This window comes from Hibiscus syriacus, unplaced genomic scaffold (genome assembly GCF_006381635.1).
Source record: "Hibiscus syriacus cultivar Baekdansim isolate YM2019G1 unplaced genomic scaffold, ASM638163v2 tig00113725_pilon, whole genome shotgun sequence".
Taxonomy (NCBI): Eukaryota; Viridiplantae; Streptophyta; class Magnoliopsida; order Malvales; family Malvaceae; genus Hibiscus; species Hibiscus syriacus.
Genome location: NW_024063471.1, coordinates 10444918 through 10517006, shown reverse-complemented (window position 1 = coordinate 10517006; position 72089 = coordinate 10444918). Strand labels below are relative to the sequence as shown.

Sequence of the window (72089 nt, the reverse complement as noted above, 5' to 3'; positions counted from 1 at the left end):
GCACTATATCATACACTCTTCCAAACTTGAAAGAGCTCTCTAGGGATGGAAAGACGGAATGTCCTCTCCTTTGAGTCTAGCTCTTCTTACTTCACCTCTATTTTCCAATTCTTTCTTTCTTTGCTGAAAATCAAGCTTAAACCCTAGCCCGAAGCAATCGCTCTTCATCATGACAAATTTGGGATATAAAGTCCCCTACAAGCATCTACCGAGACCCTTTCGTAGTACCGTAAGGGTGTTGCATTTCTTTATTGCTAGTGTTGGCCACGATAACTGCGATTGGAAACCTTTTTATAATATTTTTGGTGTTTTAATTAATGAATGCATGTCTTAATGCAAGATATTTAAAATAAATGCAATAAAGAATGAATGCATGCAAAAGGTATTGATCTCAAAGAGTTAATTGTCATAGAACAACTTCCATTGGAACACAAAGTTTTCATTACACAATAGTTTACTTTTACAGATACGGCTTAGCTCTCCGATTAAGCTTTACAACTTCATTAATTAACCAAGACATCTTCTTCCCAAACTTAGAAGTCGGATTGATATGATGCTTGATGACCTTTGCTTTGATAGTTAATTCCCCAATGTATCTAGCAACTTCACTCATCTGTATTATGCCTTCGACTACCATGCTTCTTCTATCTGCATTCTGTTCTTCATAGAAATTATTTGATGTTTGCCACTGTTCAATAGATCCTTGCAGAGTTCGCTCTAGTTCAGTGATTCACACTTGACAACTCTGTTATGCACTTTTCAGACTTTGAATTCGCTTTCGCAGTAAGGCATTCTCTCCATGACTTTTCTGAAGGTTATTCGGTCCCAGTAGAACCCTTTCCCGGAACAAGGATTCTTCGAGTTGCAGGATGTAATCATTGAATTCTATGTTTTTAGCCCGACCTTGAGCCAGATCCTCTTCAAATCTCATTTGTGTTTCATGCATCCTTCGATTGAGACTCTGTACTTGTATATTTTTGTCTCCAAACCTTTTCATCCAGCTGTTGATTGTCTCTTGCCTTGCTTCGAGCCTAGTATTGAAGTGTTTTTTTCTAATTACCACATCTTTCTTTTAGTATCAAATTCTTCAATTTTTTGTCCTCTAATATAAAGTTTGGCAAGAATGTTATTCATTTAAGCTTCAAACCCACTGAACATGATGGTTTTCTCAGCCTCAAACCCCTCGAGAATGTTATTCTTTTCAGCTTCCAGCTCTTTGACACGATCTTTCTCCCTTTTTAGTTCATCCATAGCTTCGTGACTCTCGGCCTTATATCTTATGATCCGCTTCCTCTTATCAAGCTCAAGCTCTTCTATTTTTTCCTTCCCTTTCTCTGAGATCTTGAGTAGATGATCATTTTTTCCTTCAAATCTTTGACTTGATCTTTTTCTACATTTAACTCTTTAGCTACCTGTGTTGATGCTCTGTTTGACCCGTCGATTATCCTAGATTTTTACAACTTATAGTAACCCTTATTCAGATTTTTCAACTACGAATCTACTTTTTCTTTTCTCTTTCTTAGCATTTCAAAATTTACGGCATGAAAGTCAACATCGATACTCAACATGAATTTATCTCGTCGCATCTCTTCCAACTCTTTCGACCAACCTTCTTTCTCAGCTTCGAACTCCGCTCTTAAAATCTCTATTTTTGATGGGACTATCCGAATTCGTTCCTCCATAGTGATATCCTTATTTTGGTCAAGTAGAGGAATATTTTCATTCTTTCTAACATACCTCCACTCCTCATAATTTTGCGTCAACATTACCTTGGTTGCATCGGTTCTAGTACAGAAAGTCTTCTTCCATGCTCTAACTGCATCCAAGATGTTTTTCTTGTAATTGTTTCCGTGAAATATAAACTCAGATGATTGCATCCCAGTAGTGACTGGGATAAATTGACGGCCACCATATTACCTCATAACCAAAAGTGGTGCGTACCCAATTGCTCCCCATAAACCGAGAAACATCACCCAATTATAGTCACCACACTTATAGAGGAACTCACTTTGTATTTGCCAAGGGGCGCGCCAAACAATTTCCTTGTCTTACATATTCTTAAGGGCATCTATCCACATGTCTTTAGTGACTCCTTATGGCCAATCTTGCTCTAGGAATTCTCTCAAAGGTGAGTAACTAGTACTAAACCAATGATATGAATTTTTTTCAATTTTCTAAAAGTGGCTACGGATCCAGACATATAGTAATTGTGCGCATCCTAAAAACCGACCACCTCCAAGCCTTCGACAAGCATTCAAGGATCGAAAAGTCTCTGCTAAAATCACAGGAGTCGGGTTGACCCAATTATTCCACCTAAAAATGGTTATGACAGCTTGGAGACTCCACTATGGACTTTTTAGAGAATCAGGTTGTTAGTCATTTACACATTGTCGTTTGGTGGAAATTATGAGTTCAAGTCTTTAGTTAACTTATGATTCATTTATTGAAGTTTTTTTAATTGCTTCATTTTTTTATTATCATACTAACATTTGAATCTTTTCGTTCAGATTTGTTCAAGTTTTTGTCGAGTGGTTTTGCTTTCCTTTTGAGTCAAAAGGTTTGAGAATTTCTCCTCACACACAATACGTGCATTGCATAACATAAGCTCTATACTCGAGCTCTTTTCCCTTTAAGTGGGAGTGAAAGTGATGTCTTCGTGAGAATTTATTCTCCATGTCAGACCTAACAAGTAGCTTTCGGGGTTCATATTCCCTATGTCTTTATGAGGATTTATTCTCCGTGTTAGGCATAGGGAAATGTGCCCTCTCGAATTGAACTCGATCCGTTTAAGCCTATAATGGGTGAGGATTGAGGGTCTGGTTCGCCCAAAGAGGGCATCGACAAGACAATTCAAGTACCTTTACTCCTAGATCCGAAACTTTGCATATAATAAATCATAAGAACCCACCTAATCTAAGACCATGCTGAAATTCTATCCATAAGTATCTAAATGAGTATACACAAAGGGGAAATGAACTCTAACCTTCATTTTTAATATATTATCCTTTTTATTTTATTTGTAAATGCTTGTGAATTAGAAAATTATGTAATTTAAGGTTTATTATCTTACTTAAAGTAGATGGGTTAGAAATCATGTTTGGGTAGGATTGTTATTTCATAAAAAGCATGTTTGGGTAGTTATCATAATGGGGTAGGTGTTTTTCCAAAATTTTATTAACTCGTTACATGTACTAACTTATTTCTTTTTTTGTGATTTTATTATTTTATTATTTTTGTTAACTGCATTGCATCATTTAAGATTGAGGGTGTTGATCTTTAATTAATCGTCAAATTGGAAACTTTCATTAATGGACGACAAGAATTTGAATCAAGTAGTTCAAAACTTTGAGGTACGACAGTGGGCTGAAGCACTGCAAAGACATGAAGGGGACAATTTGTAAGCTGATCATGTGTCAGATTTAGCGGGATATGCTTCCGTTTATCTTAAAAGAAATGGCATCCAAGACTTATGAGACATTTGGGAAAAATGAGAGTCGAGTAAGAAACTGCAGTTTTACCGGTGTTGTGGGGACATTTCCTATCTGTTGTACGTTGATATAGATGATGAGTTGATCCGAGCCTTGATTTAATTTTGGAATCCAGGGTATAACTGTTTCACTTTTAATCAAGAAGACATGGTCCCTACCATCGAAGAATATATTACCTTGTTGCACATAGAGAAGGCTCAAGAGAATCGGATTTATTCCAAGTCCATCAAAACTCAACCCTTCAGAATCAAATTAGCGAAAATCTCAGGAGTGCGCGAGGAATGGGTGGTTGCTCGTACCAAACAAAAAGGTGAAAGTGAAGGCATTTCTTGAACTACTATTAAAGAAATCATTCAAAGTCATCCTGATGAGAAGGTGCGATTGAACCTCTTTGCACTAGGTATTTATGGCTTAGTCATGTTCCCGAATACCTTAGGGTATATCGAGGCTGCAGTTGTGGATTTATTCAAATAATTAAAAAAAGGGTTAACATGGCTCCTGTGATTTTAGCATAGACTTTTCGATCCTTGAATGCTTGTCGAAGGCTTGGAAGTGGTCAGTTTTTAGGATGCGCACAATTACTATATGTCTGGATTCGTAGCCACTTTTGCAAAATTGAAAAAAAATTCATTACATCGGTTTAGTACCAGTTACTCTCCTTTGAGAGAATTACTATAGCAACATTGGCCACAAGGAGTCACTAAAGACATGTGGATAGATGCCCTTAGGAATATGCAAGACAAGGATATCGTTTGGCACGCCCCTTGGCAAATACAAAGCGAGTTCCTCTATAAGTGTGGTGACTATAATTGGGAGATGTTGCTCGGTTTATAGGGAGAAATTGGGTATGCACCACTTTTGGTTATGAGGTAATATGGTGGCCGTCAATTTATCCCAATCACTACTGGGTTGCACTCATCTGAGTTTATGTTTCACGGAAACAATTACAAGAAAAACATCTTGGATGCAGTTAAAGCACGGAAGAAGACTTTCCGTACTAGAGCCGATGCAACCAAGGTAATGTTGACGCCAAATGATAAGCAGTGGAGGTCTGTTATAAAGAATGAAAATATTCCTCTACCTGACCAAAATAAGGATATCACTATGTAGAAACAAATTTGGATAGTCCCATCGAAAATTGAGATTTTAAGAGCAGAGTTCGAAGCTGAGAAAGAAGGTTGGTCGAAAGAGTTTGAAGAGATACGACGAGACAATTGAGTATCGATGTTTCCTTTCATGCCGCACAATTTGAAATACTAAGAAAGAGAAAAGAAAAAGTAGATTTGGAGTTGAAAAATCTGAAGAAGGGTGCAAAAATCTAGGATAACCGTCGGGTCAAGCAGAGCATCAGCACAGCTAACCAAAGAGTTAAACGTAGAGAAAGATCAAGTCAAAGATTTGAAGGAAAAAAATGATCGTCTACTCAAGAGCTTAGATAAAGGGAAGGAACAAAATAGAAGAGATTGAGCTTGATAAGAGGGAGTATATCATAAGATATAAGGCCGAGAGTCGCGAAGTTATAGAAGAACTAAAAAAGGAGAAATACCGTGTCAAAGAGTTGGAAGATGAAAAGAATAACATTATTGAGGGGTTAAGGCTGAGAAGACCATCATGTTCAGGGGGTTTGAAGCTGAAATGAATAACATGATTGCTGAACTTAATATTAGAGGACAAAAAATTGAACAATTTTATGCTAAAAGGAAGATGTGGGAATTAGAAAAGAAACACTTCAATACTAGGCTCTAAGCAAGGCAAGAGACAATCAACAGCTGGATGAAAAGGTGTAGAGACAAAAATATACAAGTACAGAGTCTCAATCGAAGGATGCATGAAACACAAACGAGACTTGAAGATGATCTGGCTCAATGTCGGGCTAAAAACACAGAATTCAGTGATTACATCCTGCAACTCGAAGAATCCTTGTTCGGAGAAAGGGTTCTACTGGACCGAATAACCTTCAGGAAAGTCATGGAGAGAATGCCTTACTGCGAAAGTGAATTCAAAGTCTGGAAAATGCACTGCAGAGTTGTCAAGTACGAATCACTGAAGTAGAGAGAACTCTCCAATGAACTATTCAACAGTGGCAAACATCGAATGATTTCTATGAAGAATAGAATACAGATAGAAGCATCATGGTAGTCGAGGCCATAATACAGATGAGTGAAGTTTCTAGATACATTGGGGAATTAGCTATCGAAGCAAAGGTAGCATCATATCAATCCGGCTTCTAAGTTGAAGTAGAATGAAAGAATAAGCCTCATTTTAGGCTTAAATATCCCCCATTGTAGACACCCATTTTTTGACCAAGCTTTAAAAAATATTATTATTATTATTATTATTATTATTATTATTATTAAGAAAATTATAATACATATTTGCAGGCCTAGACTTGGAGTCCAACGCTAGACTCAGAGCCCATTACATGTGACCCAGTTATCAACCGAAGCCCAATGGAGAGACCTAACTACCCAACAGCTGATCCAGACCAAGATCTGATCCGACCCAGATATGACCCGTAGTTGACCCAGATCCGACCCATCTTTAACTAGGGTTTTAAAACCCTAAACTAAGCTATTATCCAGCCACCTCCAATAATTGAAATAAGTTGCCGCCGCCAGTAACCAACTCTTCAACTTCAGTCACCGCCGCCATGGTCAAGCCACCGAAGGAAGCCATCACCGCCGAGCCACCGAAGGTGCTGCGTCACTACCTACATCAAACAGCAACCAAAATCAAGCCAAATAAATTAGTCATCCACTACACCTTTTTAAATCAAATAAAATCCAACTAGTGGAAAATCCACTACCCAGCAACCAAAGATTATTATAAATACATCCAACCATTAGAATGAAAGGGGACCGAAAAAGAAAGAAAAAACAAAGAACAGAGAAAAGAGTAGAAACTTACCAGAGGATCGAAATCAGTGGGGAACGCTAGTGGTCGCCGATTTCACCATATTTGAAAGGTATAAATGTTTAGATCTAGGGATTTTGGAAATGTTTATGGTGAAAGGAAGTTGGGTTTAGAGTTGTGTGTGACGAGAGGAAACTTTTGAGAAGTTTTCTTCTCTCCGGCCACCGTCAGCTTACTTGTGAGCCACCACAAGCGTCACCAGGGGCGTGGATGGTGCCCTCTCCGATGAGAGAGTTGAGAGCTTTTCTCTCACACACTCTCTCTCATTTCTGCTGAAACAAAAAAAATGAAGAATGAAGAACTAAAGGCTCGTGTTTTGGGCTTATATGTCCCTGATGAAACGAAACAATTTGAACAGTGACCTTCTCTGTGTTTTCTAAAATGAAATATTAATGAGTTAGGTCCCTATTATTTTGTAACATATTGTTTTAAACGTTAAATGAAGTTTTTTTATTTTGATTTTGAATTCTTATATCACACCATTTACATTTTAGTCCTATTTTTTATATTTTTCTTATTTCTGTAAATATTTAACATCGGTCACTATATTTTTTAGTATATTATAGTCATTGACCCTATATTATGTTTTATATTTAAATTTGATATTAGAATTTATTATTCTTTTGTTTTTAGTCCTTTAATTATTTAGTTCTTTAGTCTTTGTTACTTCATGTTGTAAATTGGTATTTAAGTTTCGTGTTAATATCTATATTAATCTTAATATATATATAACATTAATTTAAATTTACTTGATTTTGTTCTAAGCATGTAAAGTAGTTTCAATTATATTTACTTAGTAAGTTTATCTATCATAAAAGCTTTAATGTTATTTAATTTATTATGTAAATCGGTTTATTTGTTATTTATTATATTTTTAAAATCTTATGTATTCATACGTATATATTTTACTTTTTTCAACTTTTAGCAAACACTATTTTATTGGTTTTAATTTTATTTATTCAAATATATTTAAAGAATACTTTTAAAAAATCAATTCGAAGCTAATTAATCACACTTTAATAAACGAATCATATTTTAACATGATATTTGATTCAGGATTTCCACCATTCACGACGATATATAAGCGACACAGTACCAATTTTGGGAGCTGTGGGGTGCTAATCCTTCCCTACGCGTAATCGACTCCCGAACCCGTTTTAATCGAATCTTTGGAAAACACATACCAACTTTTGTCTTAAAAAATGATTTTTCTTAAAATTGTTTTTAAAATACGTTTTTAGGTATTCGACCTACCTAACCCAAAGGTCGATAGCGACTCCTATCCATTTTCATCCAAATTAATTCCAAATCACCAATTTTTTCAAATTAAAATCATAATTGTTTTTTTAAAACAAACATTTAATTGTTCCACCTAAAAACGGTTATGACATATGGTACCGAAACAAAATTGTGATATGTTGTGAACAGAAGATTTTAATTCTACCATCCAAAAGATTTTATTCGATTTATTTTTTATAAATGAAATCTTTTGAAAGTAACAACATTGTTGTTTAACAAAATCGGATGGTAAAATAAATTGAATTCATGTTCAATTTATTGTTGGAATTATTATATTTCCTAGTTTCGTGGTTTAAATGAAAGATTAGATAAACCGATCAATTCACTTAAATCGTGATATGAAATGATTTTTTCTAGACTTCGAAATAAAATTCAATGATGCCAATGATTGTGATTCACAATGAGAAGCATGTTAAATTCTATGGATAGAATTTTAAAACATGGAAACAGTGGATGTTACATTTGACCATATTGAATATTATCACATATGCACATGATGATCCTCCTATTATTAGAGAGGTTGTGGTAAACGTTATTATCGCATTTAATGTTGTTAAAACTTGGAAGCATTCTAACTTCCTATGCTAGAATCACTTCTTGATTCTCTTCTATTTATCTGACTCCGCTCATCCTCGATTTCATGTCTACATATGAGTAATCAATCTAATCCCTCTATTTTAATTCTTTATTTATTTTCCTTCGTTCGATTATATAATAAATATTTTTTATTATTATTATTTTATATCTCGGGTTAACCATTTTGTCTAACATTAAATTAATAAAAAATTAGAAATGATTTATAATGATTAAATGAGCCTAATATGAGGGCTTCGTGATAATTGATTAAACTATCTTTAAGAGGTGTAATTATCAGAATGCTATTGTATGAGTAAAATTATAAAAAATACTCCTACGAGTTTAATGTTTAAAAATAGGGGATAAAATTGATGAGACGTGTAAGCAACCATTTAAGCTTATTAATACGTTATAGGATGTGTCGTGAATAATAAAATATTCTTGAAAGCTAAAATGTTTAAAATGTCCTAAATGTTAACCGACTAAAATGCCTATAGGATAAAATAACAAAATAATCATATAAGAATGGAAGTATGATAAAGTCCTCTTAACCTGAATAAATGATGTGATTGTGTAGGTGAACTACATCCAGTTGCCTTAAAAGGCAAATGTTGATATGGATAGGAGTATTTATATGTGTGTGCGACTGCGTGTAAGCGGTGGGTGGTCACATGATTGTAGATTCGTGATTGTGTATTCTAATTTTTAATGTTATATTAGTGTGATTTGTACAGCCTAATTTCTTAGTGATGTTAGAGATTCATATCTTATGTTTCTAATTGATGGAACAATATTTGATTGAGATTCAGTATCATCCCTATTGGATTACCTGATTGCTTAGTGACACTGGGTGTTATTATCATTTATTATTGTTGTTTTTAATTACTTGATTTCTAAGTGATACTTGGTAACTCATAGATATTTATTACTTGATGCTAGGTCGTCACATAAGATATCTTATTTCTACTTATTACTTGATTTCTAGGTGATACCAGATAACTCATAGGAATTTATTACTGGATGCTAGGTGACATCAGATATCTTATTGCTATTGATATAATTGTGTGGATAGCATATAAATATCAATTTTAATAGTTGATGTTAGGTGATACCAAGTACGATAGTTAATTATTATTTAACGATAGGTAACATTATATACTTATTGCTAATAAAATGATTGTGTAAGTCATATAGTAAGAGATTAGTTGGTGATTGATAACACTTTTGTGTAGCGTACATATGAATATTGGTAAGAATGATATCCATAGAAAGGTATTGTTATGAAATCTGTTATTCCTTAGATTTGAGAAAATATGTTGAGCCTTGATAATTATTTAGGGAAAAATATGTTATACTTTATATTTTAATGTATATATTCGACTTGTATGTTTATGTTTATGAATCTCATGAATTATAGTAAAGTAGATATGTACCACTAAGTTTTGTAAGCTCAATGTTAATATTAATTTCGTAAGCATGTTTCAGTTTCTTAGACTACAATGAGATAATAATATCATCAATATCTCAATAAGATCACCCGAATACAGTAAATTATTACTTAGGAAAAGTTAAATTTGTATTGAGCCAAATAGTAATTTATTGTATACATTATTTTAAAAATAAAGTAGGTATGAATTTTGTATAATCGTTTTAACATGATATTTTAGTTTGTACTGCTTAAAATTTTTGGGTCACTTAAGTAATCAAATATGGGATTCGTAACTCGTTGCTTGTCGAGTTTAGAGTGTTATAATTTGAATAAAAATAAAAAATGAGTAAAGTTAGACTCGTCAATTGGAGAAAAATTCATAACGCTGGTATATTAATTTATTTAATATATTTTAATTGTTTTTAATTATTTAAAAAACAAAATGATGATATATCATCAACATGTGACATAATTTTATAATTTCATATTATTAAAAATAGTATTGTGATAAAAATACCAAAACAATGATGAAATTAAGTTCACCTACTAACTTGAAAACAAAAATTCTGTAAGCACCAACTTAACAGCAAAAATTCACAATTCATTTATCAGCTAAGAGTATTTTTACGTACTAATAGGAATGAATATGCCTAGTTCAAATACTGATCTTTTAATATTCTAAAATAACTTAACACACTTTAGTTTAGACATTCAAGGTTCTCAATGTCACGATCCGTGGGAATGAGATCGAGCCATGCGCGCCAATATCCGACAAAATTCTGTATGGATATGCTTGAAGAATACTATAAGGCTCAATCACATTAGCCTTTGTAAAAAGGCAAGAAACATTTTATCAAGGAATATTATGGAAGATTCTTTTCATGATTAGTGTAATCTTTTATCTCGTAGTAATATGCTAATTGAAATAATTCGATAAGGATTGGGTATTATTTCTCTAGTTTGGAAGATTTGTGTGAATATGCATTTATCTTAATCGTTGATATAAATCAATCTAGTTCATACTTTGTAGAGTCTCACTCAACTATATATAAAGGTTTTCTTTACCTCATTTATAATCATCTCATTTCTTTCATTCTCTTTAGAATAATAAAAGTATTTCCTTTATATTTTCTTTTGTATGTTTGCACTTTGATTTGGTGCCTCCCTTAGTAGCCTTATTAGTGTTATACTTTCGCATATTTTTTTTTAAGTCTTGAGGGTTTGTCCGTCTGATTTGGGGTTTGGTGTTTACATAACATGAAAAGAAAATTTGCACTTTAGAAAATAAGATATTTACAAGGTAAATTACATATTTAGTCATCAATCTATTTATCATATTTTTGTTTTGGTCATTAAACTATTATTTTCCTTAAAATCATAACTAACGTTGCATTTTTTTCTTTCTTAATCATATTTCATTAGGTTTCATCATTGACTTAACAAAAGTGATGATGTGACATGATATATAATAATAGTTTTACTCCTTCATCAACTCCTTACAAACATCATCAAGGCCTTACAACCACTAGACTTAATCGCACCCCACATAAGTTATTGGGTGGATTTTTAAAATTAGATATTTGATGAACGATTGAAAGTTAGGGCTGACAAACATCGGGCAATTGTGAGTGTGGCAGACAAGGAGAGAAAAAAATTAATGGGAACAACAAAAAGATAATGTCTGAAGGGTGTGTATTTTTGTAGAAGAATGACGATGATAGCACATGGATAGAGTATTGTTATGGTGGTGGCGATGAACAAAACTACGAGCTTTATGCACCGGGCACAGCGCCTTAGCGCTTCTACGATTGAAACCAGTTTTATCTATTTTGGTGGGAGAAGGGGTGGAAGGAGGGGTCACCACAAAAGTTATAATGCAACAGAGAACACAACAAAGGTGAAAACAATATGGAACCAACACTAAAGAATGACTAGGCTAACAGTTATAATGCAATAATGCACGGGTATATGTGCTGCATTTAATATCAAGATAAAATTTATTGAGATGAGGAGCCAGCTCACATCTCTACATGGACTAATGTTGTAAGCCAACGGTCATAGAATCCTAACATGGAGCTAGTTTCCTTTTTGTTTAAGTATAGAGTTTTAAGTAACAATCTAAATATGATTCGGCGACGTTGAGTTTAATTTGTCCTTCCTTGGTTATTATAAAATTTGGGAGCGAATGCAGTGAAAGTACAAATGTTGTTTTAAAATGAACTTTATTTATGCACGTTATTCTAATCTGGAAAGACATTTTGGTGTACAGTGTTAGGCTTGGTTTTTAAGTGGGTGTTGGAAAGAACGACCAAGTAGGAAGAATCAGCTCGATGTCGGAGCAGTAAACCGAAACCCACATAACCTTAATCTAAAATCCCTTTAACCGCACCCAAAACGTGAAATGGCCAATCCATCGTAACAGTAGAATTGACTAACACCGAATCCTTTATCGGTTAAAAATCATCCGACAACCACATATCTTGATGGTCTCCACTCCAACCGGCAGCTGTAGCAAGCGATTCCAGGCCCTATCAACAATAGTTACGCCCTCGATCGGCGAAGACAACAACAATGGACGGTGGAGGCAGAAACGATCAACTCCTATAACCAAAGAAACAAGAAACGACAACCATGTAACAGTAGATAAAATAGGGAGAGAAATAGTAAGGCTGACAGCAGTAAGTCGTTCGATTTCTGATGATCCCGACGGCGTTTGAAAGATCCCTGCAGTAGGAAGGTTGGACTGGTAGCGAGGAATAACATATCGTGGAAGGAAGGTCATCGGAGACAAACCGACGTATTTTTGTTTTGAGAAAACCGAACGGTTTTAGGTAGATCTATGATCATTCATGATGTTTCTCGACGACCGAAGGTCGGATTCATGGAGAGGAGACCAAGACGCTTCGATCGGTGTATACGGTGGTCACCGGCGTTTGACTATCGGCCGTCGAAGCTTTCTTGTCCATTTACAGAGCACTTGCGTGGAGAGTGTTGAAAGTAAAAAAAAAAATAAAGTGGAAAAGGTGATGCGTGAATGATGAAGCATGAAATGTAGAAATGGTACAGGCGAAAGTGGAAACGAGAATTTGTGATAAAATGAGTGAGAAGGGGAAAAATACATTGTGAGTCATCCAAGTTTGTTGAGAGCTTAAACTTGTCTTTTCATTTCCATATAGTTATGAATATGACTTAATAGTTTCAATAAGATCAATTTAGTTCTTTATTTTAATATATTAATATTTTAGTGGTTTCACAAGTTTTTCAATTTTACCGGTTGGGTTCCCGAATTATTAAATTAGATGTAATAATTATTTTGATTGAAAGGGAAATTTATTTGGATTCAAATTCGAAGTAGTGATGATATGGGGTCGTGAGAGAAAGATTGAAAGCTCAAAACCAAAGTTGTTCCTCTCGATCCGGTCGTCCACGTGTGCCCATAATTACACGTAAGGTCTGATAACCTTATTAATACTCCATTTATAATATTACTCTGATAGTAATTATGTTCTAATCTGATTTGGAATCGTGTATCGTCATAGAGCGTAACGAGACCAGTACCCGGTATATCTCCCGAACCAACCTATTTTGTGAGGTGTGTTCCTTATGTGTTACATAATAATTTAAATAGTTGTTTAAATTCTCATGTGCACATGATTGTATTATCTAATTTGAAATATTATTGTTTGATCTGATTCAAATACTGAATCATTTATCTTATCGGTAAACCTGATTTTGTATTACTGATTTCTTGAATGTCTAACTTCTATTTTATTGATTTTAAATCTTTTGTTTGATTGATACATGTTATCTAGTTTCCGATATTTACTGAAAAATAGTTATGCTTGATTTATGATCTATTGATTTTATTGAAACTGTCTAAAACTATTTTACTATGGTACTTATGGGATGTGATATAAAGTTTTGTAGGTTCAACCCCGATTAGGTTAGTAAATCCTTATGGACCTAAGGCAACCCTTGGGTGGGCTCCTAGGCCTAATGGGCCTAGTTGTAAGACCTTATAAACCCTAAGGTACTCCCTTACGGTGGCTCCTTTGCTTTGTGCATTTAGTAAGTCCTTACGGACCTGAGGACACTCCCTTTAGGTGGATCTTACGCTTCGTCTAGGGTAAGTCCTTTTGGACGTTCCACTATGTTAGCTCCTAGATGATGTAAGGTAATTTTACCTTTTCAATTGATTGTGGATCTAGGAAGGAAGCAAAATAACCTACATAAGTGAATGTCTCAAATAGAGGGTTTGGTGGTAGATGTAAAAGGTGAAATGATAGGCTATTTAAGAAATAAAAAATGGTAGCGGAAGATGATTGATATGGCTATGGTATGGTTGATGAAACAATGGAAGGTTGAAGAGGATAATATCTTAGAAATGACCAAGGAAGAACCAATGCTATAGAGAGAAAAGACCTAGCCTTACAAATCCTTTCTAAGGGGTGGTAACAAGGACTTGGACCCACTATCTATATAGAGATAGGAACCACAAGTATCAAAGGAAAGGGGTTGACACCACAAGTAATAAATTACTTGATAAGTCGATAAAAGTCACAAGGACTTAAGCAAAAAGAAATATCTCACTTTTAATTAATGAAAAAGATTTGTTTACAAATGAATTATCACAGCCTATTTATAGGTTTTTGAGGGGCATGGTCGAATGGTTATAAGGGGTTTCAGCTAGGCCTTGTGTCTCTTCAAAATGACATATTTTTAATTCTAAAAGAGATGATGGTTCGATCATAAATGAAGGGTAATAATCCTTGGCCGAATGGTCCCCTTTACTATTCATCTTGGCGCCAAATTCAAGATGAGGGAGTGCTTAGCCAAATGGTGATGTATCATTTTCTCTTGGCACGTAAAAGAGACCACATGCAAGGCACATGGTTGCTGGTCATATGGCACACACATGGTGTTCTAGGGAATCTTGTGGTTCAGCCTTGTGCATAGGATGAAGGCTGGTCATGTGCATCATCTTGGGCGTGCATGGTTCTTCCTCCAAGCTTGCTTGAGTGTAGCTAGCTAGCAAGCAAGGGGCTGGTTATGAATGAGCTTCGTAGACGAGACCTTCCAATCATAATATCATCTTGTTCAGCTATATTCAGCTACACTTGATGTCACCTTTAGAAACTTAGCTTCAAATAGTTCAACTAGCTGAGATTAGCTGGCCTTGAGCTCCTCCAGCTAAGTTGAGCTTTCCTTAGTGTTCCACGAGTTGCCATGTTCTTTGTGAGCTGCATATGACTTCCAAATGCTCCACCAAGCTGCCCCAACGTTTGTCATGCTCCAATGTACCTATATGTGCAAAAAAAACAAGGTAATTCAATGGCATTGAGCTTATATGAGCTAAATACCTTGTTGTCGTGCATGATTATGGTAGTGTGAGCTATGATTGCATGTCATGAGCTAAATATATCATCATATAATATGTGTGAGCTAATGTATAAGACCTAGGAGCTATAATGAATGCATATGAACTAACAAATGAATGATTAAGCATGCTGCCATTTCATGAATGTAATGAATCATGCTTAAATGGATGCAAGATTAATCTAACATACTTATAACATTTTGTATCAATCATAAAGATGTGGATCATACAACAACATTCATAACTAAGTTATTTCATATAAATGAATATGTATGATTAAGGCTTGACTATATCAAGCTATATCATAAATATATTTGTCATACATAATGCAAACAATATATGAATAATAAAAGAATAAGGTAATGATAACTCCCTTTGTTTTTATGGATGCTTTCATAGATGAATGAAGCTTGATTATGGTCATGCACGTATCATCCCCCCTTCTTGAAGGCGATTTATCCTCAAATCGAAGACTTGTGCCGGGATGTGAATTATACAATGAACAAATTCATCCTCATTGATTAGTCCTTCAATTTGATTCATTGCACCTTTCTCCTTGACAAGTTGTGCTTCTTTGAAAATGTATGAGTCCAATTGTCTTGTCCTCTTTTGTGAATAATTATCTTTAAAAAACATCCTTTTGGGAAAGTATTCTAATAAAGGCCTTTCTTTGGAATAACTATTACAAATATATACCTTTTTAGAATAACATTCTTCAAGAATTATTTCTTTTAAAGACAACTCTTCTTTAATGATTTCCTACATCAAAGTTTCTATGGACAAGTAACATACCTTTTGAGATTTCTTCTCATGTTGCTTTGAATCATCTTGTATGTTTGGAAAGAGGTGTGTCTGTTGTTCCAACATTGGTGTAGTTTCCTCCAAAGGTGGCATTGTATATTCCAAGGATTGTATCTCTTCGAAGCATCGTATTTCTTCACTTTCTCTTTTTGAATCCTCATGATTGTTGGTGAATAAATTTGATGTTTGATCTCCTTCAGGTAGGTAGATAAGGTCAACTCTTTCAATCTTTGTGTCCATCCGAGTAATGACTTTTAACAAGGTGGAAGAGGCAAGCTTCACACCATCATAGTGGCTGAATTTGATGTACCAATTAAACTCAAAATGACAAACGATCTTCCCTTCTTAGATTGATTGGATAACACCACTTATACTAATCAAATTGCTGCAAAATGAATCAAAGTTATAAAATGAAAAACTAATAACAAAATAATAGAATTAGCAAACCAGGGAGGATGTTTAATGGGCATTGGTTGCTTAATGATGGAAATCTCCATTGGTTGTTGAATTCCCTTCAATATGTGCAATGTACTTGGATTATCAATGATCCCATTCCTTGTCACTTCAAGTGGTATATCCTTTAGAACGTCAAGGTACATAACTGTTGGATCTTCAAAAGACATGTCGTGTGGATCACCAAAGGTCATGACTATTGGTTCCTCAAAAGACATGTTTCTTGAATCTTTAACTTGAAGTGACATGTCTCTTGGATTATCCTGCAAAGCAAAAGAAATAATTGGAGGAAAAGAATTGTTAGGTGAATACTGCTCTTTTCTACACCCATCAACTCCAATGTTTCTCATATCAATATGATTTTCCGCTCGTTCTACTTGTTGCTCTTGCAAGACTTCTCTTTTATCTTTCTTTATGGCTTTAGTTTTCTCTCACTCCTCTATACGTGACTTAAGAGTAAGTTGGCAATCATGGACTTGACTTGGAAGCATAGGTGCCAATATGATTTTCTTTCCTTGATGTTGGAAGGAATACTTATTGGAGAATCCATCATGAGTAGCTTTCTTATCAAATTACCAATGACGTCTTAATATAATGTGGCTTGCACTAATGGGCACCACGTCACAAAGAACTTCATCATTGTATCTTCCAATTGAAAAAGGGACAATAACTTGTTTGGTTACCTTGGTTTCCCCCACATTATTGAGCCACTGAATTTTGTAGGGATGAGGATGTTTAGATATCTTTAGGCCCAATTTTTCCACCATGTGAGTACTTGCTACATTTTTACAACTTCCTCCATCAATGATCACCACACAAACCTTATCTCCCACGTGACATTTTGTATGGAAGATATTCTCTCTTTGTTCATCTTCTTGATTTTGAATGTTCAAAGTCCTTTTGACTACAAAGATGTTGGATGGAAGAGACATGTTTGCAAATAAGGAAAAATGAAATGTGTATAGGAGCTTACCAATAATGCTCTCACAAAGCCTCACGAGTTCACTCCAAGTAAACTTGAATGTCAGTCAATCCACCTGTGTTTGCACTCTAGGACTTTTAAGGCTTTTACTAGTCCTCTTCTGATCTCACATGCTCAAGCCTCTTTCCTCTCAATTCTCTTTATCTCAAGTTCTAAATGACTTCACTCAAAACTGTATCAAGTAAATTTTACTTGTTGTGCATTGGCTACAAAAGGGTTAGTAGGAATGGAAAGCAAAATATAATGAAAAGGGTGGCTTAGAAATAGAAAGAAGAGAATAAAAGGGTTACTTACACAAAGTCACTTCATATTCTTCTATCACCACAATCAATTTAAAGGCTTACTTGAATGGCTTGGTTATGAGACTTGTTGATGAGTGCTTCAACTTTTCTTTCTTTTCTTTTTTTTTTCTTCTTTTTGAGTGCTTGAATTTTTCTTCTTTTGAGTGCTTCGATTTCTTTGCTAATTTTCTTATTCCTTTTCTTCGATTTCTTCTTGTTTTTATTATTGTTGCACGTTACTTCTTCCACCAAAGCTCTGATTACCGTTTGATGTAAGGTAATTCTACCTTTTTAATTGATTGTGGATCTAGGAATGAAGAAAAACAACCTGCATAAGTGAATGGCTCAAATAGAGGGTTTGGTGGTAGATGTAAAAGGTGAAATGGTAGGCTATTTAAGAAATAAAAGATGATAGCGGAAGATGATTGATATGGGTATGATATGGTTGATGAAACAATAGAAGGTTGAAGAGGATAGTATCTTAGAAATGACCAAGGAAAAACCAATGCTATAGAGAGCAAAGACCTAGCATGCCTTAAAAATCCTTTCTAAGGGGTGGTAACAAGGACTTGGACCCACTATCTATATAGAGATAGGAACCACAAGTATCAAGGGAAAGGGGTTGACGCCACAAGTAATAAATTACTTGATAAGTCGATAAAAGTCACAAGGACTTAAGAAAAGAGAAATATCTCACTTTTAATTGTTGAAAAATGTCTGTTTACAAATGAATTATGACAGCCTATTTATAGGTTTTGGAGGGGCATGTCCGAAAGGTTACAAGGGGTTTCGGGCAGGCCTTGTGTCTCTTTAAAATGACATATCTTTAATGCTAAAAGAGATGATGGTTCGGTCCTAAATGAAGGGTAATAATCCTTGGCCGAATGGTCGCCTTTGCTATTCATCTTGGCGCCAAATTGAAGAGGAGGGAGTGTTTGGCTGAATGGTGATGTATCATTTCCTCTTGGTGCCTAAAAGAGACCACAAGAAAGTCACATGGTTGATGGTCATATGACACGTACATTGGAGTTCTAGGGAATCTTGTGGTGCAACCTTGTGCATAGGATGAAGGCTGGTCATGTGCATTATCTTGGGCATGCATGGTTCTTCCTCCAAGCTTGCTTGAGTGTAGCTAGCTAGCAAGCAAGGGGCTGGTTGTGAATGAGCTTCGTAGCCGAGACCTTTCAATCTTCATAGCATCTTATTCAGCTACACTTGATGTCACCTTTAGCAACTTAGCTTCAAATAGTCCAACTAGCTGAGATTAGCTGGCATTGAGCTCCTCCAGCTGAGTTGAGCTTTCCTTAGTGTTCTACGAGCTACCATGTTTTTTATGAGCTATTTTTGAGCTGTATATGACTTCCAAATGCTCCACCAAGCTGCCCCAACGTTTGTCATGCTCCAATGTACCTATTTGTGCAAGAAAACAAGGTAATTCAATGACATTGAGCTTATATGAGCTAAATACCTTGTTTTCATGCATGTTGCATGTCATGAGCTAAATATATCATCATATAATATGTGTGAGCTAATGTATAAGACCTAGGAGCTAAAATGAATGCATATGAGCTAACAAATGAATGATTAAGCATGCTGCCATTTCATGAATATAATGAATCATGATTAAATGGATGCAAGATTAATCTAACATACTTATAACATTGTGTATCAATCATAAAGATGTGGATCATACAACAACATTCATAACTAAATTATTTTATATAAATGAATATGTATGATTAAGGCTTGACTATATCAAGCTATATCATAACTATATTTGTCATAAATAATACAAACAATATTTGAATAATTAAAGAATAAGGTAATGATAACTCCCATTGTTTTTATGGATGCTTTCATAGATGAATGAAGCTTGATTCTGGTCATGCACGTATCACTAGATCTAATGGGTTTATGGTAAGTCCTTATAGATGTATTTCTGGAGAAATGCATATGGTGTACGGTTGGAGGGTAACTAGATAATCTTTACTAAAAACCTTACTGTTGGTTGCATACTTTGATACTAAATCAGTTTTGAAACTTATCCGTATGTTTTTCTTCTACACTTATTGGAACACACTAAGCTCCCTAGCTCACTCCCCCAACTTTCCCCTTTAAAACACTTTTTGATAAGCATTCTTGATCTAGGCATATAGAGGATCGACACATTCAATACCGTTTATTTTGTTGTAATGTTTCCATATTGTCTTTATTATGGGTAACATGTGTCTATATTTTGTTATACTTGTTTTATGACATATTTTGTTTTACTACTGATGTATGACTTTGTATGAAACTGGTTATTTGGTATTCTATACTCATGAATGATGATTTATGTTTTCATACTCGGTTTGACTTTATTATTTTTAATTATGTTGTTAAAGGTGTTTGGTTACATATGATTTTAAAAAGGGGTTTTGAAAATGTTTTAGAAAATTTTAATGTAATTCACTAGATCTAGTCGTAATGCATAGGCTGAGTATAGGGGGTACATTTGGTTGATATAAGAGCTTTTGGTTTTTAACCTCAGACAGTGGATGAGCCCAAAATAAAATTACGATTTTGAAATGTTTTACAAAATGAGTTATAAAGGTCATGTCATCAAGGTTTTACGAGTTTAACTGTGTGTTAGACTCCAAGTGCCAAATTTATTCTTAACACTTACCTATATGTTGTGAGTTTCAAAATTCTCTGATATTAGCACTAGACGTGGTTGCCAACTTTCCCGAGGGCGAGTCAAGTAACTAGATTCTCTGACTCGATAGATAATACCTACGTAGATACTCCATCTCTGGTAGATCTTTTTGCATCTCAAGTCTCTACAACTTTGATAGATCTTTTACCTACCTAGGTAGTGATATGATCACCCGGTTAGAAGAGAGTTAGAGCGCTTCATATCTCAAGCAAACTTTTCTTGTATGTTAGTGAATCTTTCTGCTTATATAGGTAACTTTGTTTTATCTGATAAATACTATTCGCTATTGAAGATGTGTATGAGATTCTTCGTCTGTTAAGTTAGTCGACATGATAAAGTTGTTATTACAAGAGTTCGATTGATCCTTGGATAAATGGATTGCTAGAATATGGTGTTAGTCTGAATTTTTGAAATTAAGAAGGGTAGTTTACAGGCTAAAGAGGATAAGAGAGTAGTGATAATCGGGTGTCGTGAAACTTTGTTAAATATTGTATCGATTATTGTGGATACGAAAAATAATGTAGTAAAAATCTGAAGTATTCTAGCTTACGTTCTAGATAATAAAAGTTTCAGACCTCAAATGAGGGGATATAACTTATTAACATGAATTTCATGCCAAGGAATAATCTGTTTGACTAATCTCGAGTGATCACTCTTCCTTCTGAAAATATATTTAGAATCCGATTCTCGATAGTTAAGGTGGAAATTTTTTATGATCTTAAATTTTTTTATACGCTTTTGATCGTATTTATCAAGACTATAGATGAGAATTTCGAGATCCAAGTTGATTCAAGATAATACTAAGTTAATATGAGGGACTGTAATATTGAGTTCATTGTTGAGGATTAGATGTTATCTAAGTATCTTCGTGGAAGAAAGAACTAAGATTGAACGTAAAAGACAAATTGAGTGTTGAATTCAATGAACTATATCAATGCGTAAAATGATCATATTAGTTGTTTTTCAGCTTGAGCTTACTATGGGACTTGAAAGCATTTTGGATGTCCTATGTGTCAATATTACGATGATATCATTTTTGATCCTATCATTCATGTTGTTCCAATAAGAGATAATTAGTTAAGATACGATTTATTCTACCAAGAAAGGTACGTTCATATTCCGGATTAAGATGAGAAGGTTTACGAAGTAAATGAAAATGGTTAAGGTTCAATGAATGGATCATAACTTGTAAAAGATTGTGAAACTAAAGATTTTATAAGGTTTAGTTTTCGCATCTCTCTAACTTAAGTGAATTTTAAAGACGAAATTCTTTTAAGAAGAGGAGAGCTGTCACACTCTAATATGAGGCTAGTTTTCTTTTTGTTTAAGTATAGAGTTTTAAGTAACAATATAAATAAGATTCGGGAACGTTGAGTATAATTTGTCCTTCCTTGGTTATTATAAAATTTGTGAGCTTCTGGAATGCACGGGAGAGTGCAAATATTGTTTTAAAGTGAACTATGTATATGAATGTTATTATAATGATATTTTGGTGTACAGTGTTAGGCTTGGTTTTTAAGTGGGTGTTGGAAAGAACGACCAAGTAGGGGAGAATCAGCTCCGTCGGAGTAGTAAACCGAAACACTCTAACCCCACCCAAAACGTGGAATGGTCAGTCCATCGTAACAGTAGAATCGACTAACACCGAACCCATTCTCGGTTAAAAATCATCTGACAACCAAATATCTTGGTGGTCTCCACTCCAACCAACAGCTGTAGCAAGCAATTGAAGGCCCTATCAACAATAGTTACGCCCTCGATCGGCGAAGACAACAACAATGAACAGTGGAGGAAGAAACGATCATCACCTATAACCAAACAAACAAGAAACAACAACCATGTAGCAGTAGATAAAATAGGGAGAGAAATAGTAAGGTTGACAGGAGTAAGTCGTTCGATTTCTGATGATCCTGACGGCAGTTGGAAGATTCGTGCTGTAGGAAGGTTGGAGTAGTAGCGAGGAATAACATATCGTGGAAGGAAGGCCATCGGACAGTTATCGGAGACAAACCGGCGTATTTTTGTTTTGAGAAAACCGAACTGTTTTAGGTCAGATTCATGATTTTTCTCGACGAACGGAGGTCAGATTCATGGAGAGGAGACCAAGGTGCTTCGATCGGTGTAAATTGGGTCTTCATCGGCGATCGTCGACGACGACTGACACGGTTGTCACCGACGTTTGACTATCGACTGTCGAAGCTTTCTTGTCCGTTTACGAGCACTTGTGTGGAGGAAAGAAAAAAATTAAAGTGGAAATGGTGATGCGTGAATGATGAAGCATGAAATGTATAACTGGTTCGGGAGCACGTGGAAATAAGAATTTGTGATAAAGTGAAAAGAGGAAATTACAAGGTGAGTCATCTAAGTTTTGTGAGAGCTTAAACTTGTCTTTTCGTTTCCACAGTTATGAGTATGACTTAATAGTTTTAATAAGATCAATTTAGTCACTGAATTTAGTAAATTAATATTTTTAATGGTTTCATAAGTTTTTCAATTTTACCAATTGGGTTCTCAAATTATAAAATTAGTTTCTAATAATTATTTTTATCGCAAAGGAAATTTATTTGGAGCCAAATTCGAAATAGAGATGATATAGGGTAGTGAGAGAAAGATTCGAAGTTCGAAACTAAAGTTGTTCCTCTCAATCCAGTCCTCCACGTCATTCCGTAATTACAAGTAAGGTTCGATAAACCTTTTTAATATTCCATTTAGAATACTACTCTAATAGTAATTCTATTTTGATCTGATTTAGGATTGTGTTCCCCCATAGAGCGTAGCGAGACCAGTACTCAATAGATCTCCTGAACTGACCTATTTTATAAGGTGTGTTCCTTATGTGCCACATATTGATTTAAATATCTGTTTTAAATTCTCATCTGCACATGATTGTTTTATCTTATTTGAAATATAATTATATGATCTGTTTTGAATACTATCTATAAGCCTGATTCCGTATTACTGATTTCTTGAATGCTTGACTTCTGTTTTATTGATTTTAAATATCTATTTTATTAATACATGCTCTATAGTTTTCGATATTTAATGAAAATTAGTTATGCATGATTTACGATCTATTGGTTTTACTGAAACTGTTTTATTAGGGTACTTCTGGGATGTGATATAGAGTTCTACATGTTCAGCCCCAATCAGACTGATAAATCCTTATGGACCTAAGGTGACCCTTGGGTGGGCTTCTGGACCCAATGGGCCTAGTGGTAAGATCTTACGGACTCTAAGGAACTCCCTTAGTGTGACTCATTTTCTTTGTGCATTGAGTAAGTCCTTATGGACCCAAGGTGCTCCATTAGATTAGTTCTTAGATCTAACAAGTCTAGGGTAAATCCTTGTGGATGCTACAGTTCGAGGGTAGCTAAATAATTTTTACTAAAAACCTTATTTTTGCTTCAATAGTTTGATACTAAATCACTTCTGAAACTTATTCGTATGTTTTTCTCATGCATTTATTGGAATACACTGAGCTTCCTGACTCACTCCCTTAACTTTCCCCTTTCAGAAACTTTTGGATAGACATTCTTAGACTTGGTACTTTGAGGATTGATACATTTAGTACCACTTATGTTGTTGTAATGTTTCCATATTTCGTAGTTTTTATTATGGGTGACATTTGTCTATATTTTGGTATACTTGTTTTATGATATATTTTATTTTACTTTTGATGTATGACTACACGAAACTGGTTATTTGGTATTCCGTACTCATAAATGGTATTTTATATTTTAATTAATCGGTTTGAACTTTATTATTTTTAATTATGTTGTTAAAGGTGTTTTGTTACGTATGATTTTAGAAAGGGATTTTAAAAAAGTTTTAAATTTTTTTAATGTAATTCACAAAACCTAATCTAACGCATAAAAGAAGTAGGTACCTTAAAGAGCAGAAAAAAGGTCTACTTTATATTAGGTTGAATCTTGGTGGTGGCTAATAATCATGGGCTAAGATTTACACTTCATTTTTACTGACTTTTAAGGGTAAACTATACTTCCAGTTACTAATATTTTAATAGGAGTTCAGTTTGGTTATTAACGTTTTAAATATTAACATAAAAAACTAATATATAATTTAGTCCTTAAACTATAAGTAAAATTCTAATTGAACTATTGAGTGATTTCAGTAGTAAAAAAATTATTATTCTTTCTAAGACATTTAAGTTTGTGTAGTTATGTTTTCCCTACAAAGTATTTGTATGTTGTCAAAATATTAGTCTGAATTATATTATATTGTACAAAAGTTGCACCTAGCATACAAAATACACGCCCCAAAGACCTTTTGCATCTTGGTGTGCCTTGCGTCCTTAAAAATCCTTGCCCTTAAAAACCAAGGATTTGAGAGAATTTGGAAAAAGAAAAATAAAACAACGTTGTAGAAAGAAGCAAAATTACAGTGGATCTGTTGAGGCTAGATAACTAAGACCTTCAGAATTTGATTCTAAAAACACTGAATAACCGTATATTGAAATAAATGATTTATTAGATACCATTATGTTATGATGTTGTACTTACAGTTTGGTAGTTATCTGGAAACATAAAAAAAGTGAAACAAACAATAAATTCATGATGATGAGGAAAACATGGGGGCTAAAGGTTCTAATAGCTGAATGCAACCATTTTTTTTAACCAGAACATAAATGCAAGCAAGTCCAGAACCCAGGGATATTCAAATACCAGAAGTATGCAAGTGTTTGTGATACACTGTATCGAGCAAAAACACAAAAAATTATGGTGCTCAGAAGGCAATGAGACAATACGGGCAAAAATTTTGATGAGGGAAATAACGTTTACCACTACGTCATCTAGGTTCTGAGTCTTAGGTGCAATAAGATTAAGTATATACTGTGAAAACTCCTAATTTCACGACTAAAATAGGTTGATGTTACATGCTTTTGCATTCAACGTTAACTTTTAACTAGTTTTTAATTCCTCCTCCTCTGGGCCCGGTCTCTAAAGTATTGGTTCATAGATAATATGTTTCAACTGACGTATTACTCATTGTTGTCCTCTTCTACAACTGAAGTTCTATGAACTAAAAACAACAAACTGAAAGTAATTTTACAAGAACTTTCATTGTAGCTTAATGACATCCAAAGTAATAAGAAATATGGAAAATAAAATATGTGCAAGACATAACAACTAAATTGCAGTGAAGAAAGCCATGAGAAAAATGTTGGAGAGTATTAGCACAAAAATATAACCTAGTTGAAATATGATTTTGAGGGTCTCAAGATCCTTGCATGTAGCAGATGGTGGTAGGGTGGTGCATAATTTAACCATACTTCAAAAAAACTGCCAGCCAACTAAAGTCCCTAGCTTTGTTACTCAAACTCCAACGTGTGGGATACGGGAATGCTAAAAAATTTCCAACTATTGGAGGGTCCTTGGAGGATCGTATCCTTGTATCCATATCTGGATATGAATTAGATATGGATACTTCAAGAAAAATAAAGAGTCGGAGCAACGTGGGCGCCCTAGAAATCTTGCTGGAAATAAATATGTTCAATGAGAAATAACAGAAAAAAGGTTATTGACCTAGTTTGTTTGTGCATGAGAACTATACTTGGTGCACGACATTCCACAGAAAAATAAGGCATTTGAAGAAACAAAAGATGGTCGATGAACCGTCTCAGCTTGTAGATCTACCCTTAATTGCAGTAAATCTAAAATGTTTTCAGCAACATAAGAAATTCAATTGGTTCTTCATCTTTTTTAACAATCTGCTCACAGTAAATATCAAAGCACATGTTAGAAGGTTAAAAGGTAAGAGATGATGTAAGGTGAATATACACCCGTAAAAGGAAGTGAATAGATAGCCTTATTATTGTCCCAATCTAGGAATGAAAAAAGCGATACCCTTGAATTGTAAGTATGGCTGCAATCAAAGAAAGATAAGTAAAATGATTAGTAATGATATAATGAAATGGATAAGTAATAAAATGAATAAAAAGGGAGAAAAAGTTGAATGCGAAAGTCTATTGAAGATGGTGGTGTTGGTGGCTTTTAATGGGAGATGGATGATGGAGTTGAATTTGAATGGATGATAATAGAAGATGGTGATGAAGTTTGTATCTCAAACACACCAAAGAAGAAGCTATGCTAAGGAGCACAACCTCGGCCTTCACAAACTTGCTTGAGGGATGGTAATGGTGTCTTAATCCCACTAGTTATGAAATCTAGGAATTAAAAGAATCAAATATGGAAGGAATGATGCCACAAGTATAGAAATATACTTGCTTAATCGATAAAGTTCTTAAAGAGCTTGCAAGAGAGAATTCTCACAAATGAGTTTTATATATTCAAAAGGTGTGTTACAAATGATGGCAACCTCTCAATTTATAGGAAATGAGAGGGTTGGCCGAATAGTTAGATGCATATTCGGTTAAGTACATGATTAAATGAAGGTGTATGATGCTTTGGATGAATGGGGATGTCATTTGGCCTTGTGTTGGTTAAGCTATCCCTTCATGAATGTACATGACTATTCGGCTGAAATGAAGGCGCTTCTCACTTGGCCGAATGGGTATGTGTTGTTTCACTTCGACGCCAAGTCTTGTGCATGTGCTAGGCGCGTGGGGGCTGGCCGAATGGTCATGTTACTTACTTCATACCTCTTCGTGATTTAGGCCTCCATTTGATGAGATCTCTTCACCAACGTGCACCTTGATGAAATGGCATATTCATGGACATCATCATTCATGAAAGGTCAAAATTTTTGGAAGATAACCTTTCATGTTTGAGCTAGTTCTAAGGTGAATGAGCTGGAGGTAAGCTGGCCATAGGTGAGTTGTAACATGGTGAGTGTTATGACAAATCCTTATGAAAAGTCACCTCCTGCAAAGGCACCTTTTTGTGAAAAGTTACAATTTCTGAAATTTTGACTTGACCCATATTTGAAATATTCTAAGTGGTGATGTTGATTGTAAAGCTCCACAGCAGAATTGAAGTCATCTTCTAGCTCGAATCTTCAACTTGACCCAACTGTGAGCTCACTTGTCTCATGTCAACTTTTCACCAAGGGTTCCTTATGATCTCATGAATGTCCCTATATGAGTTCCCTTACTATAGCTTTCATCATTCAACTTAAATCAGCTTCCTTAAGTGTGGCCGAATGTACCTTCAAAAGAAAAACACAAAATAAGCTAAGTATTTAAAGTAATAAATATTAAATATAAAGATGTGGGCTAAGGGTATAATAATAACTTCATGCATCACATAATAATGAATGAAATATTATCATCATAGCTATAGATGTAATATCTATATGTCATAAATGAAATATGAATAATGTATTATCATCATAATTATAGTGTAGGAAAAATAAGATAGAGAAAATCCCGTTTTGAATTTTATGAAAGGTTGGAGATGCAAGGATGAATATGATGCTGAATCGGTTCACATCAGCCCCCTCTTTTTTTAAGCGATTTGTCCTCAAATCGAAAGGTTACTTCTCCAAATTGTATGGCCATTCAATCATTGCTGGTTTTCCTTAATAGGTCATCTTTATGAAAGGATTCTTATCAAAAGTCATATCCCTTGAATCTCCATAACCTGAAAAGAGAATAAACTTTCATAAGTAAGAGAATTATTAATTATGTGTAAATGAAAATTCTGCATCATGTTCTCATGTTTTGGATAGCCAAAAGTTATGTCTTTTGAATCACAAGACATGTTGTTTTGAATGATCATTTATTTTGGCACTCCAAAAGACATATTCTTTGGTTTTCGAAAGGTCACGTCCTTTGAATGAAAATTCATAGCATCTAGCACTTGAGAAGATAATTCTCTTAAGCTTCCAGGGATCACACCTCTTGGTTCCTCCATTTGACAAATTGTGTCATTTGGAATATCCTGCAATTCAAAGAAAATTTCTTTGTTTGAATAGGCACTTGCAATGTGTCCTTTGGTGATGGACCTTGTTTCTTGTATCACTCATTGATCAGACACATCATGTTCTTTAAAAAGAATATGTAACTCTTCATCTCCACTCTTTGAATCATCATGATGGTTTATGGAGAGTCTTAACCATTGAAACTTCTTGAAATGCTTGAGTTCAATGCACCAATCAAGTTTATAACGACAAAGGATCTTTCCATCGGTAAGATAATACCATGTACATAAATCAAATTCCTGCAAAGTAAATCAAAGTTAGAATATGAGAAATTAATAACAAGATGAATGGAAAAATCAAACCAAGGTGGATGTTTAATGGGACTTGGCTGTTGAATTCTTTTCAGGATTGGCAATGCACTTGGAATGTCAACGAACACAACTCTTGGCACTTCAAGTGATGCTTCTGTTGGAACTTCAAATGACATAACCTTTGAAATATCAAGAGACATGTTTTGTGAATCACCAAAATTCATGACTATTGGTTCTTCAAAATTCACATCTTTTAGTTTTCCAAAAGCCATGATTTTTGAATCATCTCATTGAAAAGATGCGTCTCTTGAATTTCCCTGCAAAACTAAAGAAATGATAGGAGAATGAGTAAGGTTATATAAAATTTGTTCTTTACTCTCCTCTTTTGTTCCAATTTCATTCTTCTCATTTTCATCTCCAATGTTTTCTTCAACTTCGAAAAGCTTTTATTCATTTGAATTTTCCTTCAAACGTTCTCCGTCTTTAAGTTGATATTTCATTATTTCAATGCTCTTTTTCAAATGAGATTGATTTTCATTCACTCGGCTAGGAGATAATGGAGTCAAGATGACTTTTCTTTCACTGTGGATGAACGAGTACCGATTTTTAATCCATCATGGACAACCCACTTGTCAAATTGTCATGGCCTTCCCAAGAGTAAATGACTCGTATTCATAGGCACCACATCACATAGAATCTTGTCTTTGTACCTTCCAAGTGAGAACGACACAAGTACTTGATCTTCATATCTTTTTTAGTCGTTCAACCATTGCAATTCATATGGGTTGGAATGTTTGATCGTTGTAAGCCCTATATTTTCTACCATATATGCGCTTGCAATGTTTGTACAAATTCCTCCGTCGATAGCTACAAGACACTTTACCATTTACATGGCAATGAGTGTGAAATGTGTTTGTTTTTATGTTGTTCATCTTCCAATGTTTGGAAAGATGGAATATCAAAAGACATTGTTAGTAAAAAAATTAAAGAAAATTTAAAACCTTACCATAACACTCACAAAGCTCACTTGGTCACTCCAAAGAAAATTCAGATTTCACTCCACTCTCGCTTGTGTTTGCACTCGTGAATATATTTTGGCTTTTAATGTTTCTCCTTCTGATCTCACTTAGTATGCCTTTTTCCACCTATATCTCTTGTTAGGTCCTTTTAAAGAACTAACTCAAGATTACAACAAGTTCTTTCTCTCTTGTGTGCATCGACTGCAATATAGGTTCTTCTGGACATAAAAAAAGAAAAAGTGGAAAGATAAAAGAAATGGTTGAAGGAAAGGAAATGAAAAGAATGAAATGGTTTAGGAAAATGAATGAAAGCAAAGAAGGGATGGGTGACTTACAGCCCAAGAATAACACTTACTTGTACCCTTTCACGAGACACAGTAAGGTTATCTTCCTTGGTGTAGATGTGCCTCCCTAGTTGTCTTGAAATGGTAATGCACTTCCTTGGCTCTGACTTTCTTTTTGCTGGAATTTTCTTTTCTTCCTTTTGAACTTTTTTTTTTGCTCTCATTTGTTTGATGTAGGAGCTTTGATTTCATTTTGAACTTCTTTTTATTTTGTTTTTGTTTGCTGCACGCCAATGACATTTTTTGTGTGTCAAACAAACTATGCTCTGAATACTACTTGATGTAAGGTGAATCTACACCCTTCAAAGGAAGTGAATAGATAGCCTTATCGTTGTCCCCCTCTAGGAAAGAAAAAAGAGATGCCCTTGAATTGTAAGTATGCTGCAATCAAAGAAAGATAAGTAAAATGATTAGTAAGGATATAATGAAATGGTTAAGTAATAAAATGATTAAAATGGGAGAAAGAGTTGGTTGTGGAAGTCTATTGAAGATGATGTTGGTGGTGGTTTTTAATGGAAGATGGGTGATGGAAGTTGAATGGATGATAATGGAAAATGGTGATGAAGTTTGTATCTCAAACATGCCAAAGAAGAAGCTATGTTAAGGAGCACAACCCCGATCTTCACAAACTTGCTTGAGGGATGATAATGGTGTCTTAAACCCACTAGAAATGAAATCTAGGAATTAAAAGAATCAAGTATGGAAGGAATGACAAGTATAGAAATATACTTGCTTAATTGATAAATTTCTTAAAGAACTTGCAAGAGAGAACTCTCACAAATGAGTTTTATATATTCAAAAGGTGTGTTACAAATGATGGCAGCCTCTCATTTTATAGGAAATGATAGGGCTAACCTAATAATTAGATGCTCATTCGGCTAAGTACACGATTAAATGAAGGTGCATGATGCTTTGGACAAATAGTGATGTCACTTGGCCTTGTGTTGGTTCGGCTACTCCTTGAATATGCATGATTATTCGGCTGAAATGAAGGTGCATCTCCCTTGTTCAAATGGTTATGTGTTGTTTCTCTTTGGCGCCAACTCTTGTGCATGTGCTAGGAGCATGGGGGATGGTCGAATGGTCATGTTGTTTGCTTCATACCTCTTCGTGATTTAGGTATCTATTTGATAATATCTCTTCACCAACGTCCACCTTGATGAAATGTCATCTTCATGGACAACATCATTCACGAAAGGTCAAAATTATAGGAAGGTAATCTTTCATGTTTGAGCTAGTTCTAAGGTGAATGAGTTGGAGGTGAGCTAGCCATATGTGATTTGTAACATGGTGAGTGTTATGGCAGCTCCTTGTGAAAAGTCACCTCTTCGCGAAAAGGTACGATTTATGAAAATTTGACTTGACCCATATTTGAAGTATTATGAGTGGTGATGTTGATGGTGCAACTCCCCAGCTGAATCGAAGTCATCTTCTTACTCGAATCTTTACCTAAACCTAGCTATGAGCTCACTTATCTCCGAATAACTTTTCACCAAGGGTTCCTTATGCTCTCCTGAGTGTCCTATATGAGTTCTCTTGCTATAGTTTTCATCATTCATATCAAATCAGCTCCCTTAGGTGTGGCCGAATGTACCTGGAAAACAAAAACACAAAATAAGCTAAGTATTTAAAGTAAGAAATATTAAATATAAAGATGTGGGCTAAGGCTAAAATAATAACTTCATGCATCACATAATAATGAATGAAACATTATCATCATAGCTATAAATGTAATATATATATATATATAACTATGTCATAAATGAAATATGAATAATGTATTATCATCATAATTATAGTGTAGGAAAATAAGTTAGAGAAAATCCCCCTTTGAATCTTATGAAAGGTTGGAGATGCAAGGATGGATATGATGTTGAATCAGTTCACGTCAAGAGAGCTAATTTGCATCTCCTACAGCTGAGTTACAATGGAATATATTACAATCAAACAGAATGTCACTAAAGAAAGCTGACAGAAATCTTATGAATTATTTTAGAGAAGTAAACGGGTTTCCTGTATGCTATCCTCTTTAAAATAAAAAATATTACAAATTAATGAGATCTACAATTTAATCTCTTGTTTTTATATCAAAGATATTAACATTATTTGTATGCAACTTTGTTAATAATTAGTGATTTTTATAATTTATTTTACAGTAAAACCCCCGGTTCGACCCAGGAAGTGGAAGCCCAACTTGTACAGACTCTGGTCCAGCTTTTTAATGGTGATGAAAATTTCAAACATAAGTTTACTCTGGTATAAACATAACTAGAACATTTAATCTGAATATCAAGTAGAATCCCCTAAAGAACAATCTATAACATGGGTTATTATGCTTGATTGAAAATAATCTAATAAACAGCACAACTTATTTAGTTAAATTCACCATATAACCATAGATATAATATCTTCATAAAAGGATTATTTATTATAGTATGGTATTTATGACACATCTCTTGGAATCATATCTTTAAACATAAATATACAGTTTCCATTGATTAAATCTTATTTGAGATCTTAAATCAGATGCAAACATGTCATAGATATATAACATAAACCATACTTGGACATGAAAACAAGAATCAACTAATATAAAGTCCAAAACATCATAAACATTAATTCATACCTTAATAGGGGTATCATTCGGCAAACCCACTTGAGTTAGTACATCATAACCAATTTGGTTCATATCAATGTCTTCTCTATCCCACACCACACTGCCTCTATCCAACTTCAAGATTCCCTCCAGATGGAAAGACCTTCCTATCCAAAAATATAGTATCCCATATTCATTTTTGCCTAAGGCTGTAGTCGGAGAAAAAAAAATTAAAAAAGTGAATTTTGAATCTTGATCATTTTTATCAAATTTCATCATCTTCTTTATATTGGGCCAGTGGCATACTAAAGGCTGAAGTACACCAGGGCAAGCCAGAATACTTTCCCTCTATCCAGTTTGTAACAGCAGATGTGTGACCATCATGAGGAGAAGGATTTCTTGGACTTTCACAAACATTAACAAAAGCAGAGTTTGTATCACGTGAGCCAGCATCAGCTAGTCTACCTGGAGATATCTTCAAATTGGAACCTTGAATCAAAATATCCCCACCATTTCTACCACCACGCTTGGAGTCCAAGACAATTTCATTAACTGATTCACATGATAAGCTAGTAGTGTTATTTATCTGGAACACATCTTACTTGACAAGAAAACATGACCGATCATTTTTATTTATAACATTATCACTCACCACCGGTAGCTCGAGAGACTTTGACAAACTACCTCAGCGTTTATCAAGAGAAGGTAAAACCTTTTTTAGTGGTGATGACGCGGATTGATAACTTGGTTGAGTAGTGAGAATGGCATCGCCAATTTCTGAGCTATTAGATTTAGGGTGTGACGAAGTTTAGGATGAAACAAGAGACAAGTTAGACAAGTTTGATAAAATTAAAGAGACCGGAAAAGAATATGAAACAACTGAAGGTGAATCGAGAAACGATTTTAAAAGATTCTTTGAACAATTGCTGGAATCGGAAGAGATGGCATTTGGTGAGAGATAAGGAGGCGAGGAGGATGAAGATGAAGATTTCAACGACGATGATGATGCATGAACTATCATAATGGAATCTAAATAAACCTTGGAGAGAAATATCTTTATTTTCAAAACAAACTCCTTCATTACGCCAGAGGCAAACTTATGTCAGAGCATACTCTAACTACTTTCTCTTACAGAAAGGTGAGTTTTGAGTTCAATCTCGGATGAAGCAAATGGATGGACAAAACCACCCTTTATAGCCTTCCCAGAAATCTCAAAATCAATATTACATTAACCCACTTTTCTCTCACCAGGGCAAATCTTAATTGCTGATTTCGTTATCTCGACTTTATTTCTAGATTTATCCATCAATGGTAAAGGTTTTGTGTAAGTAGTGTTTAAGTTAAACTTTAAATCCTAACTTATCTCTAAAACTATCTCCTAATTTGTAGAAAAGATGACTCCTATCTTATCTAGGTCTCTAATTCATGTATATAAAAATTACATGTATCCTCTTGTGTACTATGTAATTGTTCTTTGAAAAAAATAATTTCAGAATAAAAAAACCCTGTTTACCAGAACCAAAAAACTCTGTTTACAAGGGTCGGAAAACTTTGTTTACTAGAGCCGAAAAATGTTGTTTCTACGTGGTATCAGTCGTCAGCGTCGATCCCAGCCTTGTTGCCTTGCCGTTCGTCATCTTTCCGACCAGCAGTGTGCTTTCTGTGCACTGTCGTCTTTCCAATTGTGAAATCCTTTCTAGCACCATCCTCATCGCAGCACCACAATCTTCACAGTACCGCCCCTTCGCAGCTTTGTCTCTCTTGCTACGCAACCACAACAATGTTGCTTCTGTCACAACGCTGCTCTCCTCACCGTACTGCTATTGTCTCACTGCCGGTCCAGCGCTGCCCTCATCACAGCGATAACCATTCATGTTCTGCTGTTTGGTACATGTTTCGTCGTTATTTAGTACATGTTCTACTGCTGATGGTAACTGTCCGGCCAACACTGTCTCCTCACCGCACAACCCATTCAATACTCATCCTAGTGCCGATCTCCTAAAATCTCTAATTTCCACTTATAGTAGTGTTCCCTGCTAGTTCGTGACATATCCCAAGCTCTCAATTCCTCGGCAGTCATGGCATATCTTTCTTCGTCCAACCTGCCATCCGAGGCTGAAACTTCCATTGTTCAACCGTCTCCTTCCGACTCGGTTTCCTTGTCCATTACTTTTCATCGTCTAAATGGTGAGAATTACATTGTCTTAATCCGTGCGTCTGTTCATCACTAGTCACTGGAAACAACAATATATCTGACAATATATCAGTCCCTGATCTCTCCGACCCCCAATACGACACTTGGCTTATCGAGAACACCATAATTATGTCTTAGCTCCTCAACTTTATGCTGCTTGACATTAGCGCGAACTTCATGCTCTACATAACCGCCTCAAAATCTGGAACGCTACCAAGGAGACGTACTTCAATCAGGAAAACTCGTCCGCTCTGTTTTCCATTGAATGCCAAATCAATGACTTGAAGCAGGTCGATCTCACTGTTACCCAATACTTCACTTAGCTGTCTCGCTTATAGCAGTAAATTGATTTGTTTGAGTTTCCCGATTGGAAGACGGTGCAGATGGCAAACTCTACAAAGGGCTACTTGAAAAACAACATATTTTTCAATTCCTATTGGGACTATCCATCTCTCTTGATGATTTATATGACCAGATTCTGGGCATTAGGCCTCTTCTGTCTCTTCACGTGGTGTTATCTAAAGTTCGCCGCGAAGAAAGCTGCCGCTCTCTGATGTTTCCTCTACCTGTTAAATGTTCTGCCTTAAATACCCATTCATCTAGTGACACCCGTGTTAAGAAAGGTTGTCCCTGGTGCGATCACTATCGGAAACCTGGTCATGTTTGTGATAAATGTTGGATGCTCTATGGTCATCCAACCAAGTGGACTCCATCTAAATCCTCCTCGCGTCAATCTCACGGCAACTCTACTATAACGACATTGGAAGGTGGTTCCTTTTCTCGTAACAGTTAGACGATCTACGAACATATGTTTGGTCATTTACATATGCCTCTTGCTACTGAGTCTAAGTCTGCCTGCACTATTAGTGAAGGTAGTTCTCCTTTTACCTTCTTATCCCCTTCACCAGGGTGTGTCTCTTGGATTGTTGATTCCGAAACAAGTGATCATATGATGGGAAACTTCAATTTATTTTCCACATTTCTTAAAAATGGTATCTCATGCAATGTTTGTAGTGTTGATGGCTCCCTATCACCGGTTAAGCGCAGTGGCTCAGTTGGTATTAAAAGCCACATTACTCTATCTAATGTTCTATTTGTTCAAAGTTTGACTTGCAGATTTTATTTCGATTAGCAAATTATCTACGGATTTGGGTTGTACTTCTCATTTTACTTGTGATTATTGTGAATTTCAAGATTTGTCCTCGGGAATGATGATTGGCAATGTTAGGCGTCGTGGTAGACTCTACATCCTTGACACTCCTCCTTATAATCTCGTTCCCAACCACTCACCTACACCATTTATCTCTTTTTTTGTTTCAGTTTCTCCCACAGATATGGCTACCGACATTGTGTTATGGAATTTTAGGTTAGGTTACCCAAGTTTTTCTTATCTTGCAAAATTGTTTCCCAGATTATTTATCAATAAAAATACCGTATCATTTTCTTGTGACATTCGCTCTTTTGCAAAACACATTTGGAGTTCTTATCCTACTTCTCCCTCTCGCTCACCTAAACCTTTTTCCTTAATTTATAACAACATTTGGGGACCTTCACAGGTTACGAATTTACATGGAATTCGTTGGTTTATTACTTTTATTGATGACCACTCTTGTACTACTTGGACCTTTCTTATTAAGGACAAATCTGAATCTTGTACCATCTTCAAAAGATTCCACAAAATGGTTAAAACACAATTTGAAAGTTCCATTGGCATCCTTAAATCTGATAATGGTGGGGAATACCACTTTTAGTTGTTGGGATCTTTCTTCCAGGAAAACGAAATAGTCCACCTCACTTCCTGTGTCAACACTCCATAACAAAATGGGGTCGTCGAACTTAAAAATCATCAACTTATTAAGGTAACTCGAGTACACTTTTTTCTTCTAATGTTCCAAAATACCTTTGGGGTGACGCTCTCTTAACAACTACTTTTCCAATCAATCGTTTGCCTAGTAAGATTCTTGCCTTTAAGTGTCCATGGGATATCATTTCCACTAAATTCCCTCACTTCAAACCTTTTACCTCTTCTGTTCCTCTTCGTGTCTTTGGTTGTACTGCCTTTGTCCATGACCACAATCCTCATAAATCTAAACTTGATACTCAGGAAATTCGGTGTGTCTTTGTTGGTTATTCATCCCATCAAAAAGGTTATCGTTGATACTCTCATTCTACAAAAATGTTCTTCACATTTATAGATGTCACTTTTCAAGAACATTAACCATTCTTAAAAAAAACGAAATCCATGGGGATAGTGAGTCTGAATTTTAATTTTTTACCGATTATTATTGAGTTACCCATCAGTCCATACTATACTGAAAAAACTAACACTCCACAACCTCCTAACACCAACATCTAATAATGAAAACCAGTCCATTAATCCCATCAACTCTCATGAAACACCTAGACCATCTACTGATATTCTCATCTAAAAAAGACGACCCAAACAAGCCTACCTTCCACACATCAGCCAATGCATTGTCAAGAGCCAAAACTGGGTTTAAATCTATCGACATACAACGGAGATAGTGACCAAAGTAAGTTGGATATGGTAATTGATACTAGCGAGTTACCAATTTCTCAAAGAAAGGGAGTTAAACGATGTACAACTCATCCTATTAGTTAATTTGTTGCTTATGAGAAACTAATGTCTGGTTTTAAGACTTTCATAGCTCATGTTGATCATATTCACATTCCAGAGACCATAGAGGAGGCATTAAAAGGTCCAGAGTGGAAAAAGGCAGTTGAAGAAGAAATTTTAGATCTAGAGGACAATAAAACCTGGGTCATTTTTGATCTACCTAAAGACAAGAAACTAGTCGGCTGCAAATGGGTCTTTACTGTGAAATTCAAGACAAATGGAAAAATTGAGAGATATATGGCTAGACTTATGGCAAAAGGGTTCACTCAAACTTATGGAGTTGACTATTAGAAGACTTTTGCTCCAGTTGCAAAACTCAACACTGTTCAAGTTCTATTATCCGTGGCAGTGAACAAGGATTGGATACCTCACCAACTAGACATAAAAACCAGTGAACAAGGATTGGATACCTCACCAACTAGACATAAAAAATGCATTTCTTAATGGCAATCTTGAAGAAGAGGTCTATATACAAGTTCCACCAAGAATTCATTCTGGAAATAATCGGGTATGTAAATTACTGAAATCCTTATATGGTCTAAAACAATCACATCGTGCTTGGTTTGATAGATTCACGAAGGTAATGTTACAAGACAACTACAAATAGTGTCAATCCGATCACACTCTGTAAAAACTACTCTTGATAAGAAGAAGTCGATATTGATTGTCTATGTTGATGATATCATTATCACGGGTGATGACTTGGTAGAAATTGAGATGTTGAAGACATTACTAGCAAAAGAGTTTGAAACCAAAGATTTGGGAACTCTGAGATATTTCCCAGGCATGGAGGTAGTGAGATCACGAGAAGGAATTGTCACAAATCAAAGAAAGTATATTATAGACTTACTTTCTAAAACTGGAATGACTAATTATTATCCCTCAGAAACTCTTATGGAAGTTAACTTAAAATTGAGTAAAGATGGAAACCCGATAAACACGTAACATTATCAGAGGCTAGTTGGTAAACTCATTTATCTATCTCTAACTAGACCGGACATTGCTTTCCTGTTAGCATTGTTAGTCAATACATGAATGATCTAAGAGAGAACATCTGGAAGTAGTTAATCAAATCTTAAGATATCTAAAGATAACACCAGAACATGGGGTGATTTTTAGAAAACATGAAGACAAAATAATTAATATCTTCTTAGATTCAAGCTGGGATGGAGAATTAATAGATAGAAGGTCAACCACGGGATACTGCTCATTTATGTGGGAAACCTAGTGACATGGAGAAGCAAGAAACAATCAGTAGTCTCCAGAAGCAGTGCAAAAGTAGAATATAGGGCGATAACACTCTGAATGTGTGAAGGAATTTGGCTACAAAGACTCTTAACTGAACTAAAGATGTGCGAAAACAACAATTTTGAACTTCAGAGTGATAGTAAATCTGCGATAAGCATTGGAAAGAATCTAGTGCACCATGTTAGAACAAAACATGTGGAAATGACAACACTATTGCAGAAAAAATAAATGGCAGAACTGTGAAACTAAACTACGTCCCTTCACAAAACCAGCTAGCAGATGCATTGACCAAGGCACTTCCAATGATTACCTTTGACAATATTACATCTAAGTGGGGTCTTCACAATATTTACTCCTCAACTTGAGGCGGAGTGTAAGTAGTGTTTATGTTAAACTCTAAATCCAAACTTATGTCTAAAACTATCTCCTAATTTGTATAAAAGATGACTCCTATCTTATCTAGGTCTCTAATTCATGTATATAAAAATCCAGTGTATCCTCTTGTGTAATATAAAATTGTTCTTTGAATAAAAATAATTTCAGAATAAAAAAACCCTATTTAACATAATCAAAAAACTCTGTTTACTAGAGCCGGAAAACATTGTTTCTACAGTTTGAAAACTCATCCAAAAAATAAGCAGTTCTTCTCCTTGTTTTATAACTATTATTGGTCACTACACTCTCTCATACCGAACACTCTGACAAACAACACCTCTTGTATCCCTTTCCATGATAGATTCACAGTTTCCATGATAGATTCATAGTTTTTACCAATCCAAATACATATTTCAGAAGGTATATGAACAATAAATGCACCTCGAGAATACAGACCATAAGGAGATGGATTATTAAGCATTTTTAGGGACTAGGTGCAAAAGTTTATAAGGAGAGTGAGGTGTAATTCTATACAACCTCAATAAGGAACTGGGGTTCAACGAGAATGCATGGACCCTTCTTGGACACTGTAACAACAGGTAAGCGAAACCCATAATAGGATCAGCAATTCCTCTAGCAGCTTTTACATACTTAAAAGCATCATCAAAACTCTGTCCCTCTCCACCCAGTTATGCTATCACCAATTATATGGACCTCGATACGCCCTGGTAGAAATGAACAAAAACTCTTCCACCCAGTTCCCGAACATCTTCGAAATAATAAAAAAAATCATAAAGTATGCTAATAATATCCTCTGATTGATTATCTTGCAACCACAAAGTTCTATACACAAAAGCAATTCCTCTAGTAATACCATTCTTTTTTAGAATTTTCCTGTCTTTTGCAACAACATCTCCAGTGAGATAAATATGTTATGCCACTTTTGAGCATTCTTTATCGAAGAAAGCAATCTTATCCCTCTATAGAAGCCCACCATCCTTATCATTATTCCATTGAATTGATGATAAATCAAGCTTTAACCTCTCAGCACTCCTGTTCCCACTTGGGGTTGGTGTTAGAGTATGCCCATAATAATACTTGACTAGGAATCTTTTAATAATAAAAATTATGTCATTACATGGACTTTATTATCTTCCAGTTTATGTTAAACACATATATATAACTAAAAATAATAGCGACAATGCCTTTATTCAATAAAATCAGTAAATAAAAGTATTATTACAATCATCATATGATTGGTCTTTGGACATACTCTAACAATCTCCAACTAGCACTAAGACCAATCACTCACATATCTAAAATCGAGTGACTCAGTGTGACGATCATGCCTCTGCTGTGTAAGAGGCTTTGTCAAGGGATCAACAATTTTGTCATCCGTGTGTACTCTATATATTTCCACACCTCCTCGATCAATGATCTCTCGAATGAGATGAAAGCACCTAAGAATATGTTTGGATTGTTGATGAGATCTGGGTTCCTTCGCTTGTGCAATGGCTCCATTATTGTCACAACGAAGTTCTACAGCATCTGATATGCTAGGAACAACCCCTAATTCCATTATAAATTTCTTGATCCAAACAGCCTCTTTTGCTGCTTCACTGGCTGCAATGTATTCAACCTCTGTTGTAGAATCAGCTACTGCGTCTTGCTTTGAACTTTTCCATATCACAACACCTCAATTAAGACAAAACATAAAACCTGATTGCGATCGTGAGTCATCCTTATCAGTTTGGAAGCTGGCATCAGTATAATCTTTTATACAAAGCTCTTCTTCCCCTCTATAGACAAAAAAATTATCCTTAGTTCTTCTTAAGTACTTAATGATATTTTTAACAGTAACCCAATGATTTTCACCAGGGTTCGCTTGATACCGACTCGTCATGCTTAAAGCATACGATACATATGGTCGAGTACATATCATGGAATACATGATAGAACAATAGCCGAAGCATATGGAATCTTATTCATCCGTTCTCTTTCTTGTGGAGTTGAAGGACACATTTCCTTCGAAAGAGAAATGCCATGTCTCATAGGCAAAAATCCTTTCTTGGATTCTTCCATACTGAATCTTTTCAACACTTTGTCTATATATGTACTTTGACTTAGACCTAAAAGTCATCTTGATTTATCTCTATAGATCTTAACTCCTAAGATATATGCTGCCTCACCCAAATATTTCATAGAAAACAACTACTTAACCAAGTCTTAACAGACTGTAAAGTATGTATATCATTTCCTATGATGAGTATGTCATCTACATACAAGATTAAAAAAGCAACAATGCTCCCACTAGCCTTCTTATAAACACAAGGCTCATCTTCATTTATGATAAAACCAAACTCTTTGATTGCATCATTGAAATGAAGATTCCAGCTTCGAGATGCTTGCTTTAATCGATAAATAGACCTCTGTAGCTTACAAACCTTTCCAGTATTTCCTGGAAAGACAAAACCTTATGGTTGTGTCATATACACATCCTCTTCAAGTTTTCCATTAAGGAATGTGGTTTTGACATTCATTTGCTAGATTTTATAATCATGGAATGCAACTATTGCGAGCAAGATCCGGATGGACTTAAACATAGCTATAGGGGAGAATGTTTCGTCATAGTATACACCATGAACTTGTCGAAAACCTTTAGCGACTAATCACCCCTTGTATGTTTGTACATTACCATCTATGTCAATTTTTTTCTTGAAAACCCATTTACACCCTATAGGTTTGACCCCTTCAGGTGGTTCAACCAAAGTCCATACTTGGTTTACTGACATGGAGTCCATCTCAGATCTCATGGCTTCAAGCCATTTCTCAGAGTCTGGGCTAGACACTACCTATTGATAAGTCATGGGCTCAGCTTGATCCATCAGAAAAATATCTCCATGTGTCGTAACAATAAATCTAAATCTCTCAGGTGCACGATGTTCTCTTTTGGATCTACGCAGTGATTGTGTTTCTAAATCTGTTGAATGCTCCTCAACAACTTGTGAAACATGCTCAACTTCAGGTTCATTTATCTGTTGCTCTTGAACTTCTCCAAGTTCAATATTTCTACCCTTCCCTTTCTTTGAGAGAAATTCTCTTTCGAGAAAAACTCCTGTTTGAGAAACAAACACTTTGTTCTCGCTAGAGTTGAAGAAATAGTATCCCTTAGTTTCTTTATGATATCCAAAAAATATACACTTATGAGATTTAGGTTCGAGCTTTGTAGACATTTGATGTTTTATATAAGCTTCACAACCCTAAATTTTCATAAAAGACATATTGGGACGTTTCCTAGTCCATATCTCGTATGGTGTCTTTTGAACCGATTTAGATAGATATCGGTTGTTTCAAGTGCATGTCCCCAAAAAGAAGTCGAAAGATCACTATGACTCATCATCGATCGAACCATGTCTAACAATGTTCAATTTCTTCTTTTAGAAACTCCATTCCACTGTGATGTACCAGGTGGTGTAAGTTTTGAGACAATCCCACATTCTTTTAGGAGTTCATCAAACTCTATGCTTAAGTATTCTCCACCTCGATCTGATCGAAGTGCCTTAATACTCTTGCCTAATGATTTTGTACTTCATTTTTAAATTCCTTAAACTTTTCAAGGGCTTCAGATTTATGGCGCATAAGATAAATATACCCATACCGACTGAAGTCATCGGTAAAAGTAATTAAGTAATAGAATCCACCTCTGGCTTGTGTATTCATTAGTCCACATACATCACTATGTATTAACCCCAATAAATCAGTTGCTCGCTCACCTTTACTATTAAAAGGATCTTTAGTCATTTTTCCCAACAAGCAAGATTCGCATACATCATATTGTTCGAAAACAAATGAATATAAGAATCCATCTTTATGGAGTTTTGATATACGTTTCTTGCTTATGTGGCCTAAACGACAATGCCAAAGATAAGTTTGATTCGAGTCATTTGTTTTTGATCTCCTAGTATTTATGTTATAAATGTTGTTTTCTTGATCCAAAATATAGAGCCCATTAACCAATTGTGCGGAACCATAAAAAACAATATCGAGATAAAAAGAACAACAATTATTTTTAATAATAATCTCAAAACCAATCTTGTCCAACAAGAATAGAAATAATGTTCTTAGTCAAACTAGGCACATAATAACAATCCTCTAAATTTAAATCAAGTCCACTGGGCAAAGATAAAACATATGTCCCTATAGCTAATGCAATAACACTTGCTCCATTTCTCACTCGTAGGTCCACATCTCCTTTAGCCAGATTTCTTCTCTTTTGCAGTCCCTGTACAGAAGTACAAATATGAGAACCATAACCGGTATCTAATACCCAAGAAGTAGATGTTGACAAATTAACATCAATAACATAAATACCTGAAACAAACGTTCCGTTTGTTTTTTCCTTCTTGACCTCTTCAAGGTAAACAGGGCAGTTTCTCTTCCAGTTTCCGGTCTTATCGCAATGGAAACATTTTTCCTTCTTTGCTAACTCCCCCTTTGGGTTTCACTGCATTTTCCCTTTTGGCTTGGTCTTACTATTACCCTTAGACTTTGCCACTACCTTTTGCTTTCCCTTTCCTTTGTCCTTGTTGACCATTAGAATGGGCTTAGGTCCAACCTTTTTCATGTTACTTTTAGCAGTTCGTAACATGCCAAGTAACTGTGTAAAAGTCTTGTTAATTTTATTCATGTTGAAATTAAGGACAAATTGGCTAAATCTATCTGGGAACGATTGTAGGATAACATCGGTAGCCAATTCATCTTTGAGAGGAAATCCCAACTTTTCCAATGTTTGGATGTAGCCCATCATCTTGATGACATGAGCTCCTACAGGAGTTCCCTCTGCCATTTTGCATTGAAATAGAGCTTTAGAGGTCTCATATCTCTCTCTTGACATTCTTGCCCTTCATATATTTCTTTGAGATTTTGAATCATCTCATATGCAATAATGTCCTCATGTTGCTTCTGAAGCTCAGGAGTCATGGTGGCAAGCATTAGACATCCAACATCTAACATATCATCCATATTCTTCTTAAATTTGCCTTTGTCAGCTTTTGAAGCATTAGCTGTCGGTTTATCAGGAACATGTTCCTCAATGACATATTCATTCCTATCCTGTTTGAGAACAATTCTCAAATTACGAAACCAGTCAAGGAAGTTTATGCCATTAAGTTTATCCTTCTCAAGGAGTGATCGCAGTGATAAAGTGTTATTTGCCATTAAATCTACAACAATGGAAATATTAAAGTAAGTGAATTTACCGAATTAAAATTTATAAATAGGACTTTATTTACAAATTACTCCCACTATTTAATTCAAAATTAAAAACCCTCTCTGTTTTAATTTCAAAAAAATTCAACGAAAATTTTTCTAGTGGGTGAGGATCCATAATACATCAATTTCCTAAATCAGCTTTGGCTTTTCTTTTAGGATAGTGATTATTTAGGTAAGTAACACTTTACTAGTTACATCTTATGTAACTCCTCATTTTGGTGAACAACCTTTGTTCAAGTCATCTTATGACTTATCCAAATATTTAACCTCCAGGTTTCTAATCCTATTAGAATAACCTGGCTAAGTTATTATAAAGAGGGATTTGCGTAATTATCTCATCATTATTCGTTTTAATATTAGGCCCTTACTGATCTCATCAATATTTATTCTTATTTTATCATTTGATGCATTGCATACATAACAAATATAACAATAAATAAAATGCAATGGTTATAGCCCAAAACAATGAATAAGGTGGCCCATCCCAAGCTAATGGGAGAACCAAGAACCCTATAGCCTGAGACTGCTCTCTAGGCATCTTCTCACCATTTTTCTGCTCCTTGTGAATCTTCATAGGTTTACAATTTTAAAAGAAACTCGTTTTACCTACGAGGGTGTAAGATGAGAAGAGAAATACAACAGAGATATAGAAAGGCATGACTCGCAGACTGTATTTCAAAATAAACCATTGTAAATTGAACAAGGGCTATAACCATGCATATCAAACACCGTGCAAAACAAACATATCATATATATATACACGTTGTTACGCCTTTGTTAAAAAAATTAATGTGGGCGTTCAATTTGTACTGCTGATGAGGGGTTTAGGGGAAAAAAGTACTTCTGTTTCCATGGAAAAACTTCACGATTTGATAACAATTATCAACAGAATCGTGTTTTTGGGATTTTCAATTCCGAAGGTTTTCTGCATCGAAACAACCATTGTTCCACTGCCAAACGCGATCTGCTATCGCACTCCCATAGATCATCCAGCAACAAATCGATTGAAAAACATATTAACAAATTAACATATTAATCGTTGTGGGTATCGATTCGAACAATGATATCAACATATTTACCAATCATATGATGACTGTAATAATACTTTTATTTACTGATTTTATTGAATAAAGGCATTACTGCTATTATTTTCAGTTATATATATGTGTTTAACATAAACTGGAAGATAATAAAGTCCATGTAATGACATAATTGTTATTATTAAAAGATCCCTAGTCAAGTGTTATTACGAGCATGAACAATAATAATACGCTTAAGACTAACATGTTATTGATTGATGACAATGAGTTGTCATTGACATAGAGATGTCAGAATTAATACATGATTATATTGTTAGAGAACAGTGTATTGGATTGACCCACTATGAATATATGTCTTGGATTATTATGTGACAATCATAACATTGCTCCTGGTGATAACTATATGTATGATCCTCAAACTTGAGATAAATACTATCCCAACATATATTGTTGTATGTTTTGATGCAGTTAAACAAGCTTCGTAACTGGTTGCTCTATAAAGAATGTTATTGAATATATCTCAATATATGTAGTGGGTATGTATGATTAAGATAGGATTTGTCATTCCTACATAATAGGAAATATATCACAAGCCACTTGATTGAGTAAGACAAGAAATGCATGGCCATGCTCGAATAAGTTGATATGAGATATCACAAACTATTCGTTAATTAAAGTCTACTCTATATATCAAGAAACAATAGATGGGGCTATACAAGTGTGACTATTCCAAGACTTGTGCATATTCTAGATATAAATGACATAAGGATGTAATACATAAAAGAGTTAATCACCAAGATGATAAGTCGAATCATAATTTCTTGTAACTTAGGTGACAATGATATATTGCTAGATGTCACTCATTGCATGTAATTTTAGAATTGTTCTAATAATTACTACTAACGTTACAAGAACCTACAGGGTCACACCCTAGGATTGAAATGAGCAAAGATGTACAATTTATTGTACGTTACTAAAATATATCTAAAATTAAGATATGTATATTTGATATACATATGAATTTAATTATCACGAATATATTAAATAAGCATTAAAGGAATGTAATTTATATTACAACTCTTTTAATTGATATATATATATATAATTCGAAATAATTAAATAAATGTTTTAAGTAAACATTAAAGATTGCAATTCTGATTATAAGTCTTTAATGTATATTTAAGTTGAATTAATTAAATAATATTTTATTTATTAATTTAAAATAACTTTAAAAACCCTAAGATGTTAGGGTAATGCATATAAAAGGGTGTGTTAGGTCTAGTAGCCGTTTGGCAACACACACACATAACATTCAGCCGTTTTCTCTCAAAAGAGTTTTGGGAAAACAAAGATTGCTCTTAATCAGGTGAACTAAGTAGAGGCCGAGACGTGATTTCATGGAGGCTTATGATTCGAACCGATCTACACCACCAATATTCAGCGTTGTCCTTGCTGTTTTCAAGGAACCCACTATAAGTATTCGCATCTCTTCCTCCCGATTTTAGTTTTTCGTACTTGGATCGCTGGTGAGACCGTTGAGTTTTGTTTCCGCTGCGCCATGGGGGTGCGCCGTTGGTTTTAACAGTTGGCGGTTGCAGTCACTCACCAAGATTATCAGAACCAACTTTTGGCTATTCATGATTCATCCAAACTCCTCTGTGCAATTGACAGTGGCTGAAAAGGAGGCAAACACGACCTCGCCTTAAAATTCTGTCACGAGTATGGAGTTAAAGGAGGAGGATGACACCAGCGAGTTCTTCCATTATTAGTACCATCATTAACATTAGGACCTTCTCCTAGCTCTTTGTCAACTGTTAATGGAATTTAACCACTCGACCTGGAAGAAGACCATGAAACCGAAGGCCAAAACATTTTCAGTGAGCCGAAAAGCTGGCATGATGAGGCCATAAGACTAGCAGGAACATCCTCTTTGCCCACCATTTCCTCTTTACAATGACCTTTAGTAATATCGCAAAAGAAATAAAAAAATCCAAGAAAGCTCCCAACTCTTTATCCACAATGCTGCCATCATTACATATACCATAATAACCTCATCAAACAAATATGACCCAAATCCAAAAACTTAATAAAAACCCTAATGTTCCACTATTTTCACCATGCCCACTCTCAATACTTCAATAACAATCGAAGGCAAAATATAGAACCCTAGAAGAAGAAAGAAAGCTTGGAAATTTAAAAAAGAATAGAAAAAACTTCCTTGAAATGACGAGTGGAGATAGCAGAAGTATCCTAAATATAAAGAAATCAAAAACTCATGTAGCTCAATCATGAAAAACAAGTCACTGCAAACACAAAGATTAAAGAGTAAATTGAAATCCAATATTCAAATATAGAGTAATAGAAAGAAAGATAAATAAATAAACAATGAGTTCAATAGAAAGTTCAATTAAAAAATGGGAGACCCAATCTATAAATCTATCTGGGCAACTTTAGAAAAAAAATTAATCATTTTTTCTCAAAGAAAAATTAAGCATGAAAGAAGGGCATAAGAGAAACGATAAAAAAAGAGATATTTGAGTCTTATAGGGTAGTGAGAAGACGATGAAGAAGCCATGGAAAGAGTAGAGTTAGAGAGAGGGAGCGCGAGGGGCGGGGGAAGAAAAATTGAAAAGTGGAAAGGATGAGTGATGAAAAGAATGATAGCAGTCTTTTTCAATGATTTTCTTTTTCTTTATTTTATTAGATCTGATAAAAAACACTTTTTATTTGTGAAGAAATAACTAAATAAGTATAAAATTTATATTAAAATAATTACCATTAATATACCACATACTCAAATTTTTTAAAAAAATATTAGAAGATAATTAAAATTAGAAACATTTTATAGTCAACGTCGCATAGTAAAATATATCTCTGATATGATACACCAAAATATATCATTAATTAATTTTTTTTATTAAATAAATATTAAAAGATTCGAAAACTACTTTATGATTAATTTATTTTAATAATTCAATTGTAATTGTAATTTTAACAATGTTAATATTATCAATTATATATATAATTAACTTTTATGACATTGTTCTCTTTCTGTTAGAATCTTTAATTAATTTTATTCAATTAATTTAGTGATGATAATCACCAACTATAAGAATAAAATTAAAAAAAATATTTTTATTGCCAACATGAACTAAACCTAAGTCACTTGCATAAAATGCGAAGTATTCAATAATTAAGTTATACTAGTCAATTGAGTTAAATACATCATATTTTCTATTTAACTTATATAATGGTATAATCACAAAATATATGTTTTTCGATGATTATAAGATTTAAATACGAGAGACTTTAAATTAATGACCAACAACTTAGTCAATCAACTATAATGTGAATCTTTTTTATTAGATTAAACTTAATACTTACTTATAATATTATTAAATTAAAAGACTAATTTATGATATTTCATTATTGGATTGAAACATCATTTTGTCATTGTAGCAGGTGAAGGTTCAGGAAGTCCTTGCATAATTGGACTTAGATGATGCAATGAAAGAGTTTGATAAGAAGACATCGTCAAATTGGATGAACACAGGAAAACGTAAGGATCGTAAAGCTCGTTCTCAGATCCATTTACACTTATCAAATCAAATATTGCATGATGTGTTGAAACAAATCGCTTCTTTGCGGGCGAAATTGGAGCAACTATGCATGCATAAATCGTTGAGTAGCAAGTTGCACTAAAAGCAACATCTTTATTCACTCAAATTGATGGAAGGTTTGTCTCTTGAAGAGAAAATGACCGAATTCAAGGAAATTGTCTCTAATCTAGAGACTTTAGAAGTAAAGTATGACCAAGAAGACGTAGGACTGATCCTTCTATGCTGTTGCCCCATTTCTAATCTTTCATAGACAATATTGTATAGTCATGAAACACTTACTCTTGAAGAGGTGTACAATAGTTTGCACTCATTCGAAAAGATTAAACATCTTGTATCTTACTCCAATACCCATGCAGAGGGTCTTGTGGTGCATGGATTAACTATCTCAGACCATGAAAGAAAAAGCGAGCATTCTTCTAGTAATAAAGAAAGAGGTAGATCAAAATCTTTTAACTGAGATAAAACTTATCATTTTTGTAAAAGGAAAGGTCATGTTAAATTGGAGTGTTACAAGTTACAAAATAAAATTAAGATAGAAGATGAAGAGAAAAACTCTAGAAAATTTAGCGAGGCTGGTGTAATAGAGGATTACGATGACGAAGAACTCTTAGTTGAAGCTGATAACAACTCTATAACATGTGATAAGTGGATACTTAACTCTAGTAGCAGTTTTCATATTAGTCCTAATCATGTCTGGTTTGCGACATATAAAGTTGTATCTACAGGTGATGTATTTATGGGAAACAATGTCTCTTGAAAAGTCACGGGTATTAGTACAATTAAGATTAAGATGTTCGATGGGATTGTTTGAACACTTGGTACTATGAGACATGTTCTAGATTTGAAATCTAATTTGGTTAGGTACACTAAATTCAAAATGGTACAAATTCTCCAGTGAATGTGTGGCTATGAAGATTTACCAGGGCTCTCTTGTTGTGATGAAAGAACAGGGAAACATTTTCAAGTTTTATGTTCTACAAGGTTCAACAGTTTTATATAATTCAGTTGATGGTTTACCCCCGTATCAAATAACGTTGTTAAAAATAAAAGCGTCTTGACTAAATCTAGCAAAAGAAGACTTTTTATTGAATAAGATTTTAGTGGGAAGAGCAATTATGTGAAGGAAAAAAAAGAGTTCAATTTCGTGGGCACAACAAATTTGAAGATAAATTATCATTGATGACGGAGATCGTGTTGTGCATGATATTGCTCATGGTGATATATTTGTGAGAAAAATTGGACTTATGATAACCATGTCAAGGAAAAGGCTAAATTCAAGCTTAGAAAAATCTTGGATTCGGTTGGTATCATATTGAAAACATTTTGATGTTTCGATATAACAAATTAAGTTAAATGAATTTTAAGGTTTTACAAATGATTTTCTAAGTATATTCGATTTAATTACTCGAATATCAAATTATTACTCAAAGTCTTCAAGATCAATTTCAAACCTTACTAAATGTGTAAAATTGTGTTTTATACTTATTATATTTTTGAAACAATTTTCACAAAGTATTTTGAACCAAAATCAAACCTAAAATCAATTTTTCAAAGTGATGCACCGATGCACCAATCCATGTATTGATGCACCATGGAATAAATTGAACATCGAATGCATTTCATGCATCGATGCACATACCATGCATCGACACACTAAGGATTTTATGAAAACATCGAATGCATTTGATGCATCGATGCACCAGCCATGCATCGATGCACCAGCCATGCATCAATGCACTCTGGCTATTTTGAAACATCGAATGCACTTGATGCATCGATGCACTCTTAGTGCACCAATGCACTAAGGGTCCAACGGTCAAAATATTTGAATTTACACTTGGTGCACCGGTGCACCATGGATATACATCGATGCATTGACGCTCCCAACTGAATTTATTAATTATTTTCACACTTAAACGACTCTATTGACTCCACTAAGAATCCCCAACGTTCAGAATCAATTGAAGGAGTATTTAAACAAGTTCTAAAGTCATTGATCAATAACAAGAAAGAAAAAATCATAGAGAATCAAAGAGAAAGCATAAAACCTCAAGTTTGAGCATTTCAAGCCTATTTTTCATTTAATATTCATTTTGCTTTCAAGAACACTACTTGTACTCAATTTTATTCATTTTTGAGTGTTTTTTTCTTTGTTCTAGAATTGTGCAAACAATCTATCTTGTGAGGATTTCCTTGTAAGTTTGCAAATTTGTAATCTTCTCTTTGAGAAAGAGTGTTCTCAAGAATTGGGGTATATTCTTAAGGGAGTTGTAAGGTTATATCTTTGGACTCAAAAGAAAGAACAAATTAGTGAATTTGTTGGAAAATCCTTAGTGTGGATAGCTAAGGTAATGGACGTATACTTTGGTTGAGAAAGTCGAACCACTCTAAATCGTTGTCCAAATCTTTTCAATTTTCTGCAAAAGCTTCCACCAAATTTTTAATTACCAATTCACCCCCCTCTTGGCCGATTCCATCGATCGATTAACTCAACAATTGGTATCAGAGCCTCACTCATTTGAAGGTTTAACCACCTCTTGAGTCGATTCGGGAAGAGTTAGATCGATAAAGATGGCATCCACTTCCGGTTCATTCTCCATGGAAGAATCCAGACCAATTGACGTGCCTTCATACTTCAATGGAACAAATTATCGTCGTTAGAAGAGGTTTATGATGATATTTATCCAAGCATTTTGATATGGAATCTTGGATGATAATCAAGAAAGGGTATTCCTCTCCTACGAAAAAGGCAAAGAAGTGGAGTGATCAAGAACGGAAGAAAGCTCAACAAAACACAAAGGCTATGCACATATTATGATATGCAATTGATCCTAATATATATAAAGGAGTTTCTTCTTGTTCAAGTGCCAAGGTAATGTGGGATAAGCTTGAGGAGATCTATGGAGACAATGAAGAAGAAGAACCAATAAAGGTGATGTCTCTATTAGCTCTCACAGAGCCAAAGGTATCTTCTAACTCAAATAAATTAAATTCAAAATCTTTTAATGAGTTACCAGATGCTTATGATGAATTATTTTCGGATTTTGAGACCATGAACTCCAAATATAAGAATTTGATTTCTAAATTTATAGCTAAAAATGATCTTCTTTTGAAAGCTAAAACAGACTTGGAAAAACAAAATGAAATGTTGAAAAAGGAGTTAGAGCTTTCAAAACTAAAATCTGAAAACTTTGAAAAAGAAATTTTACAAATTAAACAAACTTCTTCTAGAAATGAAAATGGATTTTGAAAATCAAAATAAACTCTTGAAGAAGGATTTAGAGCTTTCAAAAATGAAATTTGAAAGTATTGAAAAAGAAAATTTTGATTTAAAAGTTAAGCTTGAATGCTTAAGAAAAGAAAAAGAGATCATTTTAAATAATTAATCTAGTTCAATAATGACAATATGTTCACATTGTCATTATCATGGTCATAAGGAACATACTTTTCCTTTAAAGAAAGGAAAAAGATTTAAAATTAGACATGTATGGGTTCCAAAAGGAACAAGGGGCATTGAAACTAACATTCACGGATCCAAAGCAATTTGGATACCAATCTCTTGTAGGTGTGTGGGAGCAATAGTGATGAAGATGATGATATTCAATATGCTCTAGCCACACATGAAAAAGGAATAGGTAACCTCTAAACGTAATGTATTTATTTTATTTGGTTGCTCATTTAGTTTATGCATGCATGAGGTTTTAAATGTTCTAAATAATTATGTGTTATCTTATGTATGTTGAAAGATATTGTATGATGAACATAGTAATTTTTGGTAATGTTTTATAAACTCTAGTTCTTTATATTAATTTTTGGTCAAAATTGTTTTTAAAATGTAATTGATACATATTTAACAATTGATATCGATTTTTCAATAACTTTGGTTTTACAAATTTTTGACCTTAAACTTTTTAAAGTTTATGCATAGATTTCAAATTTTCAATGATATCAACTTTTAATGCATAACATCTTTAAAAGTTGATGCATGTGCTTTTAATCTTGATAATCAACATTGCATAATGTTTTGTATGCGAATGGATTAAAGCATAATTCGATTAGATGAATTTGACAAAAGATACAATGTCTTATTTTTAAATTAAGTGTTTGCAAAATTGATTAACATTGCATCTATTTTGATTATGCTTTATGGTCATAGAATAGGAAACATTTACATGGTGTATTTAGACTCTATTGATATGACTAATTTATGCCTAATTTCTAAGAATGAGCATGATAGTTGGTTATGGCATAGGAGACTAGGACATATTAGTGTGAGTGTTTTGCAACGACTAGTTCAAGGAGACTTAGTAAGAGGGTTGACTAAACTAAAATTTGATAATGATAAAATATGTGATGCTTATGCTAAAGGAAAACAAAAACGAGTTTCTTTTAAATCCATTAATGACGTATCAATTAGTAGAGTATTACAATTGATCCATATAGATCTTTTTGGGCCAACTAGGACTACTAGCTTGGGTGGAAAACAATATGCATTTGTCTTGGTAGATGACTATTCTAGATATACTTGGGTTCTATATTTAAGTACTAAAGATGAAGCATTAGAAAAGTTCATAACGTTTTCAAAAGTAATCCAAAACGAAAAAGGTTACTCTATAACTAGTGTTAGGAGTGATCATGGAACTGAATTTGAAAATCTTGGATTTACTTATATTTGTAATTCAAATGGTATTAGCCATAATTTTTCAGCACCTAGAACCCCTCAACAAAATGGAGTTATTGAGAGAAAAAATCGAACTTTAGAAGAAATGGCTAGAACCATGCTTTGTGAAAACAATTTGCCAAAATATTTTTGGGCGGAAGCCACAAATATCGCTTGTTATGTTATTAATCGAGTAATGATTAAGCCTATTTTGAAGAAAACTCCATATGAACTGTTTACAAAATAAAAAGCCTAACATTAGCTATTTTCATCATTTTGGATGTAAATGTTTTGTTTTAAACAACGGTAAAGATAATCTTGACAAATTTGATGAAGGAATTTTTCTGGGTTATTCCTTAAATTCTAAAGCTTATCAAGTATTTAATAAAATAAATTTAGTTGTAGAAGAGTCTATACATGTTTTTGATGATAATCTCATTTCGAGGAAGGATTCTTGTGTGAATGATGATGTAGGCATTATAAATACAAATGAAGTTGGACATGACGTTGGAGAACCATCATCAAAGAAAGAAATGAAAGATGAGGAAACTCATGATCCCCTCGAGAATCCAACCATTGAAGAAAGGGAAGTCTCTTATCCAAGGGAATACAACTATATCAAGGATGGTAAGATTATAGGTGATCCATCCAAAAGGGTAATAACTCGATCCTCTCTTAGAAATATTTGTAATTATGTTGCATTTATTTCATGCATAAAGCCTAAGAATAATAAATAAGCTTTAAAAGATGAACATTGGATTTTGGCTATGCAAGAAGAGTTAAATCAATTTGAGAGGAGTAAAGTTTGGACATTTGTTGAAAGGCCTAGTAATAAATCTACTGTAGGTACTAGATGGGTATTTAGAAATAAGCTTGATGAGAGTGGTAACATAGTGAGAAACAAGGCTAGACTTGTTGCTCAAGGGTATACTCAAGAAGAGGGCATAGACTATGATGAAACATACGCTCCCGTAGCTATGATGGAAGCAATTAGAATGCTATTAGCATTTGCATGTTTTCATGAATTTAAATTATATCAAATGGATGTTAAAAGTGCATTTTTAAATGGTTTTATAAAGGAAGAAGTGTATGTGGAACAACCTCCTGGTTTTGAAGATATAAAATTTCCAAATCATGTTCTTAAATTGACAAAAGCGCTTTATGGCTTGGTATGAAAGATTGTCAAACTTTTTAATTGAAAAAGGTTTTTCTAAAGGGAAAGTTGACACTACATTGTTTTTAAAGCATAAAGGTAAAGATTTATTAGTAGTTCAAATTTATGTTGATGATATAATATTTTGTTCTACTAATGAGGTTCTTTGTCAAGAATTTTCTAAGCTAATACAAAGTGAATTCTAGATGAGCATGATGGGGGAGCTCTCATTTTTCTTGGGACTCCAAATCAAGCAAAGAAAATATGGTATCTTCATCAATCAAACTAAGTACGTCAAAGATATGCTCAAGAAGTTTGGATTGGAAAATGGGAAACCTCATGACACTCCAATGAGCTCATCAACAAAGCTTGACATAGATGAAGGAGGTAAATGTGTGGATGTTAAATTATATAGGTCAATGATTAGTTCTTTGCTTTATCTAACTGCAAGTAGACCAGACATTATGTTTAGTGTTTTCTTATGTGCTAGATTTCAATCATGTCCTAAGGAATCACATTTACTAGCTGTTAAGAGAATCTTTAGATACCTTAAGGACACTCCTTGTTTAGGACTTTGGTATCCTAGAGACTCTACCTTTAGCTTGCATGCCTTCTCTGATACGGATTATGGAGGTTGCAAATTAGATAGGAAAATCACCTCCGGAACTTGCCAATTCTTTGGAAATATGATGCTTTCTTGGTTTTCAAAGAAACAAAATTGTGTAGCATTATCTACCACTGAAGCAGAATACATTTTAGCTGGTAGTTGTTGTGCACAAGTTTTATGGATGAAACAACAACTTTTTGATTATGGAATTGAAGTAGGTACCATTCCTATCAAGTGTGACAATACTAGTACTATTTGTCTCACTAAAAATCACATCCAACACTCTAGAACTAAGCACATTGAAATAAGACATCACTTCATTAGAGACCATATCGCTAAGGAAGATGTAGTTCTAGAATTTGTTGATACTTTGCACCAATTAGCGGATATCTTTACAAAACCTTAAGACAAAGAAAGATTTTGGACACTTATGAGAGAATTAGGTTTAACTGACCTATCTTCACTTAGTGTTTAAAATAATTTTAGCACTTTAAGAATAAATGAAAAATGCTTATAATAATAATTTTTGATTGCATTCTTTGCTATTAGTTAAGGGGAATTTATGTTCTTTGGTAAAAAATAATTTTATGTTCAAATGTAGTTTATGGATTAATTTGATTGATTGAACATGATTAATTTTCAATATGTGAGTTGCCAATACCACTAGAGTTAATTAATTTAGCATTTTAGTGTTTAAAATGAATTTTTGACATTTTTTTGTTTAGTGCATCGATACACTTAACAGTGCATCGATGCATCCCTTTAAATGTGCATCGATAAACCATGAAGGTGCACTGATGCATGCCTTGAATGTGCATTGATGCACAAGGCCATGCATCGATGCATCAGTCGGGTTTTTGGATAAAAACCCTGATTTTCTTCATTCTCTCAAAAACTCTTCAAATCACTCCCTTGCGCTGTTCGTCCCTCTCTCTCCCTAAATCTCCATTTGCTCAAAATCAACAAAAATTTATCGGAATCCTCGAGCTTTTCATCTCTATATCCTGCTACTATCATTAAATAGTGCAACACAACATCTCATTCTCTTTAATCCGAAATTTTCAAGGTATTTTTGTGAAAACTTCTAGTTTATCATATTTTGATCTTAGGACTAGTCTTAATTAGTTCTAGGATGAACATTATATCGGGCATTGATTGTTTGATGATTACAAACTAGATTTTATAACTAATTTCATCAAAAAAACTCACAAATTTTCAATGAATTTTTGAATTTTTGAATTTTTGAAAATAAAAAAAATTGAAAATCTAAATTTAATTTTAAAATTTGACGTTTTTATTTAATTATGTTTTTTTCATGAAAATTATACATATTATGATTTTTCAAAAATTATTTTCAAATAGTTTTCAAAACCTTGCCCATTAGGATTCTATTTAGAGAACCTTGAAATATTGAGGACCCAATTGAGTTTTGGGATTGATTATTGCACATACATGTGTTTCAAATTACAGGTTTCATTCCTTATTCCGATACCTTAACCATGTCCAATCCTAAACGTCCTAGGACTTCATCGAGTCGTTCAACCCGACCTCCTAATCTCGTTCCTCCTCCACCTAATAGTCTTATAGGATCCTGTTTTAATATGCCTGAACTTCGTAAAGAGGACTTGTACTCTAGGTACATAAATTCTTTCCAATCCTATAGAATCCGGGAAGAGCGTATTCCTTCTCTTCAAGCCATGATAGATATTGACTTCGAATACCTTCCGATTCTTAAAACTTGGAAGTTTAATAAATTATTTCACCTCAAACCTATCATCTATCAAAAGTTAGTCCGCATCTTCTACTCCAATGCGGTATGCATTCAAAACCAAACTCAATGTGGGACTATAACCATTAGATCCTATCTTTTAGGCCAATATGTTAATATTGACCCTGAGACTATAGCTTTCCGTTTTGGGTTAGATGATGATGGGTTATATAAATGAGAATGAAAATGTGGAATATCTCCATGTTCCAAACTCTAGTGTTAGTACTCTATGATCTCATCACGATAGTTTTCTTCATTTGATGATCTCTTGGTGGGTTAGACAATCTGGAGGTAGGTACTCCACTCTTCGTACTAGGGATCTATGGTGGATGCACTGTTTATATTTAGTCAACTAGTGGACATCATAAACATTGTTCCTTCAAAACATGTCGAAACATTGATTTATGGATGTCTTCTTAGTAACATTTTTATCAAACTCGGTCTAAACGTCTCTCTCGACAATCCTATCCCTCTCCAAAATCAAATCAATCTCACCTCATTGAAGAAAGCAGATTGGAAACAAGACGAGGAAACCGATCTTTGGGTATTTCGACCCGGTAAGAAAAGTCCGGGAGCTAGTTCTTCACGAGCTGCTCCTAGCTCTTCTCGTGCTCCTCCTCCTCCGGCACCAGCTGCTGATGATGATCCCGAGTTTCAACAACTTATACAAGATATCGACGATCATGTACCAGACGATGAGCCTACACCGGAACCAGCACGATAAGAAGATCAAACGCCACCCTATTTTTGATCTTTCTTAGAGTCGTTTGATCTGAGGTTTTCCTCCATGGAGTCTCAGATTACTGAGTTTCAGCGGGAGATGCGTGAACGTATAGACGCTCTCACTCTTGAAGTTCGAGCTCATTATCCTCCTCCTCTCGATCCTCCGATGGAGTGAATTTGTTTTCTTGTTATGCTTTCTTGGTTTTCTAAAACTTGGATTGATTTTGATGTTTCTGGATTGTTTATTTTGGATCCTTAAATGTTTAAATTTGTTAGGAGTTATGATTTGGATGCTTGGCTGATTTAACTTATTATATATTTAGTTTGATTTTAACTTTATTATTTTGAGCTTAATGATTCTTAATTTTTGCATCATATTAGTTCATTGTGACCAATTATGTTATTTCACATTTGATTATGAATATTGATTATGAAACTAATGGCTAATCTCTCTTTTGATATTTGATCTTAGCAGCTTAAGCTATATATATATTTAATCAATTGGCTATGTTTTTCAAAACCTTGTTTAAATCAATTTTTAAGTCTTTTTGATTTAAAAAAAAAGGGGAGAAATGTTAAAGTGTTAAAATGTTTTAAAGGGGAGAAGTGTTAAAGTAAGGGGGAGTAATTTCAAACTTAATTTTTCAAAATTTATTTTCAAAGAAAATCTTAAAATTACACACATGTTATGTTATATCAAAAAGGGGGAGATTGTTGAAAACATTTTGATATTTTGATATAACAAATTAAGTTAAATGAATTTTAAGATTTTACAAATGATTTTCTAAGTATATTCGATTTAATTACTCGAATATCAAATTATTACTCTAAGTCTTCAAGATCAATTTCAAACCTTACTAAATGTGTAAAATTGTGTTTTATACTTAATATATTTTTGAAACAATTTTCACAAAGTATTTTGAACCAAAATCAAGCCTAAAATCAATTTTTCAAAGTGATGCACCGATGCACCAATCCATGCATCGATGCACCATGGAATAAAATTGAACATTGAATGCATTTCATGCATCGATGCACATACCATGCATCGATGCACTCTAGTTATTTTGAAACATTGAATGCACTTGATGCATCGATGCACTCTTAGTGCACCGATGTACTAAGGGTCCAACGGTCAAAATATTTGAATTTACACTTGATTCACCGATGCACCATGGATATGCATCGATGCACTGACACTCCCAACTGAATTTATTAATTGTTTTCACACTTAAACGACTCTATTAACTCCACTAAGCATCCCCAACGTTCAGAATCAATTGAAAGAGTATTTAAACAAGTTCTAAAGCCATTGATCAACAACAAGAAAGAAGAAATCATAGAGAATCAAAGAGAAAGCATCAAACCTCAAGTTTGAGCATTTCAAGCCTATTTTTCATTCAATATTCATTTTGCTTTCAAGAACACTACTTGTACTCAATTGTATTCATTTTTGAGTGTTCTTTTCTTTGTTCTAGAATTGTGCAAACAATCTACCTTGTGAGGATTTCCTTGTAAGTTTGCAAATTTGTAATATTCTCTTTGAGAAAGAGTGTTCTCAAGAATTGGGGTATATTCTTGAGGGAGTTGTAAGGTTATCTCTTTGGCCTCAAAAGAAATAACAAATTAGTGAATTTGTTGGAAAATCCTTAGTGTGGATAGCTAAGGTAGTGGACGTAGACTTTGGTTGAAAAAGTTGAACCACTCTAAATCGATGTGCAAATCTTTTCAATTTTCTACAAAAGCTTCCACCAAATTTTTAATTTCCAATTCACCCCCTCTTAGTCGATTCCGTCGATCGATTAACTCAACATATCCATTACTAAAGATTACCCCCTATGAGGTGTGTTGTGGAAGTGGTGGAGAACTTATTCGTTGAAGTGAATATTTTTTTAGTTTAGGTTTCTCATCGAATTTGGGTGTTTTATCTCGAAAACCTTTGCAGTTTCATAATTCACGCAAAGGTAGAGATTTGTTAGAGTTTGGCTCGAATTGAAAGTGACAGAAAATAATATTTAAATTTGAGAAAATAAGAATCCTAGTTTATTAAAAGAAGAGAACTTTATTAAAGTAGATTTATACTCTATTTAGTTTTCCTTTGTAATTAATTATCTATCTTTATAAATAGATACTAAGGGTAAGGGTTAGAAATCAAGTTTTTATGTCACCAAAATCCTCTTGTATTTTCTTCCTCATATTAGTGAAATTCTTCTCCTTTGCTCGTGGTTTTTCCCTTTTGGGTTTTCCACCTAGATATTGGTGTTATTTGTTTTTTTTTTCGATCGTGTTTATTTGTTTATCGATAATCGTTATGATGATATTATAAAAGTATATATATTTCATAAAGTTTGATAATTATAATAATAAGGAAAAAGGTATGAGAGGCCCTTATACTTTAAAAAAATCAATGTGACCCTTCAACTCATAAAACAAACCCAATGTGACCCTTTGACCAACCTGTTGTTGGTCGTTACGATGCTGATGTGGCAATTCATAGTGTTGACATAGCGATTCATGGTGCTGACGTGGTAGCCCGGTTGATGATATGGCAGATGACATGACAGATGAGCTAAATTAGTTTTTTTTTTGTTTTGTTCGAGGGCCAATTTGATTTTTTAAAAGTTCAAGGGCTTATTTAATTTTTTAAAAAAAAAATCATTTTAAATTTTAAATATTAAAATAATAAAATATTTAAAAAATTAAATATTAAAATACTAATAATAAAAAGTAAATAAATAAAATAAATAAATGTCTATGTTAAAAATATTCAAGCTATTAATAATTTTTTTTAAAAATTGTGTATATATAATGAGTTGTAAAATAATTACTTATAAATTATTAAAAAATTAAAAATATTTTTAAAAAGATATACTATTCATAACATATACATGTTACATATAGGTGTATCATAAACACTTATACAACATATTCTTAGTGGATTAATAAAAATATTACAAAATTTAAATTAGTCGACACTTATAATTTTTGGATTAGTCGAAACTTACTATATATTTTCTAATTATCTTTTTGTAAGTCTCAATTAATTTAGTAAAAATACTTTTTATAAGTATTGATGATAGGCCTATATATTACATGTATGTATTATGTATAATATATCTTTTTAAAAATATTTTTAAATTTTTTAATAATTTATAAGTTATCATTTTATAATCTATGATATATATTCCAAAAAATATTTATAATAGTTTTATTATACTTAATATGCATATTCAATTTATTTAATAATTTAATTTTTATTTTTAATATTTTTATATTTAGTTTTTGAATATTTTATTAATTTTATATTTAAATAAATTATTTTTAAAAAATTAAATAAGCCCTTGAACTTAAAAAAACCAATTTGACTCTCGAACAAAACCAAAAAATCAATTTAGTGCATTTGTAATGTCATCTACCACCGTGAATTGTAATGTTAGCATCGTGTACCACTACATCAACACTGTGAACTACCACGTCAACATTAAAATGGTTAATGATGGAAACCATTGGTCAAATGGTCACATTGGGTTTGTTTTTTCAATTGGGGGAAAATTAAGAGAAAAATAATATGAGGACCACAATATTTTTTTCAAAAGTACATGGATCTCTGATGTATTTTTCCTAATAATTATCTATTTTTTAAATAAATATAATTATTTTCAATTATAATAATTATAATAATGTTATTTTAGTTAAAATATTATATGTATCAAATACATTTATTAATTTTAAATAATTATTATTGTTAAAATATATGAATTATTTATAATTACAATAATTATAATAATTTATTTTAGTTAAATATTATATGTATAATATACATATAATATTTTAACTAAATATCTTATTTGTGCGCAACTAGTTTATACACATGTAATTCAATTTATAATTGTTCGTTTCAACCATACGATGTGACCTTTGTAGGTTCATATAACATTAACATTAATATCTATAATGATTATAATATTACAAGCAATGAATGACATCTAGCAATACATCATTGTTACGTAAGGTACAAGAAGCCATAGTTTGACATAACCTTTATGTGATTAACTTTTATGTATCAAATCCTTTTATTCTTTATATCTAGATTGGACACAAGTCATGAATTAGTCACTCTTGTATAGTTCATCTAATATTTATTGACATCTTGCGTAGACTATTGAAATGAATAACTATCATATCTCGTATCAATTTATTTGAGCATAGCTATGCATTTTATAGTCTCACTCAACCAAGTATCCTAAGATATTATTCTCATTATGTATGAGGGACAAATCATATATTGATCAACCATATCCTACCACACAGATTGTGACATATCCAACATCAGTTTTATAGTGTAACCAGTTACAACACACGTTTAACTGCATCAAAACATGCAACTCGCAATGTTGGAATAATGATGATCTTAAGTTGTGATTATCACATAATGATCCAAGAAACATACTCATAGTGGTTTAATCTAATATATTGTTCTCCAGCACATACATGTGTATTGATTTTGAAATCTGTATGTTAATTACAACACATTGTCACCAATCAACTACACATTAGTCTTAAAGCATTATTGTTGACCAAACCCATAATAGTAATTGACTAAGGACTTCTTTTAAAAAAATGTATATTATTCTTAGGACTTTATTATTATTCAATTTTTTTATAAACTTGGAATAATAACTAAAATAACCATGACAATGCCTTATATTAATAAGCAAAATAAAATAAATTTATCATCACAATCATCTCATGATCGGTCTTTGGGCATACTCTAACAGTCTCCAACTAGCACTAAGACTAATCACTCATGTATTTAATACTAAGTGACTTAGTGTGAAGTGCATGCATGCACTGTGTTAGAGGCTTGGTTACTAGATTAATAATTTTACCATCAATGTATATTCTATATATTTCATATCTTTTCGATCAATGATTTCTTGAATTAGATTGAAGAGCCCAAAAATATGTCTGAATCATTAGTAAGATTTGTGTTCGTTTTCTTGTGTAATGGCTTTGTTGTTTTTACAACAAAGTTCTATAGCATCTGATATGCTAGATACAACCCATAGTTTATATATGAACTTCTTAATCCAAATGACTTCTTTTACTGCTTTATTTTTGTTATATATTCAATCTCTATTGTAAAATTAGCTATTGTATTTTGCTTTGAACTTTTCCAACTTTGATTGCGATCATGAATATCCTTGTCATTTTGGAAGTTAGCATTGATGTAACCTTTTACACAAAGGACTTCTTCAGCTCCATATATAAGAAATGTGTCTTTAGTCCTTTTCAAGTACTTAAGAATATTTTTAACTGCGATTTAATGACTTTCACCAAGATCTACTCTATATCGACTTTTCATGCTTAAAACATACAATACATCTAGATAGATACATAGTGCGACATACATGATAGATCTAATGTTCAAGCCATATGGAATCTTATTCATGTGTTCCCTCTCTTCTGAAGTTGATGAAAACATTTCCTTCGAGAGTGATACACCATGTCTCATAGATAGAAATCCTTTTTTGGATTAGGCCTAGGAGTCGCCTAGATCTGTTTCTATAGATTTTGACTTCTAAGCATTATCAAAATCTTCCATAAAACAACTTCATAATCAAGTCTTAATTTACTGTGAGGTAGTTATGCCATTTCCTATGATAAGTATATCTTCGGCATACAATATCAGGAATGAAACAATGCTCCCACTAAATTTCTTGTAAACAGAAGGTTTCATCCATGTTTGTTTTTCATTTGAAAACTTATTTGCACGATATAAGCTTAACCCCTTCAAATGGGTCAATTAAGATCCATACTTGATTTTCTGACATGGAATCTATCTCAAACTCATGGCCTCAAGCAATTTTTCAAAGTTTTGGGCTCACCACTGCTTCTTGATAAGTTCTAGGTTTATCTTGATCCATAAGCAAAATATCACCATATATCATAATGAGAAATCCATATCTCTAAGGTATATGGCATTCTTTTATAGATCTTTACTGTGGTTGTGTTTCCAAAACATTATGCCACAATAACTTATGGAACTTTTTCTTAGTCAATCTCTATTTCAGTGATATGTTGATCTCAAATTTATTCAAGTTCAATATTTCTTCTTCTTTCTTTTATAGAAAGAAATTCTCTTTCGAGGAAGACTCTCGTTTGAGCAACAAACACTTTGTTCTTGGTAGAATTGAAGAAATAATATCCTTTATTTTCTTTATGATATCCTACAATGATACACTTTTGATATTTGAGTTCAAGCTTTGTAAATATATGATGTTTAACATAAGTTTCATAACCCCAAATCTACATAAAAACATACTATGATGTTTCCTAATCCACATCTCATATGGCATCTTTTAAACTATTTTAGATGAAACATAATTTAGTGTGAAGGTAACTATTTCAAATATATGTCCCCAAAAGTAGTCTGTAGATCACAGTGGCTAGTCATTGATCGAACTATGTCTAACAAAGTTTGATTTACCTGTTAAAAAACTCCATTCCATTATGGAGTATCATGTGGTGTAAGTTGTAAAACAATCCCACATTGTTTTAACAATTCATCAAACTATACGCTTAAGTATTCTCCACCTCGATTTGATTGATGCATCTTGATACTCATTCCTAATTGGTTTTTTACTTTATTCTTAAATTCTTTGAAGTTTTTAAGGGCTTCAAATTTATGATACACAAGGTAAACATACATATATTGATTGAAGTCATCAATGAAAGTAATGAAGTCTTAGAAACCACATATGGCTTGTGTATTCATTATTCAACATGCATCACTATGTATTAATCCTAATAAATCACTTGCAAATTCACTTTTACTATTAAAAATAGCTTTAGTCATTTTCCCAATAGGCAAAATTAACATTCATCAATTGTTCAAAAACAATTGAATCCAACAACTCATCCTTATGAAGTTTTTACGTGTTTCCTACTAATATGGCCTAAATAACAATTTCGAAGGTAATGAGCCATTCCTCCACCCAATACACCTCTTAATCTCATTCCCAACTCAAATCTGGACCCAAATGAGCTAAATATCCAAAATTCAGGTCCTAATGAGTTGGGTCATCAAAAACCTTTTCGAGCGATATGTAGAAGACTTCACATTCTATCCCCTTAGAAGTGAATGCATGTATTCCATCCCCACCATGATTGCACTTAAATTCAAATATGCCTCTCATTCATACTTGGAAATTAGACAACACATTCAAAGTCAAAATTGTTTTCTATAATCAGTTAGTTTGGATTTTTTTACTCTAAAGCGGTATGTATCCAAAATAAAGCCTGCACCCGTACTGAGAGTATTTGTTCCTATCTTATGGGATGATATATATAACACCCATTTCCCTTATACGTTTTCGTACACAAGTCAAAAGTTTCACATGACTTTTAAAAACATTTTCTTATTTGTAAACCAATAAAATTTTGTTTCGAAAACATTTGTTGTAACATATTACAAAATTATAACTTTAATACATTCCATGGTATTTTCTTAAATTCAAATACATGCCATCTAATTATCAAAAGAAGACATAAATTTCCTACAGTTACTGATGAGTCAACCTTGGATTGATGATCTATGTTGCACTCCTTACTCTACTAGTCTTTGCTATTTCCTACATATGAAATCAACACATGCTAAGTATTTACTTAGTGAGGAATAATAATGTAAAGGAACTGTAATTTATAAACAAGTATATTATCACTATCAAAATATGAAATAAATCATATACTTCATAAGAATCATTTAAAAACCATCTCAGTTAAACATAGTTTTTTCAAATAGTCATCGAAACTATTCTTAGTATGCCCATCATACATATATATCCGTATTTTTCCAATTATCTTTTATTTTTTCCCAATATATGTCAACTGAGAATGCAAGGTACATGCGTTGCACCGAAATGTCGAAATGTTAATTCACCTCATTATTGTTAGAGTATGCCCAAAGACCAATCATACGATGATTGTAATAATACATTTGTTTACCGATTTTATTGAATGAAGGCATTTCCACTATTATTTTCAGTTATATGTTTGTGTTTAAAGTAAACTAAAATATAATAAAGTCCATATAATAAGATTATTAATATTAAAAGATCCATAATCAAGTATTCTTATGGTCATTGACAATAATAATACGCTTAAGACTAACATGTTATTTATTGATGACAATGAGTTGTCATTGACATAGAGATGTTAAAATTGATACATGATTATATTGTTAGAGAAAATGTATTGGATTAACCCACCATGAGCACATGTCTTGGATTATTATGTAACGGTCATAACATTGCTCATGGTGATGACTATATGTATGATCCTTAAACTTAAGATCAATGTTATCCCAACAAATATTGTTGTATGTTTTGATACAGTTAAACATGCTCCGTAACTGGTTGCACTATAAAGACTGTTATTAAATATATCTCTATATATGTAGTGGGTGCGTATTATTAAGATAGGATTTGTCCTTCCTACATAATAGGAAATATATCACTGGCCACTTGATTAAGTGACTAGAAATGCAAGCTTGAATAAGTTGATATGAGATATCACAAATTATTCGTTAATTATAGTCTACTCTAGATATCAAGAAACAATAGATGGGCTATACAAGTGTGACTATTACAAGACTTGTGCCTATTCTAGATATAAAGGAAAGAAGGGTGTAATATAAAAAAAGAGTTAATCACGAAGATGATATGTTGAATCATAATTTCTTGTAACTTAGGTGACAAAGATATATTGCTAGATGTCACTCATTGTATGTAATATTAAAATTGTTATAATAATTACTACTAACGTTACAAGAACCTATAGGGTCACACCCTAGGATTGAAATGAACAAAGATGTATAATTTTTTGTATGTTACTAAAATATATCTGGAGTTAATATATGTATATTTGATTTACATATGATTTTAATTATCCCAAATATAATAAGTAAACATTAAAATAATGTAATTTTGATTAAAACTCTTTTAATCGATATTTAATTCAGAATAATTAAATAAGAGTTTAAATAAACGTTAAAGATTATAATTCAGATTATAAGTCTTTAATGAATATTTAATTTGAATTAATTAAATAAGATTTTTTTAAATTTGAAATAAGTTAAAATCTCTAAGAGGTTAGGGCAACTGATATATTTAAACTGAGGTAAGGTCTAGCAGCCATTTTTTCTTCAACCGTTTTTCTCAAAACTGTTTTTGGGAAAAGAAAATTTTACTCTCAATTGGGTGAACTAAGTAGAGGCTGAGACGTGTTTTCGTGGAGGCTTACGATTCGAACCGCTCGTGATCACGATTAGTCATTGTTGCCTTTGTTATTTTTCAAGGAACCCATTATAAGTATTCACATCATTTCCTCCCAATTTTGGTTTTTTCGTACTTGGATCGTGGTGAAACCATCGAGTTTTGTTTCTATTGTACCATGGGGTGCGCCGACGGTCCCAACAATGGTATCAGAGCCAGGTTGTACGATCTAATTTCTGGTTAAATTCTTGGTTGATACGATATGTATGAGACGTATGTTCTAATTTTATCATTTTCGATGAATATGTATGATATTATTGTTTTATTCGATAACCACAACGATTAATATGTTAATTTATTAATCTATTTTGTACAATCTGTGTTGCTGCTGGATTTTTATGAAATCCATATGTCAATTGTTAACATGATGATTCGTGGGTGTGCGATAGCATATTGCGTTTGACAGTGGAACAATGGTTATTCCGATGCAGAAAACCTTCAGGATTGAAAATACCAAAAACACGATTATGTTGATAAGTTTTATCAAATCGTGAGGTTTTTCTATAAAAATGAAAGTACGTTTTTGAAAAACGTACTAGGGGCTTCGCCTCTTAACCCTTCATGAGAAGTATAGATTTTAGGCCCATTTTAATATATTTTTAACAAAGGTGCAACAACGTGTATATATATGATATGCTTGTTTTGTACGGTGTTTGACATGCATGGTTATAGCCCTTGTTCAATTTACAATAGTTGAATTTGAAATACGGCCTTTGAGCCGTGTTTTTCTATATCTCAATTGTATTTCTCTTCCCATCTTTCTCCCTCGTATATAAAACGAGTTTCTTTTAAAATTGTAATCCTATGAAGATTCACAAGGAGCAGAAGAACGGATTGAACTAAAGGCGAGAAGATACCTAGATAGCAGTCTTAGGTTTTAGGGTTTTTAGTTCTCCCATTAGCTTAGGTAGGGCCACTTTAGTTATTGTTTTTGGGCTATAACCATTTCATCTTATTTATTGCTTATATATGTTATGTGGGTGATGCAACAAATACTAAAATAAGAATGAATATTGATGAGATCAATAAGGGCCTAATATTAAAATGAACAATGATGAGATATTTACGCAAATCCCTCTTTATAATCTAAGTTAACTTAACCGTCCAATGTTTACCCTCGTTAAGGATTCGATCGATATTGTGTGGGCTTTGCCAAAGCATTGGCACAAAAATATATCTTGGTTAAACGTGAAGAATAAGCAAATAATATTCACCCGGTTGAGATATTGGTAACAACTTAGCTAGGTTATTCTAATAGGATTAGAAACCTAGAGGTTAAGTATTTGGATAAGTCATGAGATGATTTGAACAAGAGTTATTCACCAAAAGGAGGAGTTAAATGAGATGTAACTAGTAGAGTGTTACTTACCTAAATAATCACTGTCCTTGAAGAAAAACCAAAGCTGATTTAGAAAATTGATGTATTATGGATCCTCACCCACTAGAAAAATTTTTGTTGAATTTTTCTAAAATTAAAACAGAGAGGGTTTTTAATTTTGAATAAAATAGTGGGAGTATTTTGTAAATAAAGACCTATTTATAAATTTTTAATTCAGTAAATTTACTTACTTTAATATTTTCATTGTTGTAGATTTAATGGCAAACAACACTTTATCACTACGATCACTCCTTGAGATTGAGAATCTTATTGGCATAAATTTCCTTGACTAGTTTCGTAATTTGAGAATTGTTCTCAAACAGGAAAGGAAGGAATATGTCATTGAAGAACTTGTTCCTAATGAACTGGCAGCTAATGCTCCAAGAGCTGACAAAGACAAATTCAAGAAACATATGGATGGTATGTTAGACGTTGGATGTCTAATTCTTGCCACCATGACTCTTGAGCTTCAGAAGTAACATGAGGAAATGGTTGCATATGAGATGATTCAAAATCTCAAAGAAATATATGAAAGACAAGCATGTCAAGAGAGATACAAGACCTCTAAAGCTCTATTTCAATGCAAAATGGTAGAGGGATCTCCTGCAAGAGATCATGTCATCAAGATGATGGGCTACATCCAAACGTTGGAAAAATTGGGATTTGCTCTCAAAGATGAATTGGCTACCGATGTTATCCTACAATCGTTACCAGATAGCTTTAGCTAAATTTTCCTTATTTTTAACATGAATGAAATTAACAAGACTTTGCCACATCTACTTGGCATGTTACGAACTGTTGAAAGTAACATGACAAAGGTTGGACCTAAGCCCATTCTGATGGTCCACAATGACAAATGAAAGGGAAAGAAAAAGGTAGCGGCAAAGTCTAAGGGAAATGGTAAGGCCAAACAGAAAAAAAAATGCATTGTAACCCAAAGGGGAAGTTAACAAGGAAGGAAAATATTTTCATTGCGATAAGAAAAGACACTGGAAAAGAAACTGCCCTGTTTACCTTGAAGAGGTCAAGAAGGTAAAAGCAAACGGAACGTTTGTTTCAGGTATTTATGTTATTGATGTTAATTTGTCAACATCTACTTCTTGGGTATTAGATATCGGTTGTGATTCTCATATTTGTACTTCTGTAAAGGGACTACAAAAGAGAAGGATTCTAGTTAAATGAGACGTAGACATACGAGTGAAAAATGGAGTAAGAGTTGTTGCATTAGCTATGGGGACATATGTTTTATCTTTTCCTAGTGGACTTGATTTATATTTAGAGGATTGTTATTTTATGCCTAGTTTGACTAAGAACATTATATCTATTTCTTGTTTGGACAAGATTGGTTTTGAGATTATTATTAAAAATAATTGTTGTTCTTTTTATCTCGATAATGATTTTTATTGTTCGGAACAATTGGTTAATGGTCTCTATATTTTGGATCAAGAAAACACCATTTATAACATAAATACTAAAAGATCAAAAACAAATGACTCAAATCAAACTTATCTTTGGCATTGTCGTTTAGGCCATATAAGTGAGAAACACATATCTAAACTCCATAAAGATGGATTATTAGATTCATTTGTTTTCGAACAATATGATGTATGTGAATCTTGCTTGTTGGGGGAAATAACTAAAGCTTCTTTTAATAGTAAATGTGAGCGAGCAAGTGATTTATTGGAGTTAATACATAGCGATGTATGTAAACCGATGAATACACAAGCCAGAGGTGGATTCCATTACTTCATTACTTTCACCGATAACTTCAGTCGGTATGTGTATATTTATCGTTTGTGCCATAAATCTGAAGCCCTTGAAAAGTTTAAGGAATTTAAAAATAAAGTACAAAATCAACTAGACAAGAGTATTAAGGCACTTCGATCATATTTAGGTGGAGAATACTTAAGCATAGTTTGATGAACGCCTAAAAGAATGTGGGATTGTTTCACAGCTTATGTCACCTGGTACACCACAATGGAATGGAGTTTTTGAAAGAAGGAATCGAACACTGTTAGACATGGTTCGATCGATGATGAGTCATAGTGATCTTCCAGTTTTGTTTTGGGGACATGCACTTGAAAGAGACACTTTCACACTAAATTGTGTTCCATCTAAATCAGTTCAAAAGACGCCATACGAAATATGGAATGATAAACGTCCTAGTATGTCTTTTATAAAGATTTAGGGTTGTGAAGATTATATAAAACATCAAATGTATACAAAGCTCAAACCTAAATCTTATAAGTGTATATTTTTTGGATATCTTAAAGAAACTAAGGGATACTATTTCAACCCTAATGAGAACAAAGTGTTTGTTTCTCGATCGAGAGTTTTTCTCGAAAGAGAATTTCTCTCAAAGAAAGGAAAGCGTAGAAATATTGAACTTGGAGAAGTTCAAGAACAACAGATCAGTGAACCTGAAGTTAAAAATATTTCACAAGTTATTGAGGAACATTCAACAGATTTAGAAACACAATCACTGCGTAGATCCACAAGAGAACGCCATACACCTGAGAGATTTGGATTTCTCATTACCATACATTGAGATGTTCTTCTTATGGATCAAGATGAGCCTATAACTTATCAAGAGGCAGTGCGTAGCCCAGACTCTAAGAAATGGCTTGAAGCCATGAGATCTGAGATGGATTCCATGTCAGCAAACCAAGTATGGACTTGGTTGAACTACCTAAAGCGGGGTAAAACCTATAGGGTGTAAATGGGTTTTCAAGAAGAAAATCGACATGAATGGTAATGTACAAACATACAAGGGGTGATTAGTCGCTAAAGGTTTTCGACAAGTTCATGATGTAGACTATGACAAAACATTCTCCCCTGTAGCTATATTTAAGTCTATCCGGATCTTGTTTGCAATAGATGAATTCCATGATTATGGAATATGGAAAATGGATGTCAAAGCCACTTTACTTAATGGAAAACTTGAAGAGGATGTGTATATGACACAACCAGAAGGTTTTGTCACTCTAGGAAATACTAGAAAGGTTTGTAAGCTACAAAAGTCTATTTATGGACTAAAACAAGCTTCTCGAAGATGGAATCTTCATTTCATTGATGCAATCAAAGAATTTGGTTTTATCATAAATGAAGATGAGCCTTGTGTTTATAAGAAGTCTAGTGGTAGCATTGTTTCTTTCCTAATCTTGTATGTAGACGACATAATCATCATAAGTAATTATATACCTACTTTACAGTATGTTAAGACTTAGTTAGGTAGTTGTTTTCCTATGAAAGATTTGGGTGAGGTAGCGTATATCTTAGGAGTTAATATCTATAGAGATAGATCAAGATGACTTCTAGGTGTAAGTCAAAGTACATATATAGACAAAGTGCTGAAAAGGTTCAATATGGAAGAATCAAAGAAAGGATTTTTGCCTATGAGACATGTCATTTCTATTTCAAAGGAAATATGTCCTTCAACTCCACAAGAAAGAGAATGGATGAATAAGATTCCATATGCTTCGAATATTGGTTCTATCATGTATGCCATTACATGTACTTGACCAAATGTATCGTATGCTTTAAGCATGACGAGTCAATATCAAGTAAACCCTGGTGAAAATCACTGGGTTGCGGTTAAAAATATCCTTAAGTACTTAAGAAGAACTAAGGATAAATTTCTTGTATATGGAGGGGAGGAAGAGCTTAGTGGTAAAGG

At 33.6% G+C, this 72089-nt stretch overlaps 1 pseudogene; it reads right to left on the bottom strand.

Moving 5' to 3' along the window:
* Positions 1–25857: 25857 nt before the first annotated feature.
* Positions 25858–47377, bottom strand: LOC120187436 (annotated as a pseudogene).
* Between the last annotated feature and the right edge of the window lie 24712 nt (positions 47378–72089).